Genomic DNA, 72,089 nt, shown 5'->3' on the forward strand with positions numbered 1-72,089 from the left:
ACTTACAAGGCTGAACTTTATCCTGTAGACAGAAGAGAGCCAGGAAGGATTCCAGGCATGGCAGATTTGAGTTTTAAAAGGATGTCTGCAGGGCAGCGTGGAGGGTGGGTCAGGGGGGCCACATTGGAGACAGGAGAGTTCCCAATTTAATGAACCATTCAACCTGGTACAAGAGGGTTGGGGACTGAGGCGGTGGTGGGCTTAGGACATGACATGAGCCGTAGGTTCGCAGGGAGTTGGGGCCCCGGCTGCAGAGGACTGGAAGGCTGCTGTGAGTCCTAAGCCTTTCTAGGGCTATGTAGTAAGAACCTCCCCAAATTGGAATTCAGGTCAGAAAACCCCCATGAGGGCATGGGTTGGACCCTCCCATTCTTGAAGGCTCGAGAGGAGCCTGAAGGACGTCTCAAGGGCAGAGCCTGTAAGCTATGTCCTCCTCTCTCCTGCAGTGAAAAGAAGATTAAATATGACCACTACTTGATCCCAAATGCCCTGTTGGAGCTGGCCCTGCTGTTTATGGAGCAAGGCAGAAACGAGGAGGCTGTCAAACTCTTGGAAACTGCGAAGTAAGGCTTGGGTGGCCTTGGTCTGTCCTTCGCTCCCCCTGAGCTCAGTCACCTGGCTGGCTGGGGAGCCATGAGGGAGGACGCTGGCAAGGGCAGCATGGCAGACCCGAGGCCAGGGTCGTGTCCCAGGGAACCCAGCTCTCACCTGGTGTAGGGAGCCTTCTTCCTCAGTTTACCAGTGGGGAGTTGAATCCTGAAAGCAGGGAGTAGATACTCAGGGTCACAGCACAAGCCAGCTGCCGGGCTGGCCCGAAGACCCAGGTCTCCTGCCTTCCAGCCCAGGCATCTGCCTCTTGAAACCACTCCCTCAAGCTGGGGGACTCACCAGGACCAAGGGTACTTCCAGGGGATGATACCTGGGTGAGGGGCTACACACTCCTTTTGCTAGTCCCAGTTGGGCAGGGCCCAGCTCTTTCTTTGGACAGGGACAGGGATCTCAGCCTCTATAAACACTCCTTGGCTGGACCCCCCACAGCTCAGACTGAAGGCAAAGCACTTCCTGGAGCAGCTGCATGTGTCTGACTCTGGTCTCTGGTCTCTTGCAGGCAAAACTACAAGAATTACTCCATGGAGTCAAGGACACATTTTCGAATCCAGGCAGCCACACTCCAAGCCAAGTCTTCCCTGGAGAATGGCAGCAGGTCCATGGTCTCATCAGTGTCCTTGTAGTTTTATGCAGCACTCCTGGGCTGGAAGATGGAGACAGTTGGACAGAGCTCCTGGAAACATTTCAGAAAGATCCCCTCCCCCTGCCCTGCCCTGCCTTTAGGGTCCCCCGATGCTCCAGTGGGATGGCACGACATAGGTACCCACGGAGAAGCGAAGCCGGCATGTTCACCAGTGTGACCAAGGGCCTTTGCCAAGGACAGAGCAGGCGGACCCTCCTCCCGCCCTATCACACATACGGGTACTTGTTTTTCACTGTGCTGTTTAAGAGAATGTATGAACAGTTTACATTTTCCTTAGAAATACATTGATGGGATCATAGTTTGCTTTTAAAAAAACTCAACAGCCAACCACCTGTAAATCTTTGTTTTACCCATACTGATCTGGAGGTAAATCTACATGATGCCAAAGACCAAGCTGCTGTTCGAACTTCAGCAAGGTCTCAGCCTCCAGGGCTGAAAGGACCCTCCTAGGAGTCAGGAGGGTCTGCACCTCAGGCTTTGAGGCTTCTGGGGTCTGGCAGAGAGCTTGCACACAGACACCCACTACCTTACTTCTTACACTTTATTTTCACTCCTTTTGTAACTTTCCAATTTAAAAAAATCAAACACGTCTTTCTAGTGAGGTAATTTTCATTTGAGTCCATCTGTAGAAAAATCAATCTCCACCAGTAAGGAATGGGGATGCCCAGGCCTGACAGAAGGGGCGCTTTCTGTGCCAAAGCCAAGAAGTTTGGGGTGGGGGAGCTTCTGAGAAACCAGACTGCATCCTCGCTGTACGCCAAACTGGGACCACTGGGGAGAATTTATGGAACATAAAAATCTTCTATACTTCACTCCGAGGTACATTTATTTACTGACAGCATTTTTTTAGAAGTAGAATGGTTATTCTTGGCTTGTTGTATATGTCTTAGATTTTTCAGTCAAGATAAAAGAGAGATTCAAGTAATAAAACTTACACACTTAAGAGATCATGCAACATCTATTTCAGTAAAATATGTGTTGCTTGAATTCTTGGGCAGGGCAGAAAGTCTGGATCAGAAGCCATATGGCCCATGTATGTTTTATTTAGACAACATGATGTTTTAAAATTTTTAGAATAAGTTATTAACATTTGAAAATGGGGAGATTTCACAAATAAATCTGGTTTCTGGCCTCTTATTTAAAAAAAAAAAAAAGACGTGGCAACCTTGGGCCTCCTTCCCACAAGGCCACGGTCTGTCGCAGCGCAGCAGAGGCTGCTTTCAACACACACCACCTTTCTGGCCCCTGAAAGCATCTGAATTTGCAACCTCTGGGACTGTTAAAGTGAGAACCCAAGTTCAGTAACAATACCAAGTTTCACCAATCACGATCTAATGACAGCGTACGTCAACTTAACCCTGTCGCTGGAGGAAAAGGCGTGCACAGTACAAAGATTCATCTGTGCAAATGTGACTCCTCAACTACATGAATGCAATTTCTGTGAGGGAAGAACCACACACAGCTTTCCCCACCTTCCAGCATTGCTGTATTTAGCAAACACTTCTGAGCATTTGCCAGGGGCTGGGCGGGTTAATCTATTAATATACAGTCAGCCGGCCTCCTGCGACCGACACTGAATGATGTCATGGCTTTTAGGTAAAGCATATTCTCAGTAGGAAAAAAACAAAAGAAAGCAGAAAACCCTCATCCAAGATTCTCTTTTGCACTAAGTACTGTCAGAGCAGAAATTTCTCATTTTGTTGGAACCAGACAAAAGAATGTTCTCCATAGAGAAGGAGCCCTTTGCAATCTCTCTCTCCACCAAAGCCTGGATGCTGGGAGACCAGCCTGTTCCCAGGTTGTCAGGGAGGCAGGGTGAGCGGGGTGACTGGAGCCAGGCTGCTGAATGAGGGTGGCCTTTTGTGGTTCCCCTATATTAGAAGCTACCTACTGCTGTATTAAAGCAGCCCTGGTCACAGGATACCAAGTATATTATTTGCAAAATTGCAGTTTACAAAAAACTTTCAACATTCATTGTACTTGCTTTTGCTTTTAAGATTTTATGCCAGGATGGTTTCCTTGTCTGTGTTTGTTGTTGCTGATTTCCTGCTGGGCTTCATTAATTAGCCTATGTCACCCTTACCTCTGCTGCCCTGGCTGCAGTCTGGCTGATAAGAGAAATCCGTGGGTTTTGCCTCCTTTATCCCCACTGCAGCTTCAGATAGTCTATCAAAAACAGGGATGTGAAGGAGGGTGAAGACGAGCGGTGTCTGACACCACAGCCTTGTTCAGAGGCCTCTGAGGGTGAAAATTCTGTCCTGGGCTTCTCAGGGTGTCTTCTCTGAGCAGCTTCTGGTTGTTGCTTCTCCAATAGTGCAGACCTTTCCAGCACATCTGCCCTGGAGAGGCAGCTATCAGGTGGAGAGCTGGCCTGGAAATAAGGAGACCTGAACTCCAGTCTCTGCTTTGCTACTGATTTTTGGAGTTACCTTGGGTCATGGACCCTCTAAAAATTAGTAATTTGGACTAAATTAAGGTTCTTTCCTGCTGTCAACAGTTCTAACTCTGGTCAGGTCTGTTTCTCGGTTTTCAACTCCAAAATGAAGGAACAGATTTATACCTCCCTACCTTTGCCAAAGCCCTGTGTCCCCAAGCAAGTCAACCAGAAATGCTAGGTTTCTTCAATCAGAGACCTCTACAGTAGGCCGGGAACCCAGAGAGCAAATAATCCTCATTTGGGAAAAGTCTGAATCCTGTGCCACACAGAGGAACTCAGTCGTTAGGAAGTAGCAACTGTGTAACATGATCTGAACAGGCCCTTGGCAACGGAAAGTCTCTGTCTGCCTCTCACTGGTCCCAGGCCCTGGGACTGGCAGGCTGGCTTCCCGCAGTGTTCTGGTCCCTATCAGCTCTCCCACATGTTGGCAGGATGCCCTATTCCTTATCTCTCAAGCCAGAATGGGAGTTTTTCCAAGACAGCTATCGTCATTCACAGCAGAAAGCTATGACCTGGCCACAAAGCCAGGACCCTAAAAGGCCAATGCCAACCCAAGACTTGGCTGAGGTCCAAGCGGGAGATTCCCAGCAACTGAAGAATGGCACCAGGTTTTCAGAAAGCCCCAGCCTGCCGAATGCTAGACTCATTCAACAACGGAATAAACTCCAAAGACATTTTTCTCTGGAGTTACTCCTAAGTGTACTTCTAAGAGGACGGGGAGTGGACAACAGTCTTCTCCATTTTTGCTCCAAATGTAAAGTCTAACTAACAGTGTGCCTTTTCAACAACAGTTTCCTTATGTCCTTAGCACCATCACATTAATTCAGTAATAAATGAGAGGTGCCTGGAGTCCAGAAACCAAGCAGCAAATGGGAACTTCTCATCCCCGCCCTCAGAGGCAGCTTCCCACGGTTAGAAGGGGCCTTTCTGCTTGGGTTCGCACAGCTCCTTTGACATCTAGTGCAAAGTTCATTACTGCCCAACAGGGTAAGTCCACAAACAAGGAGCTGTACTTGGGGGCTTGAAAAACCCATTTCTAAATGAGCAATCTCTGAATTGCTTCTACTGTATGAGTCAACTACTGAGTGACAAAACGTAAAGAGCGCCTCCTTTGGGAAGACATACAATTACTGAAGATCGCTATGTACTTCTAAAAGTTGACATTCAAGTTTAATCAGACACATCACAGCTAACACCTCACAAATGACTAGATTGGACTGTTTTTCTTCACTTAATTAACAAACACTTCAGAACACCAGACACCATATACTTGGGTGGAAGAATAATGGCTAATAAGCGCTCACTATTTACCAGTTGCTATTCCAAGCACTTTACATGTATCTAGTCCTCATCACCGCCCTATGGAGTAGGGACTATTGCCATTTTACCGATGAGAAAACGGAAACGACAGGTTAAATAACTTGCCTAAGATCACACAGCTATTACGCAGCAGAAAGCTCTGAAGCCAGGCAGTTGAACTCTAAAGTCCATGCTTTGCTAAACTGCTGGTCAAGCTGTAAAGTGATCCAAGTTGGATCTGACTTATATTCATTCTTGAGCCACACACTGTTAAGGATGGAAAATGTACTGGCTAATCACTCCACACACTAGAAATCCTTGGCTTGGAACACATGGCGCGTGTGTGTGTGGCACAGTCCCCCCAGGCCACTTGGCATCATGAGGTAGGGATAGGGTCTAAGTTGGACAAAGCCAAAAGAAAAAAGACAACCTTTAAGCAACAGTATTTGCTCATAAAATCAAGGGATGTTGGAGGAAAAGGCATGATCTAATCCCGTTTGATAAGTGGAGTTCCAGTCAGGTACTCCAGAGATGGGAAGTGAAGCCTGAACAGATGCAGAGGCTCAGGCCTGGACTGAGGCTTGAGGGGTACAATCCATATGCCAGAAGAGGTTTGGTATAAGACAGTAAGAGGCAGGAACATTAGCAAACTGGGAAGCATATGATGCTAAAGGTTCTCAAAGAATTTTAAGTTTAAGCACTTAAAGAGTGCTGGATGGCCAAACACATCAATCTGTGGGTCAGAGTGGTCCATGGGCAAGAAATCTGTCTCCCTGGACTAGAGCGGATTTCCAGACAGCTATCTATGGAAGAGAGGTTGTGAGCAAATTCGTAGTAAGAGAAAAGCCTGATGTACTGAAAATACCACCTTTAAGTTCTATTAATTACATGGGGTGGTGGATAAAAGCAGACTGGATTCCAACTTAGTTTCAAGTACTTCCCCGCTCTGAGGATCAGCTTACTCTTCATACAATAGTGCTAATACCAACTGCTTCACAGGGTTGCTGAGGATAAAAAGAAATCATAGCTGCTCCTCTAGTATATTAAGTGAATTTATTGGCCGACATACACTGTGGGAAGGCAGTGGTGGATTTGGCCTAGGGGCTGACTAAGGCTTCAGTGCCTTAATTAGGGCTTCCCCACCTTTTGGCTTTGCTCCTGTGTTAGATTTATTCTCTTGAACCGGCTTCTCCGCGTGGCAGGGGTACATGGCAGCTCAGACCTCACAACCTTACAGCTTTGTGACCAGAAGAAAAGGGCTTCTTTTCCCAGCTCCAGTGTGAAAAATCCCAGATAAGGATTCTGATCAGTGTGGTGTGGCTCAAATGTCCATCCCTTAGACCCGTGGTTCCCCGGATCAGCATTAGATCATCAGGGAACTTGCTAGAAATGTAAATTATCAGACCCCACCCAGACTGTAGAGGTAGGGCTGAGCACTCGGAATGTTAATAAGCTCTCCAGGTGGAGCTGATGCACACAGAAATTCGAGAACCAGTGCCCAAGAAAGGGAGTGAGGTACTACAATTGGTCCATCTTGGGTCGTAGTTCAATTCGGGGTTATTACTAAAAAAGAAGATGGGGTACTGGGCAGACAAAATCAACACGTATCCACTGCATGTCCTTTCTTTCACGTTGATACACAGGAACTATGACCGGCCGCCCTCCCGGGAGAGGGGAGGACGAGGACAGGAGGATTTGCAGTACTGGTTAGAGGAGGCTTACCAGAAAGCCGCCCACCAAGGAAGAGCCTTTCCCTTCTTGCCACTCTCAGAAATCTTTATAAGATCCTTATTTTCCAGTGGGAAGCTCCTTGATGGTGGCTCCCTCTCCAGCAGAAATGCTCAGATTCCTCAGGCCCTCTCTTCCGACTTTCTCCCTCCCTTCCCTTAATAAATACCTGTTGAGCACCTAACTGTCCTGCCCTTGTGGAGTTCATTCTGGTAAGGAAGAGGTACAAGTAAACAACCAGAGCCATGAAGTAAATAAACAGCGGATGTGTTTGGTCCAGAGAATAAGCAGCCAGCCATCTGAATAATCTGGGGAAGTGAGCTACAGGCGGAGACTATAGTCCCAAAAGCCCCGAGACAGGAAAGAGCTGGGCATTTCAGGAGGCACAAAAAAGAAAGTCTGAGAGGCTAGAAGGTAGAGTACTATGAAAAGAGGGAGGCAGAAAGCCAGTTCTCTCTGTGAAGGAGTTTGGATTTTATTCTCAGCATAATGGGAAGCAATTAAAGTTCTAAGCAGGCGAATGACAGCCTCCAATTTACTCACGATTATTTTAGCTGCTGTGTGAAGAATGGATTATAAGGGTTAAACACGGAAGTTAGGAGGCTGGTGCCATGCCAAAGGCCTCCAGCACCAATTGCTTCTGCTGCTTGTGAACTGCTGATAAAAATACCGTATCTTCCCTTCACCAGCTACTAGACTTCGGTAAGAAAGTACTTTCTTTTTTTAAAGATTTTATTTTTTTTCCTTTTTCTCCCCAAAGTCCCCTGGTACACAGTTGTATATTCTTAGTTGTGGGTCCTTCTAGTTGTGGCATGTGGGATGCCACCTCAGCGTGGCCTGACGAGCAATGCCATGTCCACGCCCACGATTCGAACCGACGAAACACTGGGCCGCCTGCAGCGGAGTGCGTGAACTTAACCACTCGGCTACAGCGCCAGCCCCAAGTACTTTCAATATTCTAGGTGAGAGGCTCTAAGAGCCAATGTGAGTTGGCATTTCATGTTCTTTGCTCTTCACAGTAAATCAGAAACCCAGTTTATCAAAATCCATACCCACAAATATATCATCTTGCTTCAAAAACATCTTCAAAACCATTAACTCAAAGTTTAAGAAATAAAGAGTCCTGAGAAGAGGACTTGCAATAACAGCCCATCTGAAAATACCCACTACAGTAGCCCCTGTCTCACTACCAGAAAGAAGAATGTTCATGAATTCTTCTTCCTCGTGTCAGGATAACATCATGATGATTATCAATGTGAGCAAGGGCCATCAGTGCAAAGGGCTTGTGAAAAACAACCCCCCTTCCCCACACTGGACACTCTAAAATTGTAGCTGTTAACTTACCATCTGTCTGCGGAGTTCAGCTACTCTCGTGGACACAGGTCATTATTCTCACTGTTTCAAAGCTGAAGGATTGGCTCCGATTCTAGAACTGGCAGAATGTAGCCTATTCCCACACCTTTAGTAGGGACAGTGCTGGAAGCCAATTTCAGTGTCACTGATAGCGTAGTACAGGCTTCCCAATTCACACGGTTCCTAAGACTCGCTTTTGGATCCTAAATGAGTAGATTAACTACACGGCCCTCAGAAAAAAGCTGGGCTCATCTCTTTTGCCACGCCAACTCATCTAGCAAGCATTCAGTTCATCACTATGACCAGGCTCTTGAGGCAAACCCTCAGCTACTTTTTTCAACTTTTTTCTGTGCCAAGAAATCTGGAGCCTACAAGCACTGATGTTACTGAAGGGGTCCAAAGCCAACAGGTGCCGCTCCTCCTTTAATTAGAATCAGTTTTAGATGTGTAAAATCCATACCTTATTGATAATGCTGCTTCATTCATATGCAGAGAAAAACTTTCTGTGGAAAGCATCCAAAGATGATTGCATCTTCTAGTGGACAGTAACTTTTCTCAAGAAACAAAAATCTAAAGGATAGTATCTCAAAGTTTCCTTAAATACTTTATGAAATGGTAAATGGTTTTAGTCTATCAATCATTAACATTAATCAGATGGATCCAGTTATTGTCCTGAGCTAATGCCTATTGCACAGAGTGATAAAACAAACAAGAACAATGTGGACAATTAAAACATGCAGATCAAGCCAAACCCCTTTTGTAAAATTTCACTGATGCCTCTAACAAAAATTTTATGGATCAGGAAATGGGTTGTAAAGGGACTCATCTGGATTTTCTGTTTCGATGTAAAGAGCAAGGAAATAGTCAAAGGACAAATGGAAAAGCAAAGTCTGGATACCAGTATGTGGACAACCAAGCTCTGAAGAACCAACGAGCACCTAGCACTGCTGCTATTTTTAAACCACCCCTGTACGGTGTAGGAAAGGGCTGGGGAGAACTAAGCAGGCTAATCAAGTTTTTGTGGGATGTTTTTAGACCCCAAGACTTTCAAAATAGCAACTACAAAGTCTATTTAAACTAATATTCCCAAAATACATGTGCCTCATCCATTTACTAACTTCTATATGTCATTTTAATATCAACTTTAGTGTGTTGTAATATAACTCTTAGGAGCTAAAAAAGAAAAACGAAGAGAAAGATTGAGGTTATTTTTCTGTAGTTAAAAATAATACTTTAGGGGCAGGCCTGGTGGCACAGTGGTTAAGTTCGCATGTTCCGCTTCAGCGGCCCGGGGTTCGCCAGTTCAGACCCTGGTGCAGACCTACACACCACTTGGCAAGCCATGCTGTGGTAGCGTCCCACATATAAAGCACAGGAAGATGGGCACGGATGTTAGCTCAGGGCCAGTCTTCTTCAGCAAAAAGAGGAGGATTGGCGGCAGACATTAGCTTAGGGCTAATCTTCCTCAGAAAAATAAAAATAAAAATAATACTTTATATGCAGAGCTAACAAATAGTCCAATTAACTTTTCCTAAATACATAGAATTCACTTACTATATCTTTCAAACCACTTAGAAAAAGTACTATTTTAAGATGTTTATATAATGCAATGAAAATTTATAGTTACTCCATCAAACCCTTATGTTTCACTAGAATTACCAAAAACTACAGCCCTGTCTAAATCTGGATTGTGAGCATTAAACCATTGCCTGACCACAGGCAAATACCTATTCTGACATACACAGAACTGAGAAAAAGTTCTTACCGAGACCATTTTGGATAGGCCTCAGGAAAATCTCACCTAACAGTGGGCCTATCAGTAATTATATTCAATGCAATGGTGGAAATGTTGTAGTTTGGACATTTTTACTCTAAGCTTTTTTATTAAAGAAGCATTTATTAAGGACCTAGGTTTTGTGTGCGTCGTCCTAAGGAGGAAAATGTATTTCAAGAGATGAATGAGTGCATCCACTCTTTTAACAGGCCAGCCTATCCAGCCGTGCGTCACTTAATGACGGGGACACGTTCTGAGAAACGTGTCGTTAGGTGATTTTGTCGTCCTGTGAACATCATCGAGTGTACTAAAGGGGAACAAAATTTGCCACCCCAAAATGTGTTTAACATGAGGATTATTTTAAGCTGATTATTTTTAAGAAACAAAAGACAAAGTTTTTGTTAATTCCCCCATTACCGCCTAAAAGAATTCAGATTAAAAAACCTGTCTCAGCTATCACCTTAGCATCACACGAACTAGGTAGTAGAAAGGGAGGAACCTAGAAAAGCCTGTTCGTTGGGCTCCCTCTGTGTTCTTCTGTTTCTGTGTGGCCAAACACTTGTTTTTCCAAACATTTGCTCCTTTTCACCTCCCTGTGAATTGCCTTCCTTCCCTTTGAAGTCCCTGACTCTCCCCACTCCCAACATCCTCTTTTGTCTTTAACTGAGGGCTTCAGCGATTTTGGCAAGTTACTTGGTTTTCCTGGGTTCCTCTGATGTACACGTTATTAAACTTTTGATTTTCTCCTGTTAATCTGTCTCACGTCAATTTAATTCTTAGACCAGCCAGAAGGACATAGAAGGGTAAAGGAAATTTCTTCCTCTCCTAAAGTACTTACACAAATCTAGATGGTATTAGCCTCCAAAACACCTAGACTATATGGGACTAATCTTACGGGACCCACCATTGTACACACGGCCCGTCACTGAGCAAAACGTTATGTGGCACATGACTGTAATACTGACTCATTTCTGAAGAGAGCAGGAGCATCAAACAGAGGAGGGGCAAGAAGCTGATGGAAACACGAGATCTCAACGGCAAAATTCTTAGAAACTAGGACCAAGAGGGAAGAAATTAAAAGGAATTCAGCTAAGTCTCCAAAGGACTAATATAATGCAGTCAGAAGAAGACTGCTCAGAACTCTGATGGCTCTCACGCCCATGCCTCACACGATGGGGACATCTTGAACCAGGCCTGTGTCTTAGAGAAGTCTAGTTGAATGTAAGATTGGAGCAGGGCAGTTGCACAGAGAGGGTACAGAAGGAGTATTTACAAACTAACTTCTCTGACTTTCTCCCTGCTCAGAAAAAAAGATGATGATCTTTAAATTCAGGTGAGTAAATTTAATATTATTTAAGGAGATACTAACCAAAAATCTATCTTTTCTCATGTTAATTAATTTTAAGATTAAAGGCTTAAAAAATGAGTCAAGGTTATTACATCGGCTATGATGCACTTCCATGCAAGTGTAATCAGTTGACTCTAAGAAATCGACAGCTAGCCAAAGCCTCTATAAGCAGAGAATGCCACCAAACTGCCTACATTTCTCAATTATGCCAAGGAAATTTACCTTCTTTACTGTTTACCATTTATAGTCGCAGGACCACAGGCAGCTCTGCTTTTGACTATTTTATCGTTATCCCTTTTTAAAAATGCACACTTTCTTACGAAGAAGCTTTGTATGCAGAAGATTTCTTACCTCAGTGCTCTCTGTATTCTGGAAAATCACACTGTTGATGTCACATGGCAGGGGAGTCTTCCAACGCCCAGTTTAAGAGATTCCCCCCAGAGAATACTCAGAATTGAAAAGGTTTGTGTGACCCAAACTACAAGTATCTGAAAGTATTTCAGCTTGTTGGGTTTACATTGAAAAGAATAAGATTCTTTCTCTTTTTTTTCCTGGTCAGGCTTTTCAGACATTTCAAATCCTACAACCAAGCTTGAACACATTTTGCCCAAATCTAAATACATTGCACCTATTATTTGGCTTTAGAAAATCTGAAGCTATCAAGCTTCTAAATTTATGATTAGATGGTATTAAATGCCAAGCTATAAGAAATACTTCCCCAAAAGAATAAATACCTAGAGGTTTAAAAGTAATTAAATTTAAAACATCTGTTTTAAAGAAAGGATAACTTGGGGAATAGTTTTATGTTATCATCTCTAACTTTAGTCCTTTACAACTGTATTATAACTTTATTTAACTTAGTAAAAGCCAAAATTGATGGTTCTTAACATGGTATGTGGAGATTAAAATTAAAGAATACAAAGTACCTAAAAAAAAAGCACTCAGCTCAATACTGGTTCCTTCAATATTACTGCCAAACTTCTGTGAAAGAAGCCTTGTAATAAAGAAAGACTAAGAGCAACATAGAAGATGATTTTAAAAAAAAAGTTCATTTACCAATTTTAACAATCTAGAAAAAAGAAAGTCTGACTATAATACTTGGTGACATAGACATCATGTTGAAGTAGAAAACACAAGGATAAAAAAAGTAATATCACTGAAAATATTGCACAACTTCAGGTGTTTCCTCCAAATTTGCTTTATGTAATTGGGTGGATATAAATTAGAACAAAAACTTAAGCAAGATACATGTAACAATTTAACAGAACCTGATAATCTAATTTCTTTCAATTTTTCTCAAATTCATCTTTAAGTCTTTCCATCATGGGGCTCATAAGAAATTAACCAACATATGGATACTACAGTCAAATGCTGAGTCTTTGCGAAGTACTTATGCCATACTTAAATTCCTCTACAATGCAATTATGAAGAACCTTCAAGATACTTGTGTTCTGTATGTAGAAAAGTGTTAGAGTCAAATATTCAACTCAATATAAAATAATGGGAAACATTTCTGATTTGTTAGGTTGAGATTGCTTCTCCTTTTGCTAATGAATGCTTTCTAGCTGTAATGTCACTGAGCTGAACAATAAGTCGCCTTGGAATACATAAGGAAGATAAACACAGGCTAAACGGAGAAAACATTACAACCAGATCTTTACTAAACCATCTCTGCCTCCAACACTTCAAAAGCTTAGAGATTCAGGGTGTTCTTACATCAACTGCAAGAAAAAGAAAAAGGAGAAATTCCTAATTTTTGAGATCACAACTATGAAGTCATGTGGTTATACAAATTCTGCACGTGTGCAAAACATGAGATACATTTATCTTAATTCTCCCTGCTTAGACTTGTCAGTCAGCTAGCAGGACTTTCCATTCCAAGAAACAGAGACTGAGATGTGTTTTATATAACTTCAATAACCTCAGTACTGTAAGAATGAGAGATGCAGTATCCTTTTGCTATGGTTCAAGACAACAGGGGAGGAGGTCACAGGGAAGAATAAATCAAAATTTTTACAACTGAGAAACCTTTCTCAGTTTCATCATGGTGCCACTTTCATTTTTACATAAGCATGTGGCATAATTCAAGCTCAATAAATCAGAAATCTTAATACTTAAAATTTACCTTGACTTTTAATTATCACCATATTAACAACCAAAATAATTAGATAAAATGTATAGGAAAGGGTAATATTAAACCCCACTTTCCTAGAGTTGGTTTCTTGACACATAAACTCATTTTTTTAATAGAAAAGGGATAGTGCATCTCAGTTTGCTTACAAGCTAGGAGATCACTTTGAATTCTGCATTTCCTAACTGCAAACAGATATAGCACTTATAACAGGTTATAAATAAACTGGTTTTCAAGCATAGAGCCAGCCCCAACGATAATACACTATTTAAAAAGACCTAAGGCAATGAATTCCATTTCCAATGGAAAAAAAGAACTGTGCAAACAAGCTTTAAACTACTTTTTTTTGTGCCAGTGTTATAAAATGTAGCTTTTAATAAAACCTTGACCCAAATGCCAGCAACTTGAGAAAAGAATTTGGGAGGGGGGAAGAAGAAAGTTATCTCATTTAGGAAAAACAACCACTATCTTTTTTCCTAATCTTCAACACACACAATTTAAACATATACAGCTGCTGTAACACTTTACACAATTCCTATGTACTGGAGCAATAACAAGATCTAAATACAATTATATTTTTAAACACTGGGTCAAGGCTTTACATAAAAATACCATCCTACTTTTCCCCCTAAGTTTCTAAAATATCACGTACTTTTCCCCAACATCTGCAGCCATTCAGGAATTTCTAGGAAACTTTTGTGCATGATCTTAATTCCTAATCCCTGGCTCTTTGGGCTCAGTGACAAAAGATCAAAACCACCAAAAACGATGGTTCACTTGAAGTCAGACGAAGAGACCCCGGCTCAGTTAGTCTCGTAGGACGAAAGCAGTGCTGCATCAACGGGCTCCATGCAGGAGGGGCACGTGAAGGACCTCATCAGCCAGTCGTCTATGCAGTCCAGGTGATAGATGTGCATGCACGGCAGAAATCGAATTGGGTCCCCATAAACAAAGTCCATCATACAGATCACGCACCTGTTGAGGGCGAGGGAGAGAAATCAGAAAGCATTTTTAGAGATGTTAATCTGAACAGATGAAAATGGCTTGCCTGTCATCCTTCCACCAAAGCATACAAATTGAACTTTTTCCTAATAATTGTTAATCCATCTACAATCTCTTATTTCAATCCCCTGCGAATTTGCAGAGTTTGAGAGCAACCAACAAAGCAGAGAGAAAAGAACTACGTGGGAACAAGTGCACTGCTAGAACTGTGCTTGTAAAACGGCTACATAACGGAGGACACCTGAAGGAGAAGGTGGCGCTTCAGCGAGGAAAACCATCAGTTAGATCAACTTTGTTTACTTAAACTGAGTTTTTAGTATAAATCCAGGAGTAAGACAGTTTTCATTTTAATAACTATATGTAAAAACAGGACCACTAATTTTAGCCCCCTCACTGGGCTGCTGTAGGCTAAGGGTTCTTTATTAACCCCAGTTTCAAGTTCACTGCACTTTTGTACAGGTTCAAGAAGCAACCCAATTCTGCAGTGTTTCAGAGTCAGTATTCTAGATAGGTTATGATCCCAAATACTAGCACTAAATCGTGCTATGGCTCAAAGAGCCAAACATTAACATAGTAAATCAGATTATGTCTGTGTTAGCAAGACCATTCCCCAACCTAAAAGGAGAACGGCTGTCCTCATCAGGGATTCTCAGACAATAATGGGCTCCGAGGACAAAAACTCCCCAGAAATAAAATTTTATATTCAACTCATCAAGCTTAAAATTATTCCACACGTTAAGAAATGGACAGGTTGTCCTCATATTCCTAAAAATTCTTAGCAAACAATTTTAATGGCTGCATAACCCACCACAGTATTCTTATACCACAATTAACTATATCTCTATTGTTGTTTTTCAGTAAATTAAAAAAAACTATGGTGAATATCTTTGTGCATAAAGCTCTAGGGATTGAAGTGGGGTACACATTTTGGGATAGATCTCTAGATTTAACTGCCTCCAAGGGTTCTTGAAGGTCCTTGACATATTGCTAAACTGTTTTCCCAGCTGACAAGGCCACCAGCAATGTTGTGACTAGTTTGCACTCACACGGGTGAATCATTTTTAACTGACGTCAACCGTCATCTAAACAGACAGGGGTAACATAAAATAGTCAGAATTCATACCATCATTTCTTAGCTATTTTTATATGAAAATTCTTCTTAATTGCCACATTTAAACATTCACTTGCATGAACTGATTATATTAAATATCTGACTTCCAAAATGCAGAAGAGTATTTTTCAAAAGCACATCTATGAAGGCAGACCTTTGAAACATGTACAGATTTATTAAAACTTACTCTCGGATCTTTTTTTCTGATCCATCTCTTCCAGGGTCATAAACTCCTTTAGGCAGATGCTGTATAAGGCCTATTCTTTGAGCTATCCTAATTTGTTCCTCTTCAGTCAGCTGAGTTGCTAGGCGAGTCTGGCTAGGCGTTGGATGATAGACTGGAACTGGAACTTGTTCCTAAATTTTAAAAAAAGGAGAAAAGGATTGTTTTTAAAAATCTGTTTTCTAGGGTAATGTTTTCCTTTAATTTCTTCTTTTTTTTGGCTGGGGTTGGGGAGAAGGGGGCTCAGGAGAGAGGCAGGCTGGGCTAGTGTGCAGCAGGATGAGATTCTATTTTACCCTGCCTTAACTTGAGCACGTGACCTACTTTTAAAGGATATAAACACAAATTTCACTGAAAAACTGGTATGGAATGTTATTTGAAGTATTTCCACATGAAGATCACATAACCCATATATTTATTCATTCCTGATACACAAATAGATAAATCAATATAATTAATTAATTAACCAAATCGACTATATTCAATATTCTATAGGCCACAGTGGCGTTTTATGGCCTCAGTATACCATTATTTACATTAGAACTGGCCATTAGAGACTCTTCTTAATTGCAGACTCATTTTTTTCTTTTCATATAGAAAACAACCTTAAAATTAATTTATTATTTTTTGCAAAGTGGAAATTAGTGCAATAAATTTTGTTAAAATTCCTTTTAGGCTTTTGGATACATACTTGGATATGACAACTGAGTGAGCCAAATGAGGCCACCCTTCCTCCCAAATGGAATACATAAGTTTTCAGGGATGTAAATTAATTATAGCCAAATATCTACTTATAACATTTACTTATATAAAATATATTAATTTAGACATATTGCTTTCTTTCAACTCACATTTATGAAATAATCTTCACACTCTTTGTACAATCTTTCAACAGATACTTGTTGAGTATCTATTACGTGCCAGGTGATGGGAAGTTGAGAGTAAACAAAATAAAGTTCCTAGAGTGATGGGGGATGCCAGTTTAGATAGGATGTTCAGGGAAAAACCTTTCTGATGAGACACTTTAAGAAGACACCTCAATGAAGTATGAGGAAGACAGTGTGTTTCTGACCTAATGATTTCATTGTGGCTAGAACCATTTTTGAGCCACATAATATGGTTTTCCAGAGAACATCTCTACTGAATAAACTGACTGAGACACAACACTTTGAATCCATGTATGAAGCTTTCATGGGAAATTCTACATCAAATCACAATTACTTATTTACATTACATTAGGAAATGTTATTTCCATTCATTCTGTAGGTTCACTCATGATCTCCACAATTTAAGCGCTTGTTTACAATGACAGGCAACATTTGCAATTGTGAGATTATGCTTCCAGGAATAATTGCTAAATTTGAGTTAAGCTTTAAAAAAAAAATTCTGTGAGACGACCTCCATAATCATCCAGAACTAGCATCAACTGAGGCTGTTTTGAGCTAATGGCTTTCTGTAGTTCAAAATAAAATAACTGAGAAAGTACTCATAATGAGAGACTATCAAAGCTCAAGAATAAATATCCTTTTCAAAGAGAAATTTTAGAAGAAAGTCTCATACATATAAATTACGGTCAAAAACTGAAATATTTAATTCAAGAAGAAAGAAATTACCACAATGTCTCCTAAAGATGCCGTCGTGTCCTTTTAAATTAGCCTATTCTTATAAACCCCTTATCTGACAGTAGTCACCGAGTTTCTTGTCAAAGGCAGTTCCACCTAAGACTTTAAATATTCCTTTTCTCTGAGATTCAGAACAAATGTATAATTACAGATCTCAAAACCCAGTAAATCCTTTATCAAATAATTAAGAGTATATTCTCTGGGACAAGTAAAATGCCAGTAGTTCAAAGTTTCATGTTTTATGAATTTCCACATAAAATCATTATGGTTACTCTAAGTACTTTCATAGTTCTGTCTTAACATTTAGGAAACAATAACCAAGCATATGAATGCTTATCAGAACTATATTCTTCATCCAAATATTTATTTACTGCATGTTACACACAAAGCGCCGACCCTGGTGGTCTAGTGGTTAAGATTCAGCACTCTCACTGTTGTGGTCTGGGTTCGTTTCCTGGTCAGAGAACCACACCATTTGTCTGTTGCTGTCATACTGTGGTGGCTGCTGTTGCTGTGATGCTGAAAGCCATGCCACCAGTATTTCAAATACCAGCAGGGTCACCCATGCTGGACAGGTTTCAGCAGAGCTTCCAGACTAAAACAGACTAGGAAGAAGAACCTGGTCCCACCCACTTCCAAAAATATTGGCCATAAAAACCCTATGAATAGCAGCATAGCATTGTCTGATACAGAGCTGGAAGGTGAGAGGATGGCACAAAAAGACCAGGCAGGGTTCTGTTCCTCTGTACACAGGGGAGCTAGGAGTCAGAATTGACTCGATGACACTAGCAACAAACAAGCGAAGAAGACATCATATTACTAAGTGTAGCTCTTGGATCCAGATAACTGTGATCTTAAGCTACTTCTCTGCCACTTAGAGTGACCATGTTTAAGCTATTTAACCTATCTGGCTTAGATCCTACCTTATAGCGTTGCTATAAGGAAGGCTTAAATGAGGAAGCTAGTGAGCCCTGGAATGGCAGGAACTCAATAAATGGTAGCTATTGTAACTATTAATGTTGCTTTCAAAGAGCTGTATGTATTGCGGCCAAACTAGCTCTTTCCTATAAGTTCCATGCTTTTCCATCTTACTGCCCTTGCTCTTGCTATTCTACCTTTCCATGCAGGTCTATTGGTCCAGATTCTACCTTGTCCAGCAAGTTGTTGACATGAACGAAGCCTTAGCCAATCCTTCTCCCTGCCATCCAATATTGACAGACTCTGCCTCTAGCCTCTGCTTCATTATATAGGTGTTGTCTACCTATAAGCGAATTAGGAAGATTATACAGAATACAGAGAAACTTCAGTTATCAAGTGCAGTCATCAAGTGAGAATTCTTGATGCCAATTCTTCTAGCTTTCACAGAGGAAGGTAAGCGCCAAACTGAGTGCACTTCTCTAGTACAGCTTGAAAACTTTCTTCCAGCCCTGTATACCTACAGCACTATGACTATAGGCCTTTGTTTGTTTTGCTAAGGAAGATTCGCCCAGAGCTAACATCTGTGCCAATCTTCCTCTGTTTTATATGTGGGTTGCTGTCACAGCATGGCTGCCAATGAATAGTGTAGGTCTGCACCCGGGAACCAAACCCGGGCCACAGAAGTGGAGCACGCTGAACTTAACCAACTAGGCCACAGGGCCAGCCCCTATAAGTTATTTATTTATTTATTTTTTGCTTTATAATGTTATTTTTTAAATAAACATTTCCTTTTAAATGAACTTTATACATACACAAAAATTTTCAGTTTGTAGCTCAAACTCAGAAAATCTTTTATATGCAACATGTATATTAAAGATCTATTTTATGCACTAGAAAAGTAACTACTGAACAGGCTTTATAGTGCATATAAAAGTTACATGACCCTTTAGTTATTAATGATCATAAATATGGCTGTTGCATCGCTGGTTTAGCTATTCACCTCTTCAAGGTTTTATAGCTAGTAGGCAAATTATCAATGCAGAAAAGTTTCACGGTTCAGACACACACATAAAAGCTCATTAAGTAAATGTTAGCTACTATTGTTACAACTCTACTATATGACTATAGAACAGTATTCCAAAGTTTACTTTAAGAAGTGGGTTCAATTTACAATTTTATATGTCAATTCAACCTCAATAAAGCTGAAATTGAAATAAATAAAATTTAATCAAAAAAGAAGAAAAGGATAGGGGACCGGGCCCGTGGCCAAGTGGTTAAGTTCGTGCACTCCACTGCAGCGGCCCAGGGTTTCACCAGTTTGAATCCTGGGCGTGGACATGGCACCGCTCATCAAGCCATGCTGAGGCGGCATCCCACATGTTACAACTAGAAGGACCCGTAACTAAGAATATACAACTATGTACCAGGGGGATTTGGGGAGAAAAAGGAAAAAAAAAAAAAAGAAGAAAAGGATAACCAAAACTTTAAAAAAAAGGAATCTTAGAATTCATCTAAGACCACCTCTCCCATTTTATAGGTCCAAGCTTGCCTACAGTCACATCATAATTAGTGACAATGTTGGAATTAGAATTCTGATCTCCCCCCCCCTTTTTTTTTTTGAGGAAGATTAGCCCTGAGCTAACTGCTGCCAATCCTCCTCTTTTTGCTGAGGAAGGCTGGCCCTGAGCTAAGATCCGTGCCCATCTTCCTCTACTTTATATGTGGGATGCCTACCACAGCATGGCTTGCCAAGCAGTGCCATGTCCGCACCTGGGATCTGAATTGGTGAACCCTGGGCTGCCGAAGCGTAACGTGTGCACTTAACTGCTGCGCCACCGGGCTGGCCCCTGGTCTCCTTTTTAAGCCAGTAATTTCCACTACATCCTGCTTGGCTGCTGGAAAGCAAGGAGATTCTGTAAGTTAAATGCTTTGGATTTTGTCTATTTACATTATTTTGAAGAACAGTACACTGAAATGACATTTTAAGAAAGCCAACAAAATAAGGCATTTTTTTTTTTTTAAGATTTTATTTTTTTCCTTTTTTTTGAAAGCCCCCCGGTACATAGTTGCATATTCTTCGTTGTGGGTCCTTCCAGTTGTAGCATGTGGGACGCTGCCTCAGCGTGGCTTGAGGAGCAGTGCCATGTCCAAGCCCGGGATTTGAACCAATGAAACACTGGGCCGCCTGCAGCGGAGCGCGCGAACCCAACCACTCGGCCATGGGGCCAGCCCCAAATAAGGCATTTCTAATAAATGGTTCTATGAAGGTTTTTCACCTGTGATAGAAGTTCTTTAATTTCAATAACTTCTAGAATTTAAAGATTTCAAAGAACATCAAATCCATCTTTTAATTGCCCCTGTAAAATAGATTCTATTACTGACAGAAAAATAAACTCAAAGTCTACTCATACCTTCTCTGTGTGTCCTTTGACTGGAACTCCTGCGAGCTCCTTCAGGTCATTCTGACTGTCAAGCTGGGAGAAGGTCAAATTCCGGTGATACCTATGCTCAGAAAGTTGTTTTAAAACAGTAGAGGACAGTTTCTCCTCTTGCTCACTTCAGGATTTCTGTTATCTGGTGTCACTTTCTTAAACTACCTGGCCTAAAAAGGTAACAGAGCCTACTAATCCAATGGGTTTCTTAAGCAATGAAATGATTTTGTTCACAGGAATCTTATTTGTAATCATAATATTTGAAACTAAGCTACTCCGGTGGGATGGGGCAGGGATGGAATGTGACCTGGGAGGGATGAGGATCACCATTACCACCTCCACCTGGAGTACCTCTGCAGAAGCCTAGGAATCATGGAACACAGTTTTGAAAACACTGCTTTTTAAAAAAATGGGATTTTCAATCTGAAAATTAAATCATAAGATTTGGGTCTCTGCTATTTTATGGTGACTTCAGCCAAGCCTCTTTTTTTTTTTTTTTTTTTTTTGAGGAAAATTAGCCCTGAGCTAACTGCTGCCAATCCTCCTCTTTTTGCTGAGGAGGAGTGGCCCTGAGCTAACATCCGTGCTCATCTTCTTCTACTTTATATGTGGGACCCCTGCCACAGGATGGCTTGCCAAGTGGTGCCATGTCTGCACCTGGGATCTGAACCGGTGAACCCCGGGCCGCCAAGAATTGGAACCGCTGTGCCACCGGGCTGGCCCCAAGCCAAGTCTCTTAATATCTCTGAATAAAGGAGATAACAGCACACCTTTGCAGGGTGATGATACAATCGTAAGACAACATCAAAGAACTTTGTAAATGCCAATGTTTGTAAGTTATTCTAACCTTTTGTTTTCTCTCCATCATCAAATGACTCTGGTTTGCAGACTTGTAAGCTAACTGCTATTGTCCCTGGCTTTGGTCCTGGCTTTCTGGCTTGTCCCTGAATACAAGAAACTCTTGGGCCTCTGCTATGGCCCCTGCCAGCCCTGAGTTTTCAAGCCCTACCATCCCATTTCCAGTCTAGATCTCCTTCCTGATTCTCAGTCCCAGCCCAGCTGACCAGTCTTAATGAGCTGCCATCCACACTAAGATATGATGTATATGAAGTCACACTGGAACAAGCAGTATAAGACTCTGGGTAATAAGTGACTCCAAAATCCTTGAACATACCTACTACCAACAAAAAGAACTAAACTGTCGTAGAAATAACAATCTCTAAGCATGTGCTTTTTAAGAGGCTAGATTTCTTCGGTCTTGTGGTTCACATATGTGTACAGAAAGTAGAAAAGGAAAGCTCTACTTTACGAAGAAACATATTAATAGATGTTAAAATAAAAACCCTATTTTTTAATAATTTACATTATGTATATATTTTCTTCTTTGGTGTTTTTTGTGAAACTAAAGGAGTCCTCTAAGTAGCGTCTAGATATTTAAAATGATTCAACGTTCTAACTTCAGTTTACATGCAACTTTTCAGAAAGCCACAGAGGGAAGGAAATGACTAAGAACTCCTGATATTTTAAAGATGGACGTGGCCTCCCCCTTCTTACCACACAAACCTAATTTTAATTTCTATCACACTTGTTAAAAATGGACTGATGTACGGTATGAGTTATTAATTGTTTAGTAACTAGAGATCCACTGGTATTTTCTGGGTGGCAAAATGGAATCTTGTTTCTAATGTCAGCTGAAGGGCACTGAATGGAAGATTAGACAGGGATATAAAACAGCAATTTTAAAAGGTTCAGATTCTGAGACAGTTCTTACCATTCTCTAACTGAAGGCTCGCTGGGCCTAAATTCTTTGTGTAAACAGTATGATTTACGCTGAACACCGGCTTTGCCTCTGGGAGTCTGGAATTCTGGTATGTGCTAGGCAATGAGTGCCTACTCAGTACCGTGGGCTTCCCTGGTAGACAACCCTTCCACATGTCAGCACAATTCCACACGGGAAGAATTAAGCACATTCTGTGTGACTCCACTGGGAGGGGACTCTTGGAAGCTTGTGCCTATCTTCTGTGACCCTATGCAGCTTTTCCCTTCGCTGATTTTGATTTGTATTCTTTTGCTGTAATAAATCATAGCTGTGATTACAACTAGATGCTAAGTCCTGTGTGTCATCCTATGGAATCGATGAACATTCTAGATAATGTTCAGACTGACGGATAGCGCCTGCATTGACTCCTTTGTTTTCAAATAGTTTATGTGGCAATGTTCATTAGAAATGCTCCTTTGAGAAAAGGGTGTGTTTTGACAATGGTGGGTATACAGTACTTGTGTTTTATTCCTTTTCTCAAAGTAAATTTAAAAAGACCCTGTAGGAACTATTATTTTGAACATTTATTATTTAGCAGAGAGAAAAACATTTTTTTTTAAGATTTTTATTTTTTTCTTTTTCTCCCCAAAGCCCCCCAGTACACAGTTGTACATTCTTCGTTGTGGGTCCTTCTAGTTGTGGCATGTGGGACGCTGCCTCAGCGTGGTTTGATGAGCAGTGCCATGTTGCCGCCCAGGATTCGAACCAACGAAACACTGGGCCGCCTGCAGTGGAGGGTGCGAACTTAACCACTCGGCCACGGGGCCAGCCCCAGAGAAAAACATTTTTGAGATAGACATGTTGTTATCAGCTGAACTGTGTCCCTCCATATTCCTATGGCGAAGTCCTAACCCCAGTACCTCCAAATGTGACTGCATTTGGAATCATAAATGTGACTAGCTTTGCTCTCCCTGGCCTCCTCTCCTGCCCTATTCTCTTCACCTAATAACCATATCTATGTTGACAGCTACAATTACCACCTAGATATAAATTACCCCCAAATTTATATTCCAGTCTAGATCTCCCTTTTATTTATTATTATTTTTTGTGTGAGGAAGATTGGCCCTGAGCTAACATCTGTTGCCAATCCTCCTCTTTTGGCTTGAGGAAGATTGTCACCAAGCTAACTTCTGTGCCAATCTTCCTCTATTTTGTACGCGGGACGCTGCCACAGCATGGCTTGACTGAGTGGTGCTAGGTCCACGCCTGGGACCCAAAGCTGCAAACCCCGGGCTGCCAAAGCGGAGTGCACCACCTTAACCACGACACCACCAGGCCAGCCCCAGATCTCCCTTTGAAACTCCAGGCTCTACCTGACAGTTCCAATTTGATGTTCCAAAAGTACCTCAAATTCAACATGTCCAGAAATGAACTCCCCTCTAAAATCTGGTCCTCTTTTAGGTTTCCATATCTCAGTGAATGACATAAGCATCTTTCTAGTTCTCCAAGACAGAGACATTGTTGGCACTTCCCTCTCCCTTACTCTCCCATATTCAATACTTCACCAAGTTCCAGCGAATTTATTTTCTATTGAAATACTGACAGAATCTGTTCATTTCTTTCCATGTCTATTTCCAATATGCCAGTCTAAGCTCCCACTTCTTCCCTGGTGCACAATATTAGCTAGCAAAATCCCAATTTGTCCCCTACACAGAAGTCAGAAGAATTCTTTCAAAACAAATCCAACCCTATGCCCTTCTCGCACACACCTAAAAGTCCTTCAGTAGCTTCCCACTGCTTTTAGGATGGAGGCCAAAGTTCTCAACAAGACCCCCAAAGCCTTGCATAGTGTGGTAACCTCCCTCCCTCCCTCCCTCGTCTTACTACTCGCTCACTGCTGTCCAGCCCCACTGGCCTTCTTTCAGATCCTTCAAAAAACCATGCGTTCTCCTATACGAAGTCTTGGCACCTGCTATACTCGCTGCACGAAACACTCTCCTCCATCACTGCTCTGCTGAAATACCTCCTTTTCTTCCCTCAGGGCTCAGTTCAACTTCTACTTTCTCAGAAACCTTCCCTAACTAACCATTCTCCTCTATTATAGGCTCTTACAACACCAAGTAAGTTTCCTTCACAGCATCTGTCATAGCTGTAATTTTATGTTCAGTTATAATTTGAATGTTTGTCTTCCCTACAAGACTGCAAGATTCATGATAAGAATTATGTCTGTTTTTGCTCCTCACTGAATGGATAGATGAATAAATGGTCCGCTAAAAATATAAATAGCTAAAAATAGCTAAAATAAAAATATAATATAAAGATAGCTAAAAATAGTCACCCATTAACTTATTCCAGTGTTTCTTTTCATTTCAGTGTTTCTTTCAATTTCCTGGAACCCCTAGCCAATTGTTAAATACTTAATAAAGTTAGTCTACACGCCACAACATTGGGATTATAGAGCTGTTTTTGTTTTGCTAAGTATATTCTTTAAGAACGATTGATAATAATTGTATCTACCTCCACCGCTCCCCCCCAAATGTGAACCCTAAATAAGATTTTGAAGACCTGCGGAAAATGATATTTACAAATTAATCATTCCCAATGTACAAGGGCACTTAATATAGAAAGGAATACCATGAATCAGTTTGTGAAAATCTAAATCACTAATGTATTAAATTGCTAATTATTATAAATGATGGCACCTTCAAGGGTGGTTCAATTGGCTGCCCTCACCTCTATGTCTATGAATATAATTCATGAGGTATTTTGTGCTTGAGCTAAAAAGGTGTGTGATTATTTGCACAATTATTGGATTAATGTTATTTCCTCACCAGTAGACTATAAACTTGACAAGGGCAGGGACTGTGTCTGTTTTGCTTACCAATGTAAACTCCTTACTCAGCACAGTGTCTGGCAGGTAGTAGGAACTCGATAAACATTACTGGATGACTCAGTAATTTAAATCAAAGCACTTATGTTCTTGTAATCCATATCAGATATTCATATCAGGATTCTGTAACCATGTTATGAAAAAATTGCTAATGATTTGGATTAAGCCACAATTAAAACCAAAAAGGAAAACTCAATATAAATTACAACCAACATTCTTTCTCCAAGTGACAATACCTGGTTTGTTGCCTTTCAAATTTCTACCTATCTATCCCACAAAAACTTCCATACGTCCAAAACCAAACTAATTATCTCTACTTCCACAATCTTTCTCAAACTCAGAATTTTCTATGCACACTATCTAGATTAATGATAGAGAAGTAAGTGGAAAGAACATAGACATTTCATGGAATTTCAGCTCTGAGACCTCAGATGTTCCACCACAGGCAAGTTACTTAATACCTCTAAGCCTAAGGTTCCTCATCAGAAAAATGAATAGAATACCTACCTTAAAAGAGCATTGTAAGGAATAACTAAGAAAATATAAGTAAAGTACCTACCAAGACAGGGGCTCAATATCTGCGCCTTCCTATAATGACATTACTAGTCATCCAAGGTAGACATCTTGTTCTTCCTGATTCTGCTGACTTTCTCCCTTCCTTTTACCCCATCATCTACTTAAATGTCTTATAATCTTATCTAACTACCATTTCCTCAATGTTGATAGGAGATACACATGTACTTGCCCTGTGAGTTTAAATTTTGAGAAAGGGGGAATTCACAATAAGAAAGCAAATATATCTCAAACAAATTTAAACAATTTTTTTCTCCTTAATGCTTTAATTCTCCACATAAGTCTTCACACAAAACAGCAACAATAACTCGAGAATCCAAGGAAAAGCATTTATTTGGCTTAAAGGAATAATTTAAAATTAAAATGTGTGTTAGGAAAAGAAACACAGCATCACGGAAGGGGGTGGAATAGCAAAGGAACAAGGGATTAGGAAATATGCTGAGGCAGAGCAAGGGGAAAAGACAGGGTCAGTCACACAAAAAAGCAAGGTCTGACCTTCTGATGAGAAAAACCTCTGAAGCATTCCAGTTGTTTGTTAATACATAATGAAGCATTTATAAAATGATGAATGTTGTGAAAAATATAATAGGCCCCAATCTTAGGGAGTTTACAAGCCAAGAAAGACAGAAACAGATCAAAGAGTAAACATGTCTATCTGAAAGGCACTGCATTAAAAGTTGGACCCAATTTAGGGAATATGATACAATTTCAGAAACTAAAACAATGCAGTGGGGAAGTGCCTAAATAATGTGCTGAGGCTGGAAATAGTACAAGTCTGGTTTGTGGTGAAGGAAAAATAAAGTCACTGCTAAAGAATGCAGCTTGTCACCAAAAGCTGTATCCTTTCCTCCAGTAGGAACTAAGAGTCAGCTCTTCTGATTTTCTCCTTACAGCCTTACAAGCTGCTGCCGGCACCACCCCCTCCCCAGCTGCAGTCTCCTACTGGGAATGTTTTCTCCGAATTTTGCCAGACTGAAACTGAAGGCCATAAAATGGAGGATTTGGAATCGATGGTTTCAATGCATATTCTAACTCTGATGTTCAATGAATCTTGACCAAAAAACCCAACCCAAACAAACGAAAAACCCAAAGATTAGCATTAATGCAGTTCCTGAAGCATAAAGAATAACAATTATAGAGGGGGAAAAAAGTCAGCATCCCATCTTTGATACTGACAAGTGATATGATGTTATGTTTAATGAGAAAGTAACAGAAACCAGAGTGATCTGCATGGAAAAAGAGCACAACTTCTAGGGAGGTGGCTTGGCATTTGTTTGCTTGTTTTTTAAAGAAATGAAAAAGTTGGCCCCTTTCATTCATTATTGACTGAGCATTTATTATTACAGGGTTGTATGTTGTTCCTGTTAGTGCCGTCCAGTTGAATCTGACTAGACCTGTGTACAGCAGAGCGGAACCCTGCCCAGTCCTTTTGTTCCTTCCTCTCACCTTCCGGCACTATATCAGACAATGCTATGCTGCTATTCACAGGATTTTCATGGCCAATTTTTCGGAAGTGTGTGACTAGGAAGGACCTGGTCCTGTCTAGTCTGGAAGCTCTGCTGAAACCTCTCCACCATGGGTGACCCTGCTGGTATTTGAAATACTGGTGGCATAGCTTTCAGCATCACAGCAACACGCACCTGTCACTGATAGAGAGTGGTGTGGGTCCCTGACCAGGAAATGACCCAGGCCACTGCAGGTGAGAGCACTGAATGTTAACCACTAGACCACCAGGGCTGGCTAGAGGGTTATATACGGTATCCTAACTAGGGGAGGGTTGTCAGGCATTATCACCACAGGCACTCAGCATTAGCAAACCATTAGATAAGCTTCTTCATCCACCTACAGCTCAAGACAACTGAAATCAAGGTCACATTTTGAGCCCAGGCATCAATTTTTTCAACACCCAACCACACTTCAGATGCCGTTTTAGGCAAAGGAGATATAGTGGTGAACAAGACAGATAACGTAAGGTCTCTGTCCCATGAAGCCTAATTCCCTTATAGTAGGGGAATACAGAGAGTAAACAAGAAAAGATAACCACCTCACCCACAGCTCCTACTATTCCTAAATTGCCCAGGACCTGGCAACTTTGACAGGCATGCATTCCAGTGGAGCGATAGGCTAGCCAACATTTGACGACTTGCACCTCCACACTGCTGAAGAGAGGCTGAACCAATCAGAGTCTTTCTTAGAATTAGAACAGGAAAGCTGAATCAATTGACCTGAAAGGTCATCGAGCAGCAAATAAGAGGCATGTGTAAATTGAGCTTATGAGGAAACCGGTAGTATTAAAGACAGATTACAAATGCTGAAGGAAGCAGTCATTACAAGAGTCCACAAATGAAAAACTCTGAAGGCCCTGGGTAAAAGAAATGGGAGAGAGTGGCTGCCTTGGTTCCCTGACAGCTTTCTGATTCTAATCCATGTGTATCATTAAAATAAAGCATTGGAGCCGGCCCTGTGGCCAAGTGGTTAAGTTCATGTGCTCTGCCACAGCGGCCCACGGTTTTGCTGGTTCAGATCCTGGGCGTGGGCTTGGCACCACTCATCAGGCCACGTTGAGGCGGCATCCCACGTGCCACAACTAGAAGGACCCACAACTAAAATATACAGCTATGTACTGGGGGGATTTGGGGAGAAAAAGCAGAAAGGAAAAAAAAGGAAGATTAGCAACAGTTAGGTGCCAATAAAAATAAATAAAATAAAATAAAGCATCTTTCTTCTGAGTTAATTTTGTCTAAACCCAGAGTCTCCTAAACACCACCACCATTTTCTTTCCTAAATTAGACCTAAATTAGATTACTGTTTCCTTCTCACCAAGCAAACTGGTTTCCAGAAGGGAAATGGCACCCACTTACTGACAAACAATTGCTTACCAGTGGGGCAGATCTCCAGTGTTGTTGTAGGATAAGAGAGAGGCCTCTGACTTAGTGCACGAGTTGTTGGAAACACTTCTTTGCTATAGCCAAAAAATACTAGAATTTTTCTCATTTAAGCATTCTATATTTGAATTTTACGAGCTCAAAGAATAAGAATACACATTTCAAAAACTGTTTTTTATCCTTATACATATACACAGAATACACAGAATATATGTAGCCTTTAAGGAGTTAAAGGATGAGAGTTTTAAAAAACATATTAATTCCAAAAGGAATATGTCTGTTGCAGCCAAGGATTGGCTTTGGAGCTCAGGAAGTCTGGTATTGCATTTACTGCACTAAGTTCTCTAACAGACACTCTCCCCCCTCTTTTTTTAAAGTTATTTTTTGAAGGACCAGGGCTAACGTCACCAATAAAAATTAATCTCCTCCAAAGACTGGTGAACTTCAGTTCTAAGAATGTTGCAAAAATAACTCTTTAGGAGAAGGTATATTGGCTTCTAACAGTTTTTAAGGCTAAATGGAAAACCAACAGTTTTTAAGGCTAAATTGACGTAACATTATCAATTAAAACATACATTCTGATTTCAAAAAGCATTGAAAAGTTTAAAAAATACATTGTAGCATTGAGGAAATATGATATCACTAAAAGGTAAAAGGCCTACATTTATTATTATTATTGTTTTAACTTTTTTTTTTTTAAGTTTGGCACCTGAGCTAATATCTGTTGCTAGTTGTATATTCTAGTTGTAGGTCCTTCTGGCTCTGCTATGTGGGATGCTGCCTAAGCATGGCCTGATGAGCAGTGCTAGGTCTGCGCCCAGGGTCTGAACCAGTGAAACCCTGGGCCACCAAGCAGGCAAGTGAACTTAACCACTCGGCCACAGGGCTGGCCCCAGGCCTACATTTAATATAACACCTTTAGTGAGATATAATTCACACAATATAATTAACCCATTTAAAGTATACAATTCAATGGTTTTTAGTATGTTCACAGAGTTATGCAACCATCATTACAATTTTAGAACATTTTCATTATCCTCCGCCACAAAAACCCATACCCATTAGTAGTCATTTCCCCCATTTCTCCCCCAAATTCCCCAGCCCTAGACAACCATTAATCTGCTTTCTGTCTCTATAGATTTGCCTATTCTGGACACTTCATATAAATGGAATCAAACTAATGTGGTCTTCGGAAGTCTAAAACATGTTTTCAAAGTTCACCCAGGTTGTAGCACATATCAGAACCTCATTCCTTTTTATTGCTGAATAATACTGCATTGTATGTATATACCACATTTGTTTAGCCATCCATCAGCTGATGGACATTTGGGTTGTTTCCACTTTGGGGATGTTATGAATATACTGCTATGAGCATTTGTGCACAAGATTGTGTGGATGTATGTTTTCATTTCTCTAGGGTATACACCTAGGAGCAGAATTGCTAGCTCATATGATAGCTCTATGTTCAGTCCTTTGAGGAACTGCCAAACTGGTTTCCAAAGCACTTGTACCATTTTACATTCCCACTAGTAGTATATGAGGGGTTCCTTCCCATTTCTCCACATCATTGCCAAATCTTATTTTCTGTCTTTTTTATTATAGACACCCTGGTGATTTTGATTTGCAATGATGTTAAGCATTTTTCATGTGCTGATCAGCCATTTGTATATCTTCTTTGGAGAATTGTCTGCTTAGATCCTTTACCCTTTTTAAAATTAGGTTCTGTCTTTATTGAGTTATAAGAGTTCTTTATATATCCTGGACATCGGTCCCTTATCAGATAAATGATTTGTAAATATTTTCTTGCATTCTATGGGTTGTCTTTTTCTTTTTTTTAAAGATTTTATTTTTCCTTTTTCTCCCAAAGCCCTTGGTACAAAGTTGTATATTTTTAGTTGTGGGTCCTTCTAGTTGTGGCATGTGGGATGCCGCCTCAGCATGGCTTGATGAGCAGTGCCATGTCCGCACCCAGGATTTGAACTGGTGAAACCCTGGGCCACCAAAGTGGAGCATTCGAACTTAACCACTCAGCCACAGGGCTGGCCCCTGGCTTGTCTTTTTCTTTTCCTATTGGTGTCCTTGGAAGCACAAGTTTTTAATTCTGAGGACGTCCACCTTATTTTTTTTTTTTTTTTGTAAGATTGGCACCTGATTTAACAACTGTTGCCAATCCTTTTTGTTTCCTCTGCTTTATCTCCCCAAATCCCCCCAGTACATAGTTGTGTATCTTAGTTGCAGGTCCTTCTAGTTGTGGCACGTGGGATGCCGCCTCAACGTGGTCTGATGAGCAGTGCCATGTCTGTGTCCAGGACTCGAACCAGGGAAATCCTGGGCCACTGCAGCGGAGCGCGAACTTCACCACTTGGCCACGTGGCCAGCCCCTCCACCTTATTTTTTTTGTCATTTGCGTGTATATGTATCATATCTAGGAATGCTTTACCTAATCCAAGGTCATGAAGACTTAACTCCTATATTTTCTAAGAGTTTTACAGTTTTTGCTCTTATATTTAGGTATATGAACCATTGAGCTAATTTTTGTATATAGTGTAAGAAAGGGGTCCAAATTTATTCTTTGTATGTGGATATGCAGGTGTGCCAGCACCATTTCTTGAAAACTGTTTTGAAAAGGCCTACATTTTAATGTGATATTTTTCCTAGAAGCTTAGTGAAATATTTTGGGGTGAGGGTGAAAGGAATAAGGATCTTACAACACTACTTATCTGAAGCAACCAGGATCTCTTGAGGAAGCCTAAAATTACTCTGACCAAGCAGGTTTGCGAGATCCTCTGTCAGATCAGCGGTGGCAGCTTCTATATAGGTGGTTCCTATTTTCAAACGCACTATTCATTCAATGCCACATGCCCAATACTTGCTTTCTAATTGTTTATGTTGTTTCATGCAACATACCCTAACAGACGAAACAGGAAAAATTACACTTGTTTTATGATGGTCCTCTTTAAGACACAGATACTGAGAATGCCCTGGGTCTCAACGTTGAGCTGTACTAAATGAAAGGTGAGATGCTGATATTTGTCTACTAGACTACTCAGATTGTGCCAAATGTCAGCACCTACAAGTCTGGAAGTGGAAAACCAGGTTTAGTCTTTAGATCCTTCCTCAAGCTCAACTGCAGGTCAGGTCATCAGGAAACTGTTTTAACTAGTAAGAGAAATGGAGACTAGCATAACATGGAATACAGAGGACTTAAATCCTCTTGGCAATGCACCTCAAAAAAAAAAAAGCTTCCTAACTTGACTTCAGTAGTACAAATGTAAATAAAACAAAACTTAAGATTACTGGAGAGTTATTATCCTTGGAACCCAAATGTAAAGTTGTTCTAAGCAAGGCTATCTACCCACCAGCCAGGTATTTATAAGTTATTTTCAAATTGAAACTGTCAGCACACTACTTTTTCATAAAATGCTCCCTGGCACAATTTCTAGATAAGAAGTACATCTCATCATCTCCTCTACCACCACCAGGAATCAAGAAATTTACCTTGGAATATAAAGAAATAACCTAAATATACAGGAGAATAATACAGACTTAACGGAATTTTTTTTTCTGCTTTTTTCTCCCCAAATACCCCCAGCACATAGTTGTGTATTTTTTTTTTTAGTTGTGGGTCCTTCTAGTTGTGGCATGTTGGATGCCACCTCAGCGTGGCCTGATGAGCGGTGCCATGTCCGCACCCAGGATCTGAACCAGTGAAACCCTGGGCCGCCGAGGTGGAGAGCATGAACTCAACCACTCGGCCACCGGGCCGGCCCCAAGACTTAATGTAATATTTAATGGCTTTTAAAACTTAGAGCTCTAAAAAACTGCAGCAACATGAGAAAACGCTTATAAAATGACATTAAAAATTAAAAGGATGCAAAAATACTATATAGAGTAGTTTATTACACATACATTTAAAAATATTTACATTTGGAAAAAATCATAAGGAAATATACATTGAAATGTTAACTATGGTTGTATCAGAGTACTGAAAATGTGAGTTATAATATTTATTTCTAGGTAATTATATTTAATTTGCAATTTATTATAAAAAAGGAAAGAAAACTTTATAAAGTTGGTGTCACTAAGTCAACAGCTAATTTTAAAAGTTATTGTTAGAAAATCCAATATATAAGCTGAACAGAAAATGAAAGCAAAATAGAGACAAGTCACAATGCATATTTAATTCTGCTAAAAATATGACTTTTACAGCTGAATCTAACTGCACTTTTTTTAAATTGAGGTGAAATTCACATAACATAAAATTAACCAATTTAAAGAGAACAATTCAGTGGCCTTTAGTATATTCACAATGTTGTGCAACCACTACCTCTATCTACTTCCAAAACCCTTTCATCACTCCAAAATAAAACTCTGTCTCCATTAGGTAGTTACCACCCATTACCCCTTTTCCCCAGCTTCTGGCCACCACCTGTTTCTATGGACTTACCTATTCTGGATATTTCATATAAATGGAATCATATACTACACGACCTTTTGTGTCTGGCTTCTTTCACTTAGCATAATATATTTGAGGTTCATCTGCATTGTAGTATGTGTTAACTTTATTTTTAAGATATGAATAGTGAATCAGTAAAATATATATATATGCTTTTAGTCTAATATTCTTTTGAGAGTCCCTTGCCTGTAGCATTAGCTAAGCAATATTTGGTTTCAACAATGCAGCTTGGAATACAAAGGTATACAAATCAGTGGAAATTAATTTTGTTTTTAACACTTACAAGTTTAAACTAAAGAAAAAGGATAGATTGTTAATGAATTCCAAAACATCTTTTTCCCATTTAGAATTATATACCATTCCCAGTTTAGAATTATATAATGAAATCCAATGACAGAACACGCTATGTACCATAAGTCAAGAAAATTTGGCTCAGTCTGGGGTTACAAAATAGCTGTGTGACCTTGTCACATCCACTCAAACTTCCAAGAATAGAGGAAAACAAATGTTCTTAAATATTTGGCCTTTATATTAAATAGAAGCTCCAGAGGAATCACTGAAGAGCTATCACAAAGAAGCTGTATTTTAACAGGTTACCTGGCAGTGGTACACAAGACAGACTGAAGAAGGCAACGAAAGAAGGTAGGAACGGAAGTTTGAGATGACAGACCAGAGTTTGTTAATGTGAGGTCCAGGGCTTAAGAAAGCACAGTCACACATCCTATTATGACGGGAAACGTTCAGAGAAATGTGTCATTAGTTTATTTCTTCGCTGTGCGATCATAGAGCATACTTACACAAACCTAGATGGGACAGCCTATTACACACCTAGGTTACAGGGCACTAATTTTATGGGACCACTGTCGTACATGCGGTCCATCACCGACTAAAATGTCGTTATGTGGCACATGACTATACATAAATTCCTTAAAATTGCATGCAAAATTCTGTGCATCTTTCTAGGAAGAGGACTTATGGTTTATGGTTTTCAGCTTCTCAAGAGTTATTAAACAAAGAAAGGGTTAAGAAACACCTATGTGAACTTAGATGGTTGCCATAGAAACAGAAAAACCACTGGAAGGAATATAAGGAAAAAATCTAAACAAGGGGATAAGAGAAGTCTTGATTTTGATACTTGAACATCCAGTCCCTCAAAAAGCCCTCTCAAACAACTCCAACCAAAAGTTAGCTCTCCCACCTCAAGCCTCCTCTAGCCTCCTTGTCACGCCTATGACTTTTTAGTGTTTCATGTGTGTGCATATCTTATATACTTAGCCCCTGGTACCTAACAGTGCAAGAGACATCACAGGCCCACTAAAGTTGTTGAAAAAATTATAACCACTTAAAGGTGGCTTAAATCATTCTGCAAACAAATTTATAACTTAGGCTTAATCAATTTTTCTATTTTAGATTAAAATTACAGGTTCTATAATTGACAAACAATGGTAGAAAACTGAAATTCTTTGGAAATTACGCAGAAATGTCTTCTTACAGAGTTTCTGAACCCAAAACACATTCTTTCTCCTAAAGAAGGCTCCTTGACCTCCAGATGGGCTAGATACATTTAGCCTCGAATGGAGGGTCCCAGTTTGAGGCTACCAAAAGTAGTCCTAATTCTTCTTTAATAAAATGTGACTACTGAAAGTGACTACTGACTGACAAAACATGGTTTCAGGAATTTTCCCGGCTGTCAGCTCCAGCTTTGGTCCAGGGACTCCTTACCTCCATCTAGTTTACCAACCTGGCCAGATTTCCCTAGGTAAAGTATAATTTCTGCTCATTTGACTATGTAAGTATCCACATATCAACTCTTTAACCTAAATATTCAATTTCCATCTGCTGGCCCCAAAATGGACCATCAAGGTCTCTGCATCCACATCACTGAACTCCTTAAATTCTAGAGGCAAACATACAGCCCTGCCAGCATGTATACATATCTCCAATTAGTTTTTCCATCTTGTTAAAATAGAGGCACTCTCAAAAGAATGGTAACAACCTAAATGCTCAAATAGGGAACTGGGTAAATAAATAATGGTACATACAATGAATACTATGCAGCTCTAGAGAAGAATGAAACTTTTTATGTACTGATAGGGAAACAGCTTCAAGATATAGTAAGTGAAAAAAAAGCAAGGTCTAGAATTGTGTATAGTGGGCTGTTTTTAGGTAAAGGGCTGGGGGAGAACTATTTGTATTTGCTCACGTGTATAAAATCACTTGAAGAATCCAAAAAAACCTTAACATTAGTTGCCTATGGGATGTGGAACTGAGTGGCTGGAGAACAGAAGTAAGATGTTTCATCTGTACTCTTGTAGAGTTTGACCACACAAATGTATTACTTAATAATTATTAAAAAATAATTTTAAAGATTTTATTTCCCTTTATGTAGGCCAATCCTACCACCACTGTTTGGATTCCATCTGTTTCCACCTTGTCAGCATCCTTACACTGTAGATTTTTGCTGCTCTCCCTATTCAACCTCTTCTTTTCACTGGATCCTTCTCATCAGCTTATAAAAATGATCAAGTGTTTCTCATTAAAACAAATTAACCCACCTTCCCTTCCTTGTCCTTTTATCGCGCTATTCCTATACCCCTTCACAGCCCATCTTCTCCCAAAAGAATCTCTTCTGGATGTTTCTATCCTAATCTCCTGGATACATTCTTTCCATTCAATCCATTACTAAATTCTGCTGTTTTCCCCTCTTAATTATCAACAGAATTCATAACTCAATCTCTATTGCCAATGCCCTATAACAATATCTGCTAATGCAGTGGCTTCCTAACTAGTTTTCCCATATCCACTACCCCTTCTAATTTGTCCTCAGAGATTTTTTTAAATAAAAATCTAATTTACATAATCTCCCCCCCCATCCCACTTAAAATCCTTTAGTGGCTAGCCTTCCACTGCTCTAGGACAAAGTCCAAAATCCTTAAGAAAGATAGTAAATGTAAATTACCTGGCACAAGCATCTTAGGGACTATTCCCATCGTATAAACACGTACCCACTTTTCTAAAATGCTCTTTTTGAGACAGGCAAGTTTGGATTCCTAAGACATCTTGTTTGAGATACCAGACATGCAAAATATTTTAAATGTATTTCACAATCTTATCTTTTTGGCTCTATATCTTGGAATGTTTTCTAAACTGCAGGTCACGACCTATTGGGGGTTGTGAAATTGGTCAAAACTAGGACTTTTTAGAAATGAAATCGAACATACAGAATATACAGTAAGAGTCAACACTCTTATATGAATATCGTTTTCGTTTTTATAAACTGAAGCATGGTGTAGAATTTTTTAGTATGAGTTGCCAAAAAGTGTTTGAAAGCCCATAGTCCTAGCACTTTTTTTGAGATTATGATGCTGCCGTTCTTGTGACACAAAAGTTTTTCATCTAGGACTAACAAATTATACTTCAAGTTCATTTTCTCAACGGATTTTAGAATTTCAGCCATTTTAAAATGGCCCCGTTTCATGCTACCTCATCTTAAACAAGGTCTGACAATTTATCTAACAGTGTTGCAATGGCAAAATTTAACTGAATTCCTATACCACACACCCATCAGAACTCTGTGGCACAAACCACAAAGGCTTTGTGGTTTTCACAGCAGTGATATGAGCTCATGTCCTGCAACTCAGAGACTGCCTTTGAGACATTCTTAACCTTCTCTGTGGCATGGAAACCTTTGGCAATCTGACCACGGACCCCGAGCTGGCAATGGACCCCTTCTTGGATAGTGTTTTTGAATGAAAACATAAGATTACCAAGGAAATCAGTTATATTGAAATGCAGTTCTATCCCTGACCCTATAGGGATTTGTATACCTAAAGGTAAATATTCAACAGTCTAAAGATTACAGTGAGCTTAGGAACTTAGATCTTAGAAGGAGTCCTAGCTAATTAAAGCATGTGTTAAAGGATAAATAAAAAGTATTTTGAGAAAAAAAATCTAGGGACAACATAAAATTCTAGATAATGAAACACAGTAGGGGGAAGAGAGGATGTGCATGTGAAAAACGAAACACTGATAAGGCTTGACTCCAGTACTAAAGAAGGTTCCCTCCCTTTCTCTACTTTTTTTACTCTCATATGCATGTGGACTTCCTGCTAAAATTGACTTTATTTACTTAAGCAAATTTGTGCCAGGGAAATTTTTCAAATAAATTTAAACTTAAGAAAAAATCCAAGGTGCCCATGTATCCAAATCCTCAAATAGTTTATTCAGAAAGAAAAATGCTGCTTTACTCATAGATAGTGCCTTTGGGCTCTCTCTATTGGCAGCTGCTTCCTTAGGAAATATTATGACAAAATTGATTATCTGGTTTTCCAATATGCAGAATATTAGAAGAGGAGTTACTGCAAGGGCAGATGCATTAACAGCAGATGAAGACCATCTGACAGTGGGAAAAGATAAAGAGAAAAAATGATAAAAAGCACGTACAAGAATTAAAAGCAGAATAGACTCACCCAACAACACAAATAGTCCTATGTTAATTCAAGACTCTGGAGGCACCGTTCTATTACCTCCACAGTATAATAAACTAATCTTTCTAATAATTTTGAATCAATAAAATGAGATGAAAATCTGCTCAGAAGTCAATATTTCAGTGATTTATGAGGGAAAGAGCGAGAATGAAAGGGGAAGGTTATGAAGTTTGAAAAAGGATACAGTTGAGAATCAGTCTTAGTAAGACACTATTACCAAAGGTAGTATATTGGAACAAAAATTGTTGACAAAAATGTTGTTAAAAATGTATATTTTACAAAGTTTTCTATCCAAAACTTATCTATTTAAAATAAATCCTGTTTAAAATGGAAAATTTCACTTAAATCTAATTGCAGTTGTACTTTCTACAATTGGATCCAGTGGATTCTCCCGTGATTTTAATACCCCATCTTCTTTAAGAGTCCTGTTTTTTGGGACCTCGTTGTTCCTCCATTATCCTGAATAGACCACTTATCAGTATCTATGACTTCAGGGCCCTCTTAGCACCAAGTCTACTTCTGTCACTTGTACATTTTTAAAAATATCACACTAAAAGGCAAGAAACTAAGATCCAGATGACTAGTGGAGGTAATGTTAAATCACACACATCCAAACTATACTACAATTAGCCTTAGTTAATAGATAGGAATTGGTGCATTACTATCAATGATAAATGTATCATCTCTTATTTTGATTTGGGAGAGAAAGGTTAGAGTGGGAGCCCTGAACGCCTAAGGGAGAAAAGAAAGGTGAAAGGGGAATCACCAATTGAAGATAGAAAAGAGGACACAAAATATCAAAAACATACTTTGTTAACTTCAGCAGTTTTGCCAATTTAGCAGAACACTGTTGTGCTATATGAAATCTACCTTCATACGATTTATGAAATACTTCTAGAAGATCTACTGCATTATAAAGGGGTCTCATTACCTCAACTATCACTGGCCGCCCAGCTCTATGCTAAGCCTGTTTCTTCATCTATAAGATGGGAAGAATAATATTTATTTTCATAGAATTACTATGAAAATTAAGAACTAGTTTCTGGTCTGGCAGGTAAGGAGCTTAGAAGTCACTACACCACACTAACAAATTAAAAAAAGCTGAACTGAAAAATCAACAACTTTTCTTAGATCTGTTGAAGAAGTAAGGTCACAGGGCAAATGCAGACCCCAAAATTGGAGAGACAGACAGGTGGATAGAGAAAATCACAACTTACCAGAGCAGAAACCCATAAGCAGAACCAGTGCTGGGGCACGAAAGCCTGAACTGTAATTGATGGACTGCTGGGGCTCAGTGTGGACAAGTCTGAGTTACAAACTCCAAGGGAACTCCACATTTTTTAAAGTTTTATCTCCAGGAGCCCCACCAGGTCCTCATAGTGAACATGAGAGAAAAATCTTCTCATGCTTCGAACAGGGGGAAGGGGAAAGGAACCATTTTGATATACGCCAGAGCATTCCATTTTTCCTAACAAGGCCTGCCCTCAGGAGAAACTATTTTGGCAGAGCCAACCTGCTGGGGTTTTATCAGAGCCTAACCCATCGGAGGAAAGGGAAATACTCAAATCCAGCTGGGCCTAGCCTTCCACATGGGAGAAGGGAAATATCCAACTCCATTCCCCTCTTCCCATCCTGTCCCACCTAAGGGTGGGGGGACACACTGAGAAGCACTGAGAACTGCAAATTCAAACAAACAAACAAACACACACCACTATATGCCTATTAGAATAGTGAAAATCCAAATACTGACAACATCAAATGCTGGAGAGGACATGGAGCAACAGGAACCCTCGCTGACTGCTGGTGGGAATGCAAAATGGCACAGCCACTTTGGAAGACAGTTTGGTGGTTTCTTACAAAACTAAATGTACTCTTACCACATATGATCTAGCAACTATACTCCTTGGTATTTACCCAAAGGAACTAAAAATTTACGTCTACCCGAAAACCTGCACACGGATGTTTACAGCAGCTTTATTCAACTGCCAAAACTTGGAAGCAACTAAGATGTCCTTCAGTAGGTGAATGGATAACTAAACCGTGGTACATCAAGACAATGGAATACTAGTCAGCACTAAAAAGAAACAAGCTATTAAGCCATGAAAAGACATGGAGGAACCTCAAATGCATATTACTAAAGGAAACTTAAATGCGTATTAGTAAGTGAAAGAAGCCAGTCTGAAAAGGCTACATACTGCATGATTCCAACTACATGACATTCTGGAAAAGTCAAAACTATGGAGACAGGGGGCTGGCCTCGTGGCCAAATGGTTAAGTTGGCGCACTCCGCTTTGGTGGCCCAGGGATTCACCGGTTTGGATCCTGGGGGCAGACCTGGCACTGCTCATCAGGCCATGCTGAGGTGGTGTCCCACATAGCACAGCCAGGGCGACCTACGACTAGAACATACAACTATGTACCGGGGGCTTTGGGGAGAAGAAGAAGGAGGAAAAAAAGGAAGCTTGGCAACAGATGTTACCTCAGATGCCAATCATTTTTTTTTTTAACATTTTATTTTTCCTTTTTCTCCCCAAAGCCCCCTGGTACATAGCTGTATATTTTCAGTTATGGGTCCTTCTACTTGTGGCACGTGGACGCCGCCCTCAACATGGCCTGACGAGCGGTGCAGTCCGCGCCCAGGATCCGAACCAGCAAAACCCTGGGCCACCGCAACGGAGGGCGCAAACTTAACCACTCAGCCATGGGGCCGGCCCCCAGATGCCAATCTTTAAAACAAAAACAACAACAACTATGGAGACAGCAAAAGAATTAGCAGTTTTCAGGGCTTAGGTGAAGGTACGGATGAAAGGTGGAACACAGGATTTTTAAGGGTATGGAAACTATTCTGTATGATGCTATAATGGTGAATCCACGTCATTACACATTCGTCCAAACTCAGAGAGTGTACACCACCAAGAGTGAACCCTAATGTAAACTATGGACTTTGGCTGATAATGATGTTTCAATGTAGGTTCATTAAAAAAAAAAAAAAAAAGTGCCTCTATCAAAATCCCAGCAGGCATATTTGCAGAAATTGACAGCTGACCCTGAAATCCAAATGGAATTATGAGGGACTAAGAAAAGCCAAAACAATGTTGAATAATAAGAAAAAAGTTGAAAAATTCACACTTCCTGATTTCAAAGCTCTTTACAAAGCTAGTGTAGTACCAGCATTAAGGACAGACATATAGATCAACAGACCATACTTGAAGAAGCCAGAAATAATCCCTTACAACACTTATGGACAATGGATTCTGGGCAGGAATGCCAAGACAATGGGGAAAGAATACTCTTTTAACAAACGGTGCTGTAACAACAGGACAGTCACATGCAAAAGAATAAATATGGGCCTTCCTTACACAACTCATAAAAATTAACTCAAAATGGATCATATACCTAAATATGAGAGCTAAAAATATAACTCTTAGAGGAAAATGCAGAAGTACATCTTTGTGACCTTGGGTTAGACAAAACTTTCAGGAAAATACAATCAAAACCACAGTGAGATACTACTTTATAGCCACTAGGATGGTTATAATAAAAAAAGGCAATAAGTTTTGGTGACAATGTGCAGAATTTGGAACCCTTGTGCACTGCTGATGGGAATATCAAATGGCACAAGTGCTTTGGAAAACAGTTTGGCAGTTCCTCAAAAGATTAAAGATGGAATTACATGACACAGCAATTCCACTAAGTGTACAACCACTTGGTGTATAACCAAGAGAAATGAAAACACATCCATAAAAAACTTGTATACATATGTTCATAGCAGCATTCATGAGAACTAAAAAGTGGAAACCCAAATGTTCATCAACTGATGAATGGCTAAACAAATGTGGTAGATCCATATAACAGAATATTTCACAATAAAAAGGAATGAAGTCCTGATACATGCTACAACATAGATGAATCTTGAGAAAACATTATGCTAAGCAAAAGAGGCCAGCCACAAAAGACCACATATTAGTATGCATATTGGTGTGCATCTCTCATGGGGAAATGCAAATTAAAACCACAAGGAAATACTTCTAAGCACTTATCAGAATGCCTAAAATAAAACAGACCGACAATACCAGGTGCTAGTAAAGATGTAGAGCAAAGAGAATTCTCATACATTGCTGACAGGAGTGCAAATTGGTGAAACCACTTTGGAAAACTATTTGGCAACTTACTTTGAAATGTGTCAAAAAATAGAATGTATTGATAGAGGGATGGATACGTGTTAAGCCAAATATAGCAAAATGTTAACTACAGAACCTAAGTGGTAGGAACATGAGTGTTCAAACAATTCTGTTGACTTCCCTTTATTTTTGGAATTTTCTGTAATAAAATGTTGTAGGAAAAACTAAATATATTTCTGCTCCATACCCAGCAATTCCACTTCTGGATATATATCCAAAATAAATAGGTGATTATGTACACAGAAAGAATGTTCATAGGGGCTGGCCCTGTGGTGTAGTGGTTAAATTCAGTGCAGTCTGCTTCAGCGGCCTGGGTTCAGATCCCAGACATGGACCTACACTACCCATCAGCCATGCTGAGGCAAAGACCCACATACAAAATAGAGGAAGACTGGCACAGGTGTTAGCTCAGGGCTAATCTTCCTCACCAAAAAAAGAAGAATCTTCATAGATTTATACAGCCAAAAAACTAACACAACCCAAATATATACATCAATAGAAGAATGGATTTTTAAAAATGTACATTTATACAATTGAATACTGTACTGCACTGAAAAATAACATGGGCTACTGCTACATATATATATATATATATATATATATAACAATATAAATGAATTTGACAAACAATGCTGAACAAGTTATTCTATTTAAGTTCAAAACTGGGCAAAACAAATATGTGGTGATAAGAGGTCAGCACAGTGGTTACCTTTGGGGAAGGGGTAATGACTGTTGGAGGGTGTATGAGAGAGCCTTTTGTGGGGTTGGAAATAGGCTATATCTTGATGGTGGTTCTAATATGTAAAAGTTCACTGGGCCATACAGTTAAGATACTATTAATTGTACTGTTAAAGGCATACTCTTCATTGTATATAAACAATAAAAAGGTTTATTTACACACACACACACATATATTACACTTTCACTGTACAAGATTATACAACTCTGTCTAAATTCATGCACACTGCCTACTGATGATTATTCTTTCAGCTCCAAGCTCCATCACCTAATCAGGGCCGCTCTCCTGCTTACGTTCATTTGTTACAGCAATATTCACGTAAGATTTCATTTGAAGTCTTCAAAAGCTAAAAAGTAAACCTGTGATTCACTGCCCTATCACAAACTGATCCCCCAACTTCAAAAGTCTACATCTGGGGCCAACCTGTGGCCGAGTGGTTAAGTTTGCGTGCTGGGCTTCGGCGGTCTAGGGTTTTGCCAGTTCGGATCCTGGGCACGGACATAGCACTGCTCATCAGGCCATTCTGAGGCAGCCTCCCACATAGGAGAACCAGAGGCACTCACAACTACAATATACCATGATGTACTGGGGGGCTTTGGGGAGAAGAAGAAAAAGAAAAAAAAAGTGTACCTCAAACTATTTAATACTTGATTATATACTATTTCACACTGAACTAATAAATACTTCATGTGTATACATTAATCTTGTCCCCTTAACTAAAATGGTTACTCCTTAGGGGTAAAGGACTCATTTCTCCTTTCCCCTCGGTGCCTAACACATACTTGTTGACTGACAGAAGAAACTAGGTGTCCTGGTTTTTAACCTTAAGCCTTGCTACTTACTCAGTTTACGGTAAAGTGCTTTTTCCCCACAAACATAATAATTAAATTGTTAGATAAAATTAAATGTAATTTTAACTAGTTGGGTCAGTTATTAAAGTCTCACTCTTCCTTAAAGCCATCCAGCTTCATAAGAATTCAGAAAACCTTAATAAATTTAGAAACAAATATATCTGGAATATTGCTTTCTTCATTCCCACTTTCAGATCCCTTAGTTACCTTACTGTATGCTCTCTGGATTAAGTAAGTAACAAGATAATTACTCAACTGGCCCCTGGGAGCACACTCCAGGTTGGCTATTTAATTAAAAGATAGGTATATGTGCGTTCATATTAAACCGAACTCAAAGTTTTCTTTAATCAGCTAAAATAAGGAACTCTTCTAAGACTTCAAAAGCAACACACCATAAAGCCAACTTGAATATCAAAATCAAAAGGTCAGGCAGATTCCCCAAGAGCAGAAAATATATTTGGTTCTCCCTTATCACTTTACTTTTCAATTGCATGTAGCAATCTCTTCTGCTATTAAAAACACACATATTGGCTGTCTATAAACCAGCTTTTCCTCACATCTTTCACTCATATTTCCACTCTATGAGTCTCTAGTATCTCTACCACCTCAGTCTTTCTTTCATTTATGTCACAATTGCAAAAATCCTGAATTCTGATGTTAACAATATCATAAATACTTGATAAATTCACTATGAAAAGTTACCGGTAAGGGATGAACTTCTGGAAATTTCTTACAGCCTATTTTTTAATAACCTATTTGAATACAGGACAGAAATACATCATCCCTAACTCTCTGCTTAAAGGCAGGTTAATACATAGAAGATAACTATATCCAGAAATGGCTTGAGGCAAGACGACAAAGAAATATAACATCTAATTCCAATTGTATTTACAACCATCCTCTTTTCACTCCCCTCCTCATTTCTAGAATTTAACTTGGCTGAGACACAATAAAAACAGAAGACAAAGAGAGAAAGAAGTGGCAAAAGTTGAATAAAAATGGCAGGGAGAACCTACAGTAGCCATTCTGTGACAGTTTTTCTACTTAGAAGAAAAAAATAAAATTAAGATCTTTAAAAGAAGAATCCCATTCTACCTAAAGTATTACATTAAGATTTTAAAAGACCTAAATTTTATAATAGAATATGGAGGTTTCTACAAAGTATTAACTAAAAAATATTTTAAGAAAGTCAAGTTCTCAGATCTTTTTTACCAAGTAACTCATTACCCCACCTTCTCAAGTTACCCTATAATTAGCTCTAGAATTAAACTCTGACACACAGACTGTCCTATTCTTAAAGGTGCATACATTCTTAATGACAAAGAATCAGCCTTAATTAAAGGACATCCAGAGTGGGAGATCAGGCATAAACAAATAAATCAAAACTTTGCAAGAATGGTTATAAATAAATAAGCAAAGATATTTGCTTATTTATTAAAAAAAAAATATCGAGGCAACCTGAACAGCAAAGAGCACAAACCAAACTCAAAAAAGATGTAGATTAACTTTCCCAAAGCTCATGCACTTCAGAAATTAAAAGTGATAGGACGAAACTGAATATGGTCAGATAAAACAGTTAATGTGGGAGAGAAAAACAGCAAAACCCTTTAAAGGACAAAGGCCAAATACTAAAGTGCAGGATTCTGAGAATCAACTTACAGAAGCAAACAACCACAAAAGTTCACACTCTTACAGAAAAACACGATAAGTGATTTTCACATTTACTCAAGTATTTGAGTGCCTGCTTTGTGAAAGGCATAGTTATAGCAATGCAAAGATGGAATCATCAGACCTGGATTCTAGTAGAGGAGAGGTGACATTGTTATAAATAATTAAAATCAAATAGGAAGGGTGAAGTGTCCTAAGAATAGCAAACAAAGTGCTAAAGAAGTTCAGATTAAGAAGTTATTCATGTTGGGGGAGATCAGAGAAGGATTCATGGCATTTGAGCTGGACCTTGAAAGCTAGAATTTACACTGGGAATAATAAGGGGAAGAGCATTCTGGGAAATGGGAATAGAATGAGCAAAGGCAGAGGCTGGAAAGCAGAAGGCATATACAGAATACAGCAAACTGTTAAGTCTGACTAGCATATAGGTTCTATACAAGACTACAAAAAGCTCGAAGAGTTTGTAAGGAGCCAGATCATGACTTCAAATGCTAAGAGAGAGATCTTCAGCGATGAGTCATGAAGAATCATTAAAGTGCAAAGGATCTGATCTGGATAGAATTTATCTTGCAGCAAGGAATGAAATGAATGGGGAGGAGAGGAGACATCAATTAGGTTATCTGGGAGGTAATGAGGACTCCAATTACGGTGGTGGCAGCACAGTAGTCACTGGGTGTCTACAATCTCTAAGGTGCCATTCCACTCCACTGAGAAATTTTTAAAATCTTAACACATCATTCTCATTTTTAAGGAAACTGTAATTGGAAGAATAGTAACTGTTAAAGCACCAAGAGCTAATTATTAAGGTAATATATGATTTCCAGATAAATATCATAAACAAAAAGTAGTGTACTTGTAGAAATCAGGAGTGAGAGAGAAAAAAAATGGTCAGGGAAGGCTTTATTAAACAGGTTGGAGGTGATCCGCCCCTCAATGAAAAGGTAGAACTTCAAGAGGGGAGGGATAAAATTTCACACAAAGGGAACTTTTTTTACTAAGAACAAGATATGTGAAATACATTTTGAGGCAATTTCCACCTAAATGGTAAACAAAATGCCAACATAGAAAAAAAATCTTCAATTACCTGAATTTAACCTCATAAAGATATCAGAAAAACAAGGTCTTAATATATTATTATAGCTTCAAATGCTTAAAAATATTTTATTATATTCTAGATTTTTAAAGGAGGGGGATTATTTTACTGAGTTCCATAGGAGAGACCAAGTCTTTTTTTAAAAAAAAAAAAACGCATCTTGAAGAAAGCTTTACTCAGTAACAATTTGAAATATCCAAAATTTTATGTTTTGGTATTTGCGAAAGAAGTTCCTCAAAACACAATATAATCTGATAAACTCTCTTCCTAGTTTACATGTAAGTAACAACCAGGATTTGAACTCAATTCCACCTGACTTCAAAACCAGACCTACATTTGCACTCACTGCTGTATTAAAAATAACTTATTTTCTTCTGATTTTAAAATCTCAAATGTATTCATCACAAAGTGTAGATAGGACAGGAGGAAGAGATTAGTAAACCTCCAACTATATAACTATATAGCTACTGCAAAACTGTAAAGTGACTTTTCTCGTTGTTCAATGAATATTAAGCTCTTTCGAACAGAATGCCACTCATGAATTAGCATACGACAAGTGAGGGTCTTAGAGTGACCGTGGTACCTCAACCTGTTCACGTATACCTTCCAGCCCTGGGCTACCTACCTGGCCCTCCCCTCTTACAGACCTTCATTCTCCAGCCTTTCCTGACTATCCTCCCTCTCACAATCCCTCTGACTGCCATTAGGGAGGATTCCATCGTACTCTTTGTAAACATTCAGGGAGGACAGAGTAGAGGGCATGCCAGATTTCTCTGTTTTTACCTTCTAATTCAAGAAAAGCTCTAACCTCTTCCCTCCCATTTCTTCAAGGACAAGGACTCAAGTACTTCCTCAAAAAAGACATGTTTGTTATAGAATATATAGAGGGTGGAAAAAAATCCTAAATTATTTTATCAATAATTATTTTAAACCAATTCCTATATTTAATATTATCGGGACTTGATTTTTAGGATTGACTCCTTAAAAATGATCCATAATAAAGGAAAAAAGGCACTAGGAATATGCATAGTTCTTATAAGACATTCAACTGCACTTGCGTCAAAACAAATATATTAATTCAATGAAAAGAAATCGATTTATTCAACCAGCAATTGAGCGCTTAACATGTACCAGGCACTATTCTAGGTTCTTGGGAAACCATTTTTTTAAAATTCCCTTTCCTCAAGGTGCTTACCACCTAGTGGAAAGAGACAGATAATAAACAATAAACATTGTAAGTAAACATAGTGTGTCAGAAAGTGATAAATGCCATGGAGAAAAACAGAACAGAGTAAGGGAGAATTCCAGGGTGTTGGGGCAGGTTGCAATTCTAAATAGGGTGGTCAAAGAGGGTTTAAGAAGGTGTCATTTGAGTAATGACTTGAAGGAGGTGAGGAAGTCAGCCACGGTGATATCTGGGGGAAGAGTACCCGGGCACAAAAAACAACCAGGGCAATGGTCCTGGAGTATCCTAGGAACAAGGAGGCCAGAGAGGCTAAAGGGGAGCCAGCTCGGGGAGAGTAATAGGAAAGGTGTCAAGAGAGCTATGTGTGGGGGCAGGGAGTATAGATTATGTAGGGTTTATGCAACACTGTAAGGAATCTGGCTTTCACCCTGAATGAAATGGGAATCAACAAGATGTTGAGCAGAGTGTCATGATCTGTTTTACCAAAACCACTGTGACTGCTGGGTTAAGAAGAGACTAGTCATCAGTGGGTTAAGAACAGCCGTGTTGCCTACTGACGGAGGTATGTTCGGAGAAATGTGCTGTCAGCTGATTCCATCGGTGTGAGCCTCACAGATCTAGGTCTGGGTCTGGGTGAGTACACACCCTCAGGCTACACGGTACTCATCTTATGGGACCACCATCAGGTGCGGTCGGCCGCTGACCAAAGGGCACTGCATGACTGTGTAGGGAGCGCAATGGCGAAAGCAGGGAGACCAGTTAGAAGGCCAGTAAAGAAACCCAGGAGAGAAACATGTACTTCTTATAAACTTTGACCATAACAGTGCAGCACTTACGTTTAAGCACAAATAAACAAATAAAACAAATCTGTCAGATCCTCTTACTAGGAAATATAGAGCTCTCAGCATATATGTACATTGTGCAACACAAACAGAAAGGATATCTTTTAACTAATCATTACAGCAAAACACCAAGTGTTTGCCTTAATAATCAGCCATTCCCTTTATGAAATTTTTTTTAATCCTATTCCAGCTGAGACTATTCTTTAAAGAAATAAGCCAATATTCCCGCAGCTCCGTTATACACTATTTTTGAAGGAAAAAATAAGTTACTTCTGTTCACTGAAAATATAAATCATTTGCCTTGGATTGGTGCTTCTCAGATCTAAATTAACCATTCCTAAGAATTTATTTCCTTCAGGGGGACAAATTTTTTTCTACAAAAGTTTCTTTTTCTGCTCCCATCTTTTAAAGAAATTGTTTTCTTCCAACTGATACCAAATAGGCCTATCGGTATGTGGGTCATTCACCTCAGGAAAGGGCAACCACAAAAAACTCCCACTGTCACAAATAACATGTTTCAAAACATGTTCCTTCACGATACCAAAAAAACCCCTCATTATCATGTAGTCCTCCTGGAAAAGACTACTACAACTCTCATAAATTCTAAAGAGTTATCCTTAACACTATATTATCTAAGGATGAGAGAAAGAGGGCAAGAAGTCAAAGATACTCAATTTGCCTTAAAAGGGTCTAGGGAACATGGAAGAAGATTTTGAAAAAGTTCATACTTCTAAAAACATTTGCTCATGAAACTGAAATAAGCACATTATGAGGCAAACGAAGAGTGAAATATAAACAATTTACTTGCTTCAAAGATTCAGAAAGACATCCAGGTTTAGCTTGGATTTTTAAAGAGCCTTCCCCTGTGACAATTCTTTGTAAGAAATGGCTGTGTAAACTTAGAAAACACAATACTGAATTTAAATTCATTAATTCATTCAACATTTAAGTGCTTCTTATGTCTCAGAAATTGCTCGAAGCATTGGGGATACAGACCCTGTTCTCAAGGGCTTATAGTCTTCACTTATCGCAGTTACTGAGTGCCTACTGTAGGCCAGATGCTGGGGATACAACAGCAAACAGGAGACACAGGTTCCTACCTGCATGCAGCTTACACTGGGGGAGGAGGGAACCACCCAAGGATGAGACATACATCTAACTAAACGAGGATATTAACACTCAAGTGCTGTATGTGCTGCTTTTGGAAGTGCAGAGGGACGGGTGGTGGGGGAGGACACAAGCAAGGAAGCAATGGGGGGGAGAGAAATATAGGAACTTCAGATACGGGGTGACACAGGAGAGCTGAGTCCTCAAAGAGGATTAGATGTTCACCTGGCCGACCTTGGGGGAAGGGCTCCAAGCAGAGGGGGCAACTGGAGCAAAGGCAGAGAGGTGTGAACAGGCTGGTGTATTGGGAGGCCTGGAATACAGAACGTGAGAGAAGACAGAGAGGCTTCTGTATGACACACTTAAGATTGGACTTTACTGGTATATATGAAAACCCTGAAGGGTTTTATTCAGAAAAACCAGCATATGTGATCAGGTTTTTCTGGTGTGATGAGACACTGGTTTACACAAGAATGAGAAAAGAATAACACTAGATAATGATGTCACCACATGAAACAACAAAGGAGACTGCCTAGTTAGAAAACTAAACCCCCTTTAGGAAAAAAATTAAGCCACTTAACCACCCAAGCCCTTTTGGAAAAAGTTTTTAATCAACATCATGTAAAATCGAAAAAGCAGAGGAAACATTTTTATATTTATTATAGATTATAACATCTACATGTCTATTTTGAGGTTTCTCAAGAGGTCTTGGCTCTTTATTAATTGTGTAAACACATCTGGGGCTGCTTGACTGTTCAAAAAGCAATGAAACTATTTAGGAGGAAGTCTTTGATACAAAGGGAGACAAACGAGCAACAGAAGGTATTTCTCAAGTCAGGTTTAAAGGTTTCCAAAGTTCAAGATAATCAAGTTTTATTAAGTCAGCGCGATTAAAAGGTGTGTCATAGGGGTGGAGCAAAAGAAGGAGGGGTTAAAAATTAATATACACATATATGTAAACAAGTAACTCTTGATTCGCTGGGACTAAAATCACTTGAAGACCACTTCTTCTCCCAAGTAGAAGCAGAAATGAAGACCTACCAGATCCAATTAACACCGACAGACAGGTGAGGGAGAGAGCAGGGAGGCAGGAGAGGATGACCACATATGAAAATTTAAATGGGTCGGGGGCAACCACCCATCCAGAACTCATAATCCAGTTGGCGGTGCGATGAGAAAATCATCCCCAAACCTCACAGCTTCCACACATTCCACGATTCAGACATAAAGACAGGAAAATGTCACTCCCAAACTCGACAAGCGAACCACCAGCCACTGGCCAAGGCGATACTGATCACATACTCGGATCCCAGACCTCAAGGACAGAGGGTACCATCCCCACATCATGCCTGAGGGGGAAGTGAAGGATCCCCCTTATTTTGGGAGTGGGGCGCAATCACCCTCGGATCCAGCCCTAAGGGGGTCAACCCCCCCCCCGCCCCGGCAGGCCTTGCCGAGGCCAGGGGCAGTGACAGCCCCGAAGCCCCCTCGATCTCGCCTGGACCTGCTTCCACTCCTCGCACCCCCTCCTCCCCAACACACACCCTCCCCTACCTGATATGGCGGCGGCGGCTCCTGATCCGGCTCCGTCCCCTCGCCAAAACTAGCCCGGTCGGACTGAGACTCGTGAAGGAGGGAGATGTCATCCGAAGTGGGGGATTTGAGGCAGTTCCCCATCTTCCGGGGCTGCGGTGTGTGATCTGGGGGAGTAAGAAAGCAGTGGCGGGGTCGTCGCACGCTCCGCGGTCAGCCTCGGTCGGCGAGGTGGGGTCGGGCGGCAGGCCGGGGCTCAGGCGGCGGCGGCTCCCCCGCCCCCCGGCGCCGCCGAAGGGCCGCTCATGCCAGCCCCCGGGGGTGGGGGCTCAAGGCTGGGCCGCGGGCTCCGCCGGGGTCGCGGCGGTTGCCTCCTGCGAGGCGGAGATGGGGGGGGGGGGGGGGGGGGGAGACGAAGCCCTCCCCCCCCCCCCCCCCCCGCGGGGCGGCGGCGGCCACGGAGCTGCTGGGCCTAATCCAGGTCAGGAGGGGGGGGCGCGGCCGTCGCGGCTGCCTCAGCTGCTGCCTCAGCTGCTGCCCCTGCCGACGCCGGAGCCGCGGCCGCGGGCCTCATCCTACTCCGCCTCAAAGCGGCGGCGGCGGCCAGAACGAGGCCAGCTGCGGCCCTGCGTCACGCCGCTGTGCGTGCTCCGGTCCCGCCCCCGGCGCCGGGAGGCGTGGGCAGCTCCGGCGGCGCGGCCGCACCCCCTGCACCCCCAGCAGCTGTCCCTGGGCTGCGTCAGTCTCTGCTTCTCCGTCTGACAGTTGGCTGGGTGCCTGACTCCGAAACCTCCCTCGGGTCTCCCCTGCCTGCCCACGTACATTTCTCCCTCTCGGCGAGTCTCGGCTCTTACCTGTGCACTGTTCCTACAGCCTTCTCACTACCCTCTGCCAAGTGATCTATTTATAAACGCATATCTGATTGTATAACTCCCATGGTTAAAATGTTAATTGGCTTCCCCTTTATCCCTTCAGAATAAAGTCCAAGCTCACTAATGAACCTTCCCTACCTCTCTAATTACTTCCTTGTCCTCCTACATCACAACCGGACAGATTCTTCCTCCAGCTGTGTACCTCGGAGTGTTCTGTTTCTTTCCCCCGCCACGGTAGTCCAAGCCACCATCATCTCTCGCCCGCGCTACTGTAATACCCTCAGCTGTTCTCCTTGCAGTCACCATTGCCCCATTCAGTCCGCTATTTGCACAGTTGAATTATCTTTTTAATTGTAAATCTGATGTCATTGGCCTGTGTAAAACTTTAATGGCTTCCCAATACTGTTAATGACTATTAATTCTTCAATGGTTTACAAATCTATCTCCCCCAACTCATTAGCAGCATTGTCTCCTCGCCTATTCTAAACTTTAGGCTGTCTAAATAAAGCACTTTCGGTTATCTAGAAGAATGTTCCCTCTGGCTGAGGCCTTTGCCTGTATTGTTTCTCTAACAGAAACTCTCTTCTCCCCGCTCCCAACCTTCTACTTCCCATCAGGCTAACGCTTATTCCCATTTATCCTTCCTGGACTCAACTTCATTTCCCCTGGGAAACCTTTCCTAACTCTCCAGTCTGGGTTAATCACCTCCTCTGTGCTCAGTCCCTGAGCTTTTCTCTGTCACAGCCGATCAAGCTGAATCATCTGTCCTTCCTCTGTGCAAGCCTGGCACATAGCCTAAGGTAGAGTAGGCTCTCTTGGTTGAATGAACAAATAGCTCAAGAAGCAATGTTTGCAAAGGAAGGAAACAAGAAACACGAGAATGCTCCTAATAGTCATTCCTTCAACAAGAAGACAAGTGGGTCTTGACTCCTTTTCTTTTGTTCACCATTTAACTGATTTTTTTTCGCCACACCCTCTGCTAGGCACTAGGGAAACTGATTTACCAGACCTGGCTTGTTCCTGAAGGAGCCCGGAGTTCAGCTGGGAAGACAAGTAAATAGATGAGTCCTTCTCCCACCCCTCATCAGAGGTTTTTAGAGGGCCCAGAGGAGAGTGATTACACCATTTGGGTGAGAATCTGAAAGGATTCTTAGAGGTAGGAGAGCATTAAACTGGTACGGACCTGAGTGCTTTAACTTTGAAGTCCCTATTCTACAAAATAACTATCTTAGGTAGATGCATTCAGATTCCATTTTAAATACAACCTTTTTGCTGTATGCCCTCTTCTCCAAGACTTGTCTTTCCTCCCATTAATAGCTCCCACCTAAATAGGTGTAACCCTAATGCCGTGTTTATATAAGAATCTTTCACACAACCCCAAGAATCATTGCTTCATTCTCTAGCTTGGAAAAGTGAAATTATTGGATCCTTTGGGAGGAAAATTTCAGGTATTTGCATTTTTTCCTGCATTGCTGTTTTGTTTGACTCCTCTGAACTATTGCGATGGCGTTTTAAGGAAGTCCATGCCTCTGCACCATCAATCCATCCTCCACACTACAGCCAGGAAAAATGTGATAAGAGAGCATTCATAGACTTCTGGTTCAGAAATTTAGCATGGCATTAAGGCCTTGCACCATTTGGTCCCGTCCTCATCTCCCATATGACTCTGACTCCAACCAGTCATCCTCCACTCCAGCCACATCACCACTACTTGCCGTGCCCTCAACCTGCACTATGCTTTTCCACATCTGACCTTTTACCATGCTGTTCCCTTCTATTGAAATCCAGCCATCTTTTAAGACCTTCCTTAAGTATCTCTTTCTTCATGTAGCTGTCACTGATTGCACTTAGTTGGAATATAGGTAACAGTATAAAACAAATGGGATCTGTTATTATGTTGTGTATATCTAAATATCATATGTGACTATTTTAACACAATTTTTAATATATCTAATCATAACTGCTATTTATTAGCTTGATCCAGACACGTAAGTGCCCTGAAAGGTTTATAGTGATCTTCCTGTTTTACAGAAATAGAAACATGGCTTCACATGGCTATTCAGGGGTAAAGCCAGGATGTGAATCATATATCAGTTGTGTTTACTAGGTTGTGGGAAGGGACTACATCTTTTTTCATCCTGGTGGTCTTCCCTGAATGTGTAAAAACAGGGGAATAAAGAAAGACTTCTCTTGAATGCCTTTGGCATCCACATGTACCTTTGTAAGGAAGTAGCTGTTCAGTGATCTATCTTCCCAACCTGGCTTTAGAAAGGAGCCCTTGGGAAATGCCCTATAGACCAGAGAGCGTGACCCACTCACAAAATGTAATTTAAAATCGAGAATAGTAACCAGGACCATTGCAGTGACAAAAACTCTCCTTGACCTACTCTAGTCAGGCTCCTCTAAGCCCTTAAGGCCCCAACCATGGGCTCTGTCCTTGGCCCACTTATTCCAGTTTTAGCAAGACTCTAGCTGAGTCAGTTTCACCGGAATCCCCCATCCATGGTATTTGACCACCTTGGCCTGCCTTCAGCAAAAATCCTATCAAGTGGGTTTAGCCAGAATTCCCCTTATCCATGTTGTTTCCTCTTAGTAAGATTCTATCCACTGACTCCCACCCTGTCCCTTGCCCACAAATCCCCGCTTGTCCTTTTGTATTCAGAATGGAATCCAGTTCTATACTGAGGTCTCTCTTCCCCTATTGCAATAGTTCTTGAATAAAGTTTGCCTTTACTGCTTTAACTTCTGTCTGACTCTGGTTTTCTCTGACAGCAGGAGATCTAATCCAGAAGCAGATATGAGAATCCAGTATCTTCTACTGAGCTGTATTTTCTAAAAAATAGACTTTATTGTTTAGACTCATTTTAGGTTTACATCAATATTGAGAAGGTATAGAGATCTATCATATACAGCCTGCCCTCACATGTACCTAGCCTCCCCCATTATCAACATTCTCCACCAGAGTGGTACATTTGTTACAATCGATGAACCTGCAATGACACATCACTATCACAGAAAATCCTTGCTTATCTTAGAGTTCACTCAGTGCCATATATTCTGCGGGTTTGAACAAATTTATAATGACATGTATCCACAACTATAGCATCATACAGAATGGTTTCACCGCCTCCCAAATCTGTGCTCCACCTATTCATCCCTCCCTCACTCCTAACCCCTGGCAACAACTAATTTCTTTTCTGTCTCCATAGCTTTTCCTTTTTCAGAATGTCATATAGTTGGGATCCTACAATATGTAGCCTTTTCAGATTGGCTTGTTTCACTTGGTAATATGCAATGAAGTTTCCTCCAGGTCTATCCATGGCTTGATAGCCCATTTCCTTTTAGCACTGAATAAGGTTCCACTCTCTGGGTGTCCCACAGTTTATTTATCCATTCACCTACTGATGGACATCTTAGTTGCTTCCAAATTTTGCTGATTATGAATAAAGCTGCTATAAACATCCATCTACAGGGTTTTTTTTTTCCAATTTTTTAAATTGCGGTAAAATACATCACTGTTAACTTAAAAGCAAATTCACCTGTTATTTTACCCTCAAAATGAGTTTATTCAGGAATAGCCAAAAGAATTGCAATTCAGGATGTGCATGCTGTGACGAACGATAGGCAAATCTGGAAAACAAAGGAGGGAAGCTTACTTTTATAGAGAAAAAGGGAGAGTAGGGGTGGGTTGTTCTAAAAGAAAGTCCACAGGGGGAAAGTAACAGTTCAGGGCTGCAATGGCTTTTATTGGCTGAGCTGCAGCATTTGTCATTGGCTGGGCTATTGCCGGATGGAAGGAGAAATCTTCCTTCAGCTGTAGTTTTACTTCCTGAGGAAGATGCAGTGTATGTCTCTTCCTGTTTGGTGTAATTGATGACATATGATAGAGCATGAGAGCTCCCCCTACATGCCTTCCCAACTCCAATTTAGATAAGGTTTCTTTTATTAATTTCTACACTTAATATAAAATTTACCCCCTTAACCATTTTTAGGTGTACAGTTCAGTGGTATTAAATACATTCGTAATATTGTGCAACAATCACCATCATCCATCTCCGGAACTCTTCATCTTGTAAAGGTGAAACTACCCATTAAACAATAACTCCCCATTCTCCCCTCCCCTCAGCCCCTGGCAACCACTATTCTATTTTCTATCTCAATGTTTTTGACTACTCGAAGTATCTCGTATAAGTATAGTCATATAGTATTTGCCCTTTTGTGACTGGCTTATTTCATTTAGCTTAATGTCTTCAAGGTTCATCCATGTTGTAGCATATTGCAGAATTTCCTTCCTTTTTAAGACTGAATTCCATTGTGTGCATATACCACATTTTGTTTATCCATTCATCCATTGATGGACACTTGGGTTGCTTCCACGTTTTAGCTATTATGAAAAATGCTGCTATGAATATGGGTATACAAACATCTCTTTGAGACTCTGATTTCAATTATTTGGTTATATACCCCAAAGAGGAACTGCTGGATCATATAGTAATTCTATGTTTAATTTTTTTTTTTAGATTGGCACCTGAGCTAACAACTGTTGCCAATCTTCTTTTTGTTTTCCTGCTTTTTCTCCCCAACCCCACCAGTACATAGTTGTATATTTTAGTTATGGGTCCCTCTAGTTGTGGCATGTGGGATGCTGCCTCAGCATGGCCTAATGAGTGGTGCCATATCCATGCCAAGGATCTGAACCAGTGAAACCCTGGGCCGCTGAAGTGGAGCACACGACCTTAACCACTATGCCACAGGCCAGCCCCTCTATGTTTAATGTTTTGAGGAGCAGCCATACTGTTTTCTACAATAGCTGTACCATTTTTACATTCTCACAGTCTGTTTTCAGGTTTCTGTGTGGACATAAATTTTCAGTTAAGTTGGGTATATACCAAGGAGCACAATTTCTGGATTGTATGGTAAGAGTATACTTAATTTTGCAGGAAACTACCAAACTATCTTCCAAAAAGGTTGTGCCATTTTGCATTCCCACCAGTAATGAATGAGAATTCCTGTTGCTCCATATCCTCACCAACATTTGACGTTGTCATGTTCTGGGGTTTGGTCATACTAATGGTGTGTATCTCATTATTGTTTAATTTCCATTTTCCTGAAATTTTATTTCACATGCTTATTTGACATCTGTATATTTTAATTGATGACATGTCTGTTAAGATGATTGGCCCATTTTTTTAAAAGAATGTTGTTTATTTTCTTATTGTTGAGTTTTAAGAGTTTTTAAAATATCTTTTAGAGAACAGTCCTTTCTCAGATATGTCTTTTGCAAATGTTGGCTCGCAGTCTGCAGCTTCACTTTTCTTTCTTTTGACAACGTCTTTTGCATAGCAGAAAATTTTAATTTTAATGAAATCCAGCTTATCATTTCTTTCTTTCATGGATTGTTTCTAAAAAGTTTTCACCAAACTCAAAGTCATTTGGATTTTCTCCTATGTTATATTCTAGGAGTTTATATATTTGCATTTTACATTTAGGAGTAATCCATTTTCAGTTAATTTTTGTGAGGGGTGTAAGGTCTGTGTCTAGAGTCATTCTTTTGCATGTGGGCCTCCAGTGTCCTAGTACATTTGTTGAAAAGACTATATTTTCTCCATTGTATTGCCTTTACTCCTTTGTTAAAGATGAGTTGACTATATTTGTGTGGGACTATCTGGGCTGTCTATTCTGTTCCATTGATCTATTTGTCTATTCTTTCTCCAAAACCATACTATCTTGATTACTCTGGCTTTATAGTAAGTCTTGAAGTCAGGTAGCATCAGTTCTATAACTTTGTTCTTCTTCAATAATCTGTTGGTTATTTTGGGTCTTTTGCCTCTCCATAAAAACTTTAGAATCAGTTTGTTGATATCCACAAAATAACTTGCTGGGATTTTGATTGGGATTGCATTGAATCTATAGATCAAGTTGGGAAGAACTGACATCTTGACAATATTGAATCTTCCTATCCAGGAACACGGACTATCTATCCATTTATTTAGTTCTTCTTTGATTTCATTCATCAGAATTTCATAGTTTCCTTCATATAGATATTGCACATATTTCATTAGATCTATACATAAATATTTCATTTTTGGTGGGTGCTAACGTAAATGGCATTTCAATTTTGATTTCAAATTCCACTTGTTTATTGCTAATATATAGGAAAACAACAGACTTTTGTATACTAACCTTGTATTCTGCAATCTTGGTATAATCGCTTATTAGTTCCAGGAATTTTTCTGTTGATTATTTTGGATTTTCTGCATAGATGATCATGTCATCTATGAACAAAGTCAGTTTTATTTCTTCCTTCTCAATCTGTATACCTTTGATTTCCTTTTCTTGTCTAATTGCATTAGCTAGAACTTCCAGTATAATGTTGAAAAGCTGTGGTGAGAGAGGATGTCCTTGCCTTGTTCCTTATCTTAGTGGAAAAGCTTCAGTTTCTCACCATTAAGTATGATGCTAGCTGTAGGGTTTTTTTAGATATTCTTTATCAAGTTGAGAAAGGTCCCGTCTATTCCTAGTTTACTGAAAGTATTTACATGTATTGGTGTTGGATTTTGTCAAATGCTTTTTCTGCATCTATTGATATTATCATGTGATTTTTCTTCTTTAGCCTATTGATGTGATGAGTCACATTCATTGATTTTTAAATGTTGAACCAGCCTTGCATACCTCGGATAAATTTCACTTGGTATATAATTTTTTAAATACATTGTTAGATTCTATTTGCTAACGTTTTGTCGAAGGGTTTTTGCATCTATGTTCATGAGAGATATTGATCAGTAGTTTTCTTTTAATGTCTTTGTCTGGTTTTGGTTTTAGGGTAATCCTGGTCTCTTAGATTGAGTTAGGAAATATTCTCTTGGCGCTATCTTCTGAAAGAGATTGTAGAGAATTGGTACAATTTCTTCCTCAAATGTTTGGTAGAATTCTCCAGTGGGGATCTGTCCTGTGGATGAATGGTAAAGTCCACGCACTCCACTTTGGCGGCCCAGGTTTCACTGGTTTGGATCCTGGGTACGGACATGGCACTGCTCATCAAGCCGTGCTGAGGTGGTGTCCCACGTAGCACAACCAGAAGGACCTACAACTAGAATACACAACTACATACTGGGGGGCTTTGTGGAGAAGAAGGAGAAGGAGAAGCGGAAAGAAGATTGGCAATAGATGTTAGCTCAGGTACCAATCTTCAAAAAAGAAGAATTCTCCAGTGAACCCATCAGGTTCAAAAAACCCATTGTTTTGTAAGGTTATTAATTATTCATTCACTTTTTAAAATAAATATGGGCTTATTCATATTGTCTGTTTCTTCTTGTGTGAGTTTTGGCAGATTGTGTCTTCCAAGGAATTGGTCCGTTTCATTTAAGTTATCAAATATATGGGCATAGAGTTGTTCATAGTATTCCTTTATTACCCTGTTAATGTCCATGGGATCTGTAGTGATGTTTCATTTCTGATGTTAGTTATTTGCGTTCTCTCTCTTTTTTTCTTAGTTAGCCTGGCTAGAGACTTATCCATTTTATTGATCTTTTCAAAGAACCAGCTTTTGGTTTCATTTATTTTCTCTATAGATTTTCTATTTTCAATTTCATTGATTTCTGCTCTAATTTTTATTATTTCTTTTCTTCTGCTTCCTTTGGATTTAATTTGCCTTTCTATTTCTAGTTTCTAGTTTTCTAGTTTCTAGTTTCTAAGGTGGAAACTTTTTTTTTAAAGATTAGCACCTGAGATAACATCTGTTGCCAATCTTCTTTCTCCCTCTTCTTCTTCTTCTTCTCCCCAAAGCTCCCCAGTACATAGTGGAATGTCCTAGTTGTGAGTGTCTCTGGTTGTGCTACGCAGGACACCACCTCAGCATGGCCTGAAGAGCAGTGCCATGTCCGTGTCCAGGATCCAAACTGGTGAAACCCTGGGCTGCTGAAGCAGAGCATACAAACTTAACCACTCGGCCACGGAGGCAGCCCGAAGGTGGAAGCTTAAGTGACTGATTTTAGATCTTTTTTCTTTTCTAATATATGCATTCAATGCTGTAAATTTCCCTCTAAGCGCTACTTTTGCTTATCTCACAAATTTTGATAAGTTCTCTTTTCATTTTCACTTAGTTCAAAATATTGTTTAATTTCTCTTGTGATTTCTTCTTTGACCTGTGTATTATTTAGAAGTGTGTTGTTTAATCTCTAAGTATTTTGGTATTTTCCAGCTATCTTTCTGTTATTGATTTCCAGTTTAATTCCATTGTGGTCTGAGAACAGACATTATATGATTTCTATTCTTTTAAATTTGTTAAGGTATGTTTTATAGCCCAGAATGTAGTCTATCTTGGTCAATGTTTCATGTGAGCTTGAGAAGAATGTGTGTTCTCCTGTTGTTGGATAAGGTGGTCTATAGATTTCCATTATACCCAGTTTATTGGTGACGTTGAGTTCACCTATGTCCTTACAGATTGTCCATATACTGGACTGTCCATTTCTGATAGAATGGAACCAGATATTAAAGAGATATTGCAAAAATGTAGAACATTTTTCTTGAAAATACAGTTATTTTTCATAAAAATGTGTTATTTATTTTAACATGTAATGGGCTTAATATTGTTATTTTTATTTTTTTTTTAAGATTTTATTTTTTCCTTTTTCTCCCCAAAGCCCCCCAGTACGTAGTTGTATATTCTTCGTTGTGGGTCCTTCTAGTTGTGGCATGGGGGACGCTGCCTCAGCGTGGTTTGATGAGCAGTGCCATGTCCGCGCCCAGGATTCGAACCAATGAAACACTGGGCCGCCAGCAGCGGAGCGCGCGAACGTAACCACTTGGCCACGGGGCCAGCCCCAATATTGTTATTTTTAAATGAATTAAATATAATTTTTATATTTCTCAGTTTTATTTTCTAACATGATATATATTGATAGATATAATCTATGTAAACAAAAGCTTACTGGGATCCTCAATAATTTTTAAGAGTGCATTGGGGTCCTAAGATAAAAAGTTTGAGAATTGTTAGTCTAAAAGCTTTCTTACTCAAAGTGTGGTCCATGGATCAGCATTATCTGAATCACCTGGGATTGTGAGCTTGTGAGAAATGCAAAGTTTCAGGCCCCACTTGAGACTAAATGAGAATGTACATTTTACCATAATATGCACATTAAAGTTTGAGGTACATTGGTCTAGGAGGATTAAAAAATTTTCCTGACACTTGAGTTTTGTAGGATGACCAGGAGCAGCTGGGGAAGACTGAAGACAAAGGACTCAGGCAGAAGGATAGCGTGGATGAAGGCAAAGTAGAGACAAATGCCATGACACAGTGGGAAACTGCAAATAGAACACATACAGATTCTTGATGACATTTTTTTCCTAAGTTTTTTTATGATGGTAAAATACGCATAAACAAATCTACCATCTTAACCATTTTGAAGTGTACAGTTCAGTGGTATTAAACACATTCATAATGTTGTGCAATCATCACTGCCATTCATCTCCAGAACTGTTTTTTTCCCTTTTTTAAAATTGTGTTAAAATACACATAACTTTTTTTTTCTTTTTTAAATTTTTTTATTGCTGTAACATTGGTTTATAACATTATAAAATTTTGGGTGTACATCATTATATTTTGATTTCTGTGTAGATTACATCATTTTCACCACCCAAAGACTAATTAAAATCCATCACCATACACATGTGCCTAATCACCCCTTTTGTACTCCTTCCTCCCCCCTTCCCCTTTGGTTGCCACCAATCCAATCTCTGTCTCTATGTATTCATTTATTGTTGTTTTTATCTTCTATTTATGAGTGAGATCATATGGTATTTGACTTTATCTCTCTGACTTATTTCACTTAGAATAATACCTTCAAGGTCCATCCATGATGTCACAAATGGCCAGATTTCATCATTTTTTAGGACTGAGTAGTATTTCATTGTGTATATATACCACATCTTCTTTATCCATTCATCTCTTTATAGGCACCTAGGTTGTTTCCAACTCTTGGCTATTGTGAACAATGCTGCAATGAACATAGGGGTGCATATATCTTTATGCATTCATGTTTTCATGTTCTTTGGATAAATTTCAGGAGTAGAATAGTTGGATCATATGGTAGTTGTATTCTTAATTTTTTGAGGAATCTCCATATTGTTTTCCGTAATGGCTGCACCAATTTGCACTCCCACCAGCAGTGAATGAGAGTCCCATTTTCTCCACATCTTTTCCAGCACATTATTTCCTGTCTTGTTAGTTATAGCCATTCTGACAGAGCATGAGGCGATATCTCATTGTAGTTTTGGTTTGCATTTCCCTGATACTTAGTGATGTTGAACATCTTCTCACGTGCCTGTTGGCCATCGGTATATCTTCTTTGGGGAAATGTCTGTTCAGATCTTTTGCCCGTTTTTAAATTAGGTTGTTAGTATTTTTGTTGTTGAGATGTATGAGTTCTCTATATATTTTGGATATTAACTCCTTATCAGATATGCGGTTTGCAAATATCCTCTCCCAATTGTTAGGCTGTCTTTTCATTTTGTTGATGGTTTCCTTTGCTGTGTAGAAGCTTTTTAGTTTGATGTAGTTCCATTTGTTTATTTTTCTATTGTTTCCCTTGCCTGGTCAGACATGGGACTTGAAAATATGCTGCTAAGACTGATGTTGAAGAACACACTGCCTATGTTTTCTTCTAGAATTTTCATAGTTTCAGGTCTTAAATTGAAGTCTTTAATCCATTCTGAGTTAACTGTTGTGTATGGTGGAAGATAATGGTCTACTTTCATTCTTTTGAATGTGGCTGTCCAGGTTTCCCAATAACATTTATTGAAGAGACTTTCTGTTCTCCATTGTATGTTCTTGGCTTCCTTGTCGAAAATTAGCTGTCTACAGATGTGTGGGTTTATTTCTGGGCTCTCAATTCTGTTCCATTGATCTGTGTGTCTGTTTTTGTGCCAGCATCATGCTATTTTGATTACTATAGCGTTGTAGTATATTTTGAAATTAGGCGTTTGGAAGGTGGAGCAAATCCTATGTGTGGCTGTTTGATATGGCCGGGGGCAATAGTTGGCTGTGGCTGTTACACCCCACTGCCGTCGGGCCTGCCCGCATGCACCCCCTGCCAGAGATGGGCCCACTCTCCTCACTGCAGAGGTTCCACCCACTCCACTACAGATGCCCACAAGTTCACCATGGATTGCTGGTGGGCGGGGCTGGTCTCTAGCGTGGGCTGCCTCCCTGGCTGAGCTGGATTAAAATGATGCTCTAGTGGGAAGGGCAAACCCCTGCACTAATAGACCAGAGGAAGAAATCCAATGGTGTCTGCCAGTGTCTGTGTCAGCATGACTGTGCTAGGTCTCAATAATGGCTGCTGCCAGTGTCTTAGTCCCTGGGGAAGTGTCCAACCACCTCCTGCCTCTTTGAGAGGAGCTCAGAGCTTACCAAATGAGTCTCTTTCACCAAAGGACTATGCACCTTTCTTTCTGGTGTTTTTGTGTTGGTTTCCAGAATAGGTGAATCTGTGCATGAGCCCTTTAAGAGCAGGCTTTTCTCTCTGAAGTCCAATAGTTTTTCTGGGGATATCCCCCGTTGGTTTTCAAAGCCAGCAAAGCCAGGTATTATGGGATCTCATTTCACCTGTGCTGAATCCAAAGGCTAGGATGCCTATTGTGACATGGATCCCCACTCAGATCCCCCTACTCCTCTGGGAATGGCTTTGTACCTTTGAGGTTGTTCCCGACTGTGAAGGGCCACAGCTAGGATATGTCTTTTTCCTCAGCAGAGGTGAATTTCTGCCTCTTCCACTCCTGTCAGTTTTGTCCCTTGTCATGGGGGTTCCCTTTATCCAATTTCCAGCTCTCTCTCACAGGAAATTGTTGCACAGGTAGTTGTAGATTTGTTGTGTTTGTGGGAGGAGGTGACTTCAGAGGCCTCCTATGCAGACATCTTCCCAGAATCCTCCAGGAGGTACTATTTAGTAAAAAATAAAGAAAATAAAATGAAACGTATTCTCTCATTAAAACAATGAAAAAATACATACTTGTTGACAGAGTTTGGAATTTAGGAACTTGGAGACAATGGTCACCATGGGAAATGAAAATGGCTTATCTGATAGGAGACAGGATTGTTGGCAACGTTCCCTCTCACTCTTTCTCTTTATTGCTGCTATTAGTGTTTCAAAATGGTTTATACGATGAAAAAACAACTTAAAAAGAAATCATTTTCCTGAGGCAGGTGAGAGTATGGATAGAACATTATGCTTGCCAAACTTATTCCTGACAAAGGAGGCTCTATATCCCAGGATAGGAATGACTAGTCCTTGGAACTTTCAGGGAGAGAAAAATAAGTACAGAGAAGGAGGATGATTTGCTTGGTGTTTGAACCGTAGATCACAGAATACATTAGAATCAAGGGATATGAGGAGTATGGAATGGAAAATGGCTTCTTTGGTCTGTGTCCACAGGCTCTGTTCTGAATATAACAATGGAACACCAATAATCAGGCAAGGCCAGAACATAGAGATGCACGTTGTGTACATGACAAGCCAGGAAACAAGTGGCAGCTGAAATTAAGACCTTACTTTACTCTTCAAGCCACTGAAACCTGATGTGGGGCTGTATCACCCAGAGAATGTACTTTTGTGATTCTCACAAAGGCATCACAGAGGACAGGTAGTGGAATGGGACACCGACTTAGTGTGTTGAAGTCTGATGCCAAGTAAAATAACCCCTTACTTGCACCACATCAATCCCTACACCAGCAAGTACTAGGGTTAGGCTCACTGTGTAGTCTTCAAATACCCAAACGAAAAGGCATGATTAATATTCATCACACACAGTCCATTATCCATACTTGCACACATAATGAAAGACAGGGGTTTACATGCTGGATGTAAATATAAATCTCGAAATGACCTTATCTTCCTCTAATCCTATTGCCATGATTTAACGAAGAAATGGGGTGTGGGGGGGTTGCAAATGGAAGCATAGAAAAGAAAGCTTTGGAGTCACAACTCTTAGAATCATCAATAGGAAAAACATGAAGTTGAAATGAAGTCTCCCATCACTTTCTCCCTATGCCTCTGACTGCCTCAGGAAAAAAAATGTCAAAATAATTTCTGAGTGGCTTGTACCCCTTATATCTTCTATATCAATCATGTGAACTCCTCAATGTTTCCCAAACATACCGTGCTCTTTCACCCCGTCTGCCCTTGGCCAATGACTATAAAGTCTTTCATTGTCTTCTCTTCTCAGCAAATTCTCTTCAGCTTTTGAAACTCAGCTGTGAGTTCATTTCTCTACTGCAGAAATTAGTAAAAGAAACCTTGACTAAACTGGAGTTGGGAAGGCCGGTAGGGGGAGCTCTCACACTCTATCATATCATCAATTACATCAAAGGAGAAGAGATGGATGCTTGCGTCTTGGACAGGAAGTAAAACTATACTACCAAAGGAAGATTTCTCTCCTCACCTGGCAACGGCCCAGCCAGTGAGAAACACGGCAGCTCGGTCAATGAGAAGTCATTGCCACCCTGAACTGTTACTTTCCCTAAACGGACTTTCTCAAAACAGCCCCTCACTACTCTCCCTTTTTCTCTATAGGCAGCTCCCCTTCTTTGTTTGTTGGATTTGCCTATAGTTTGCCATAACATGCACATCGTGAATTGCAATTTTTTTGGTTATTCATGAATAAATTCATCTTGAGGCTTTTTCAGTTAACACTGGGAAGCCCTCCCAACACTCCCTCTTCCCCACTGTAGATATTTCCTACCTCTTGTATCTTCCTCCAGTATTTGGCGTACCTCTCTATTAGCATCTAGCATTATGCGTGGATATATCCATTGGCCTCATTAGCTTGTAGGATATCCCAGAATAGAGTTCATATCTTTTTAACGTTTATATCCTGTCTCAGTGTCTAACATGGTACCTAGCAGACATGGGGGCATTCCAGAAATGTTTGTTGAATCATGAATGAATGAATGAGTGCAGTAATGGCACATGCATGCAACTAGAGGCAGAAGATCTGGGTTCAACTCTTGGTTTTTCTGTTAAACTTCTTTATGTGGCAGATTAAATATGGCCACAAATTCTTTGATGCTCCTCCTATCAAGAAATGGTGTCTATGTCCTTTCCTCTTAAATCTGAGCAGACCCTGTGACTGCTTTAACTAATAAAATATTGCAGAAATGACACTATCAGTTTCCAAGCCTGGGATTAAAAACCTGGAAGTTCCATTTCCTATCTTTTGGAACACTGCCTCTCGGAGCCCTTGGGTGTCATGTAGCATGTGTTTGATATCCCTTCTAGAGAGACCTCATGGACAGGCTTTGAGACTACATGCAGAGAAGGGCCTGCTTGAGCCCAGACTTCATGAAAGGGAGAAGTGCTTAGTTGAATCCAGCCTTCCAACTGTCCTTGTCAATGTCTGTCATGTGAGTGAAACTATCTGAGATCCTCCAGACCAACCCAACTACCAGCTGAGTACCATCCACTGACCCTATTTCACTCTTCACGTGGAGTCGAAGAATCAATCATCCATTCTTTACCCCAAATATTGACCCACAAAATCAAGAGATATGATAATTTTCTTTAAGTTACTAGGTTTGGGGATAATTTGTTAGGCAGCAACTGGTAACCACAATAGAAGTTGATACCTGGAAATGGTGCACTTCTATTAACACAAAACCCAAGACATGTGACATTGGCTTTGAGACTGCACGATGGATGGAAACTTGAAGGGCATTAAGACATGGAGAAGACTGTTGGTGAGGACTTGCAGAACAGTCAAGGAATTGTTATTGGAAACTGGAGGAAGGTTTGGCAACACGGTCACTTGTGGTAACATGGAAAATTGAAAAGTACCTAACGAACTTGAGCATCTGGCTGGGGAGTTTCTAGGCAGAAAGTACAAAGTGTCAACTGGCTTTTTCTAGCTGTCTATGATAAAATGTGAGAAGAGAGAGATAAACTAAAGAAGGGCCCAGGATAGCACTTCCAGCCAGCACAAGGATCTCAAAGGAACAGCTGGCCTCATAGTAAAGATCAAATCCAAGGTGTTACCAGCAAAATGAGATCACAGGGTAAAGAGAAGTGAAGGGTGCACTATAAAATCTTTTGTTAAGACCTCAGAAAGATTTAGGGCAGTGTCTCATAGATCCTTTCAAAATTATTCTTAGGAGGGGGAAAATTCTTTTTGAGGATCTTAATGCTGTGCCTCACGGACCCTCTGTGTTAAACAATAGGGTTTTCAAGAGTCTTAAGGGTATCATTCCACAGCAGCTTCACAGGGGGCCCAAGGTTGAGAAAGGCTATCTGAAAGAGATTTGTGGGTGTGTTGTTTGGATAATGGAATAAAGTATAACTTGATACACAGGAAACTCCTCAAATTTTAAAAGGATTACATTAGCTTGGCTGAAACTGACAGAGACAGTACAAAATGAAAAGAGGTCTTTGGATTCCCAATTTACTGTAGGCAGAGAGCAGGCTGAGAAAACTACTCAACTACAAAAATGGACTGTTTCTTATGGAAAAAGAAGGATGACTCAGAGGGCAGAACCAAAAGTCACAGAGACTCATTCCCAGGGAACAGAACTAGGCCTTAATTAAGGAACTGGCAAAAACATGTGCCTGGCTAGATTTCAGAATTTCTATGTACCAATGACTGCTATGTGTTTGCATTCTCCCTACCCACCACTACCACCATCCTCTTTTAAACAGCAGTGTCTATTGCAGTTATCTTATGCCTGTCTCACCATTGTAGTTGGATGTGTAAGGGAAAGATAACTTATTTCTTTAGTTCAGATATCGTCAGGTTGAAAGAAACAATGTTTAAGGAACTACATCTGAGGAGCCTCATCAAGCCCTGGAACTTATTCAGATGATAAGATCATAGACCTTGATCCTGAGTCTGATGCTGTAATGTGCTGAGTTTCGGGGGACAGGTCCTTTGAGGAGGCAAATGTATTTTGCGTGTGGGAAGAATGTAAATAATTTGTGGCCAGTGGGCAAATAGTGTCAGATTAACAATGGCTGTAATTTCTTTGATCCTCCTATCATGGATAGATGGGGTCTATGTCTCCTCCTCTGGAGTCTGGGTGGGCTCTACAATTGTTTTGACCAGTAGAATACTTCAGAAAAGACACTGTGTTAGTTTCCAAGCCTAAGTCTTAAGAGACTTGTAACATCCACTTCCTGTCTCCAGGGAACATTGTCTCTTTGAGCCCTGAGCCACCAGGTGCCCTGCTGGAGAGATCACAATGAGACTATCTAGAGGGGGAGAGGGGCCCAGATGAAGCCAGCTTTCCAGCCATTTCTGTCAAGGCTCAAGGCATGTGTGTGAAGCCATGTGAATACCACTGAGTGACCTCAGTTGACTCCCTGTGGAGCAGAAGGACTGCCTAGCCTAGCCCTGACTGGATTCTGGACTCATAAAATTGTGAGAAATAATAAAATGGTTGTTGATCTGAGCCATTAAACTTTGGGATAGTTGGTTACACAACAGTAGACAACTAAGATCTCTATGACCTTAGGTCAGCCTCTTCACTCTAGAACTATTTCTTCAGTATGGACACTCTTGGGCTACGTTAGGTGAACTCCAAGGGCTTTAATAGCTCTGATTTTCAGTTCCGATCCAGTTGAAGGCAAGTGAACTACTCTAGATGGCATTTAGACATTTGTTGGGCGACCAGAGGAACATAGAAAATATATAAGTAGGTACTCTGTAAATATTTCAATGAGTTTTGAAGGATAAAGATGAACCGAGTAAGTAGAAGTGAAGGGAAGGACACTTTTGATGGAATGAACAGCATGTGCAAAGACTCAAAAACCAGACAGCCTAGGAAATTGCAAGCATTTCAGAATTGTTGAAGTAGCAAGTACCAAGGGTAGTGTGGGAGATGAAGCTGGAAAGGTAGACAAGGGCCAGATGGTAGTGAGACTTGTGTGCCTGGCCGTGTTTTAGGCTTTATCTGTAGACTCTGGGAAACTTCCAACGGAAAATTATCACTGAATCCTCAGTCAGATAAATGATATTATCCTTCTTTTTATAGACGTAGAAACTGAAGTTTTGTTACTTGTCCAAGATCACATAATTAGTAGGTGTCTGATCCAGGATTTGAACCCGTGTTTAACAGCTTTGAAACTATATTTTAAAAGACTTCAGAAGTGATTATGACTTTATTTTTAAAAAATCATTTTGAAGACATTCTATGTGCCTGAAATTGTATAAAGTAGAAGAGATGTGAAAGAAAACGTCATAAGCAATTTGCTTATGATTAATTTTCCTTGGAGAAATGAGTAAAGCTTCTCAGAAAAGAGAATTTAAAAAAATTTGTTTGTTCACTATTCATTTATTATTATTTTAAGCCAGAGCTAACATTCATTGAGCTCTAAATATATTCTCGGCATTGTTCTCCGTGTTTGACATCTATTATCTTATTTATGTCTCACAACAACCCTGTGAAGTGGGTCCCATAATTTTCTACTGTTATTTCCAAAGCAAAAAGAGCTTAGGTAACTTGCTCAAGTCATACATTTAGAAAGCCTGCCTTGGATCCTAGTGGACCAGACATCATGCTTTTGATCATTAGCAGGGACGTTTAAATTGGGTCTTAAGATAGGGAGGAGATTTGTGGGCCAAAGGGCATTTTAGAGAGAAAAACACATTCAAATGTTTGATGGCATGAAAGTTCACTGTGTTCTAAAAATAACATTTCAGGGAAGATGAAATTTAGAGAAAGAACATTGTGTGTGTGTGGCTGCAGGGGGGTAGAAAGTGGAGAGAGAGGATGAAAAGAAGAATAATAGGAGAGGGTGCTAGAAATGTAGTTTGGGGCCAGGTAATGGAAGGCGTGGAATGAGAGACAAAGGAGATTGGACTTGATCCTGCAGGCTGTGGAGAGGCAGTGAAGTTGTTTTTCTTCTTTTTGTTTTTTTAATCAAAGGACTGCCAATTAGGTCTCTGCTGGCAAGGAGAAATAGATTGAATGGAAGAGTCTGGAAGCATAGAGAAGGTAGTCAGAACTCAGTTGCAATGTCTGATATCGAGGCCTGAACGAGGATGTGGTGGAGGGCATGGAGGAGAGGGGACTGAGGGATATGTAGACTAGTGTTTATTTTCATAGCTAATATCAATTTTCTATTGGACATAATATTTTGAAAGATAATTGAATGCTGCCTGTTTTTTGCTTGGAGAGACTTGGATAAAAAGCTTATTTTCATAATTTGGAAAGTCAGGAACTCTGCCTACAACTCTGTGGTCCTCCGTACAGGGCAAATCAGACATACTGAGGCCATTAGAGGACACACAGATAAAAAGAATTCAAATACTTAGTTTTCCCGGCCTTCCCATTTGTGACACTGTGCCGTCTAAAGCTGTTTGCATTATTTCTACCTCAAAGACAGGACCCCAGCTACATTTTAAGAATGCAGGTGATTAAGAACATTTCTGAGATTTTAAAATGTCCACAGAAGGCCACAAAACTTGACCTGACCCAAATAAAACTGAACAAAGGCTGAGGTAAATCCCATGTTCTGCACATCCTGCCTTCTAGCCTTAACAAACATGACAAAGGGAACTTGCTGACACCTCCAACCCTTTTCACATCAATTCCATTTGCCTGGAAAGCTCTCCTTTCCATTATCCTCCTCTATGACGCAGCTCAGTTCCCCACTCCCAAGGCAAGCCAGATATGCACTCCTTTCTGCTCCCATAGCATTGTCCATATTTCTCTATTATAGCACTTGTCATCTGTTTAATGACCACTTGATTACTTATCTTTCTCTCCCACTTGCACCATGAGCTATTTAAGAGTAAATATTTAATTTTGCACATTTATTCGTCTCTGGTGCCAGGCAAGATACCTAATACATACAAAATGTTTGTTAAGTAACTTGCAGTCACCGCATAAACACATGATAAAAATCTTCAGTTAAGAAACTTTGAATGAAAATGATATAATGTTAAAAAATTATTTTAAGGTTAAGAAAGTAATCAAAATAATATGTTCTCATTGTTTATAAAGTCAAATTATGCTATAAGGCTTAAGATGAAAAACTGTGATCTCTAGCCACACCCATCCTTAACCTCAAAACTTGTCCTTAAACTAGTTATTTCTTCTGGTATTTACTGCCATTAAAATATAATATGCGTGGGGCTGGCCCCGTGGCTGAGCGGTTAAGTTCAACATGCTCCACTTCCACGGCTCAGGGTTTTGCCGGTTCAAATCCTGGGCGCCGACATAGCACTGCTCATCAGGCTATGCTAAGGCTGTGTCCCACATGCCACAACCGGAAGGACCCACAACTAAACATACACAACTATGCACCTGGGGGGCTTTGGGGAGAAAAAGGAAAAATAAAATCTTTAAAATATAATATGCTTATACTGATTCTTTTTGATTTACCAATTTTAGACATTATTTTTTGAATTCCTGTTATGAAAGATGAGGATTCAGCCCCTCTTCCATCACTCTAGGTTTCTATTTCCTCTCCTTAATGTAGTTAAAATATAATTTTTGATGAAACCAAAATTCACTCTTTGAATTATTGTAAATATTGTTTACTGCTAAGCTAAGTACTGTACTATGGATTTCCTTTCTTGTATATGCTTTTCCGACAGGAAATATTAATAATTTTATTTTTTCGCTTGCTTAGTTCTCTATATCACTATTTTCTACATTATCAACTTTACCAGGTAATTCATCTGTTCCATTTATTTTCCTGAAGATATAGGTCCTAGAGCCCTCCATTCTCCTGTTCCAACCTTTATCCATGCTCAGCAGTTTTCATCCTAGGATTCTCCCTTCTAATCACCATGAGGAGTCTCTTTGCCTCTCTCCTGTGTTATATCTCCTGTTCTATGAATCCCGTGTTTCTCTCTCTCTCTCTTTTTTTAATCCCTCATTTTGGTGGCACGTGCCTTGTAGTAGCTTCCTGGAAATGGGGTAGGAGAAGTAATTTTTGGGGGGAGATTTTGCAAGTCTCAATGTGTCTTTAATTTTATCTTCACACTTGATAGATGGTTCTCTGGATACAGAATTCTAGGTTGAAAATAATTTTTACAAGGAACTTTTAAGGCATTGCTACTTTGTATTCTAGTTTCCAGTGTTTGTTGTGGAGACATTTAATATCATTTTATTTTTTTTATTGTGGTAGCGTTGGTTTATAATGTTATATAAATTTCAAGTGTACATTATTATATTTTGATTTCTGTGTAGATTGCATCATGTTCACCACTCAAAGACTAATTACAACCAACACCATACATGCATGCCTAATCACCCCTTTTGCCCTCCTTCCGCCTCCTTCCCCTCTGCTAACCATCAGTCCAATCTCTGTTTCTATGTGTTTGTTTGTTGTTATTTTTATCTTC

The 72,089-nt window shown here is 40.1% G+C and overlaps 2 protein-coding genes across 9 annotated transcripts in view; one reads left to right on the forward strand and one right to left on the reverse strand.

Annotated features, from left to right (window-relative positions):
• TTC39A (tetratricopeptide repeat domain 39A) overlaps positions 1-6,900 on the forward strand; it is a 62,419-nt gene extending 55,519 nt beyond the window's left edge. For 7 of the 8 annotated variants that reach the window (XM_046660466.1, XM_046660470.1, XM_046660468.1 and 4 more), the window contains 2 exons: positions 447-563; positions 1,109-6,900. In XM_046660466.1, coding sequence (XP_046516422.1) covers positions 447-563; positions 1,109-1,232 — 241 coding nt within the window. In that variant the 3' untranslated portion in view covers positions 1,233-6,900. Of the gene's footprint in view, positions 1-446; positions 564-1,108 lie in introns of those variants that run through there. The other variant, XR_006888529.1, reaches the window with a different exon arrangement.
• A 5,930-nt stretch (positions 6,901-12,830) lies between these two features.
• On the reverse strand, positions 12,831-51,235 carry RNF11 (ring finger protein 11). The gene is made up of 3 exons (XM_046662410.1): positions 50,902-51,235; positions 15,623-15,792; positions 12,831-14,297 (listed from the first exon to the last, which is right to left on the reverse strand). The coding sequence occupies exons 1-3, from the start codon at positions 51,022-51,024 to the stop codon at positions 14,126-14,128; spliced, it is 465 nt and encodes a 154-aa protein (XP_046518366.1). The 5' UTR covers positions 51,025-51,235; the 3' UTR covers positions 12,831-14,125.
• Positions 51,236-72,089: the final 20,854 nt, after the last annotated feature.

This window comes from Equus quagga, chromosome 5, assembly GCF_021613505.1.
Source record: "Equus quagga isolate Etosha38 chromosome 5, UCLA_HA_Equagga_1.0, whole genome shotgun sequence".
NCBI lineage: Eukaryota > Metazoa > Chordata > Mammalia > Perissodactyla > Equidae > Equus > Equus quagga.

Excerpts from the sequence above, each read along its gene's own strand:
- RNF11 (XM_046662410.1), bottom strand. The coding sequence starts at position 51,024 with ATGGGGAACTGCCTCAAATCCCCCACTTCGGATGACATCTCCCTCCTT. Across the intron at positions 15,793-50,901 it reads AGCCGCCGCCGCCATATCAG|GAACAAGTTCCAGTTCCAGT; the intron begins GTAGGGGAGGGT and ends TTTAAAATTTAG. Across the intron at positions 14,298-15,622 it reads TCAGAAAAAAAGATCCGAGA|GTGCGTGATCTGTATGATGG; the intron begins GTAAGTTTTAAT and ends CGCCCTCAACAG.